Genomic DNA, 70,356 nt, shown 5'->3' with positions numbered 1-70,356 from the left:
GGACCAGTCTACAGGAAACACAGGTGAGAGATGGAGAGAGTGCTTTCAGTATACGAACTACAGGACAACGGTAGTTTTAATGTCTTAATCCGATTAATTTTTTCCCCCCCCGAAATGTCATAAATTTACAAGATAGTGAAGGAGAAAACAAAACCCATCACCTAAATCTCCAGAAAATATCCATACTTTCAGTATAAAAGTACAGCGTATTAAACTTGATCAAAACAAATATATGATTGAATGATAATTAAGACCTAGATTCAAACAACTGGTTGACATTACTGTTGCTCAAGAGAATGACCAAGTAAAATAATTATAATTACAGTTCATTCACGTGACCAGACAATACCCGCACAATCTTTCCAAACACTGTCAGAATCCAATATTTTGAAAAATATTAAAAAAAAGTGTTTGTTTTTTTTTCAAGCATAACATTGTTCTCTGCCATTTCATCTACTCTTGAGATACCACTGTGTGAAAACAGTCATTCTCTGTCCACTGCTGAAGGCATTCAACTACGAGCTGGAAAACCACTTCAACTATGACCTTAGTCAGCACACTAAATCAAACAGGGGCAGCTAACTGAGGTGTTTGCAAATGTAAAGAGTGAAAAAAAATGCACAGTAAAGAATGAAAAATGAACACAAGATCCCAAAATGATTGACCATGTGTCTACGTCGCCTGTCTGTTAACAGTCAAACAGTACTGAAGTGAATTAGTGGTGATAATAAACTTCAAAAAGACCGGAGAGAAGAGATAGAAGAATCCTTCACAAAGCTGTCTGATGTAAAAGGTCCCATCAACCTTCTGATAATACAGAACTGGCCTAACATATTAAAAACACTTCACAGACAGACAAACTAAAGTTGAAGTTGAAGAAAAGGATGAGGGGGGAGGGAGAGGGAGAGGGAGAGGGAGAGAGAGAGAGAGAGAGAGAGAGAGAGAGAGAGAGAGAGGGAGAGAGATGCAAGACTAGCTTCAGACGTGAGAGTGAGAGTGCGTGGAAGCCAGCTCCTACCTTGTGGTGGATGTGGGGACTGGGCAGGGGGCTGGGGGGGGCAGTGGGGACTGCATGGGGGGGCATGTGGAGATAGGGGGGTGGTCCGTCTGCCATACAAACCTGTCTGCCAGGTAGAGCGTGTAGAGGGAGACTCCCTGGTATAGACACTCTAGCCTGAAGGAGAAGAGAGGAGAGGTTTTTTTTTTTGTTGTTGTTTTTGTCTTTTTAAATGAGGTGAGGAAAACCGGGGGGGGGGGGGCGCGTAAAGCTCTTTGTAAGACCCCTTCGTATCCCCTGAGCTAACCTGAGAGGCAGGAGGCATGGTGAGCTGTGCGGTGAGGTTGGCCTTAGTGGTGCCCATCTGCAGAGTGGGCGGCAGCGTACTCAGCGCCAGGGTCTGCAGCGGGTACGCCGGCACCGCTGGAGCTACACACGGAGTGGAGTCAGAGTCCTGCAAAGAGAAAAGACTGTTTTTAAAAAAAAAAAAAAAAAAAAAAAAAAAAGGACTGGGGGGAAAAAAAAAAAAGAGAGATGGTAGAGAGAGGGGGCAGCCAGAGAGGAAGAAACAGAGAGAGAGAGGGAAAAAAAAGAGAAAGAGAGAGAGAGAGAGAGAGAGAGAGCCTTACGATATCGCTGCCCGACAGTGAGGATGAGGAGGATGCTGAAGAGTGCTGCTGAGGGCTGGACAGAGACATGGGAGAATCCGCACTGTGTGGAGACACTGAATCTCTCTGCTGTTGTTCCTCTGCACTCACACCCAAAAGACCCTTAGGATCACTCTGTTCAACCAGCTCCTTATGGACCACACCTGCAGGTACACACACACACACACACACACACACACACACACACATTAATGAGTGTAATTTGTCAACATCTTTCAGTGCTTCATACTGGTAAATATTACTTTCACACATCCCACCCCTATTATAAACCAAATATCATATGTATACTGTATTTGCGTGGCACTCATGTGAGTTACAGCTCCCCTGCCATCTGCTCTCTTTATGAAGTTCAGGGCTAGATGGGCTAGGCTATATCATTATAGGGAGGGAAGTGGAGTGGGAATCCAGATTGTCTTGAGATGTCTCATGGCCTGTGTTCTAAAGGTCAAATACCTCATTAAAAAGCCAACGCTTCAGTCGAATAAAACCCATTTGTCATATCTCAGCTGATTAATGATGAAATAAGCGGCTGAAAGGCGAGAGCAGAGTAACGTACGGCCGTGAAAGAGAGCGGGAGAGACGCGTAGAGCCAGAAAGAGAGCGGGAGAGCGAGAAAAAAAAAGCAGAGACGGGTGGTATTTTCACAGCCGTAATCACTGGTAAAACCACTGTCCCCTCACTACCAGACATCCACATTAAAAGCAGACAACAGCTAAACCCTAACGCGTACACCTGAGTAGAGAGCGGTGTAGCAGCGCGGTGCCGGAACGGGGATATTATTCACTCACCTCCGTTTCTCTCAGCGCGGCTATGATGCCGTCCACCCCACTTCTGTTTAATCCACTCCCTGTAATCGATGACATCCTGTGTGACTTTGATGATGCGTCCCAAAGTGCTGGAAAAAAAAACCACGAGACGAAGAATAGAGCAGTCGCTCACAGTGTGTGTATGTGTGTGTACCCATGCGCGTGTGTCTGTGCTCACGTGTGCGTCTGAGCTGAGGCGTGAAGTTGCGGGGTTGAGCGTACGTTCGTGCGGGGTCTAACTCACCTGTCGGCGTCTTTGTTGGGATAAGAGCGAGCGAGGGGCGAGACGGCGTGGCTTAGCACGATGTAGGCGTAGTCGAACGCTTGTTTCACCTGCATGGCGCCGTACGAACTCCTTCCCACGTCGTTACCTGTCAGAACACCCACAAACGGACATTACTGAACCAACCCGACAAACCGCGGTTCATCCGCCATCACTGTACGCTGCACTTTGACTACGCACACTGGCCTCCTACAGCAGCCTGACACAAACAGCAGGTCTTAGCCAGAAAGGACGAGGGAAAACAAACACCAGGGTCGAGTCATTAACTGGACATAGACGAGAGAAGATTTCGGCCGAAGCCGGTGGCTCTCGTGGCACCGCCGAGGACAAAGTGAGCTGAACAGGAACCGTGGATTTGCCACTGTTAGGGTAAATACATTTCCATGCCCGTGTTCACCTTTCAGTTACAATCTGAGCTATGAGCACATTTAGCTGAATGGTAGAATGGACAGAACAGTGCAGTCTTGAGAGAAACTGAACTGTTCAAATGGTGCTTCTGTGTGTGTGTGTGTGTGTGTGTTTAAAAAAAGCACTCACCTGGTAAAAGTGGGTCCTCAATACACAGCATGGAAGGCCTGTAGCCATTGCTCATGGCTTTCATTATGTCTTCCTTGGCTATGTACGCTCCTCCATTTTTTATTCTGATGCCAGTCTTCAGGTAGTTAAAATGTCTGCCATAAAGCTCGAAGAACTCAATGAGCAGGATACCCAGGTTTATGTTGGGGCTTCGGGCGTCAATCCGCGGGTGTAGCTGCCGGAAAGGGAAAAGTTTGAGACATGTTAAGACAAACAGACCCCGTTCAAATAACGCATCTGAAGTAACAGTCCGCAAATGTGTCTAGACACAGATACAGAGTCAGGGCAGGGGGGAAAAAAAACATCATATTCACTACGTCTGTTCAACCTTCAGGGAATCCTTTTTAAACGGTTGATTCGTCCAAAGAGGATTTATGTCGTCTCATTAAGTAGAGGGAGATTTTTTCCCTCCCGTAATGGTCCTAACTTTCTGAGGCAGTGTGTGACATTAAGCAGAAGGGTTATTCCACGAAACGGTGTTTCTCCGTTAACTTGAGCCAAAACACTAAACCAGTCCAGTAAGAATGCTCTTTACCTACTCTCCTATTGGACAACTCCCGTTTGGCTGAATTATCTGCCAAATCGACAAGCTGTGCTCTGCAAAACACCCCCCAGCTCTTTGACAGATCATAACAGGGTTTATGAGCTTGAGCGGTTTGGGGTGGGCGTGTGTGTGTGTGTGTGTGTGGGAGGGGGAGGGGGGCGTGGCTTCTCACCTGTAGGAAACTGATGACCATTAAAATGAGGCTGTAAGAGCTGATGCCTCCGGTAAACACCTCGTTCAGATCCCTCTGTAACAGGAACTGCTTCAGCACGAAGATCAAGTAAGGCAGCACAGGGTACCTCTGCACAGAGACAAAATTCACGTCGTAACTGATGAAGTTTCCAAAGCCTCGTAAAAAACGTTAATGATGCACTGTTATTTAATCACAGCAATAAATCAATCTGAGGAATGAAAAAAAAAAGTATCATCTGGTATGTGAAAGCTTAACGTTCCAAATATCATTTCTTTCTTTCTTTTTTTTTTTTCCTTTTCAGCTAGATTCATGTAATCAAGCGTGCCCTGGAGGTGTGACTTAAAATCAGAGTCCTCCGGTGGAAAAACTTCTGTTGTACCGATCATATCCTTATCTTTCAACACTTTTTTTCCTCCTCCAGGGAAATCGAGAAGGGAGGATTAAGTTGACTCACCGTCAAATGTGTCTGCTAGGTATTATGACAAGTGTGCACATGACTTAAATGTGAAATGTCCCGTTCTCTGAACAGACTTGAGAGTTTACTGACAGATCTGTACTCCTTCCACAGCCATGTACCGCCCAAAGCCAAAGCAACAAGTACAGTTGTGCCAACGTAAACATCTTTAACAAAACTTCCAAAGGGCATCCAGATTAAATGTGGTCAGGTCTGGATTATTGTGGATGGATATGTATTTTAGAAGATTTCAAGATTCAAAATAAACAAAAGATACTGGTGAGTAAAAAAAAAGAAAAAAAAAAGTGACCCAGTAATTTCCCATGGATTGATTTCTGATTCAGTTTTTTCCCCTCGGTGTTGGGGGGGGGGGGGGGGGGGGGGGGGATGCATAGTTTTGGATCACCTGAGAGGATTACGGAAGGGATGTTGAGATTTACCTTCACGTAATCCTTGATGAAGCGTGCGGCTTTGACACCAGTCTCCACGTTAAAGCTGATGTCCACTTTCACCTCCGTCTCCTGATCCGTCAGCTTGATGATCGGTACCTTCAACAATCGAAAAACGAACGTTACGCTCCCACCTAAGCGTCACGAGCGTCCCGAAAACCGAGACCGAATAAAAGATATCCAGCCTCATCTTTAAGATCCCAGGTAAAAATGCTTCCTTAGGCAAACCCAAGCCATGAGAATGAGCAATAACAAGTTTTAAAATCACAAACAGCAGGACGCTGTTGAAACTTCATATGTGACGAGCAGTTTTGTTTTTTGTTTTTTTTACCCACCGTAGCTTTGTCAAGTACTTTGATGGAGTGCGGCTCGGCCACATTGTGTTTGCGGAGGGCCTGCTCCAGCTGCTGCAGGGGGGGTCTTTCCCATTTCCCCAACACTACCAGGTCAATGTCACTGCATCGAAAAAGACCCCCGAACAAACCTCTCTGAGAAACCTCTCAACACAACACTTATTCAAAAACACAGTCAATAGCTTAGAGAGATGACACAAGTTATTTATCAAAACTTTTTATTGCATCAATAACCTGTTTACCGCGGGAGACTCGAATGATTTTTATAAATGTGATACGGTTTGAGTATTTTTTTCCCACTCTGTGTTCCGAGGCTAACAATAGCATTCTTAAAAACAATGGAAGGAAGTGGACGGGGGAGGGAGGGTTATAGCAAAGTTTTTCCTGTGTGTCAAAAATATCACAGATGATATTCAAATAGCTACGGGTTCCTCTTATGAAGATGTACAAATGCCCCTGACAAACAACAACAACAGAAAAAGATCATCCTTTTGTCTAGATTACACTCATTTCCCAACACACAATCTCCTTTTTCCATCTGCTTGTGAAATATGTGTGTGCCTCCAAAAGAAGAGAGAGAAACCACTACTTCTCTGTGTCTCAGCTTTTAGCAGCAGTCTTCTAAACACACAGTTAATTAACAGTCAATTATATATATATTTGTATACGATGCTAAACCTAGAGCCCTAAATATTCATTCTTAAATGAATGCATATTTCCAACATCCCCTCCACTTTAAGTCATTTACACGATTCAATGCTTACTCTCAAGCTTGGCAGCATTTCTTTACCTAAAAAAAGACTTTCAATACCAGAGTCTTTTTGGCTTGAAAAAAAAAAAAAAAAGTATTCCATCTTGAAAAGCCAGCACATCAATACTGTTCCCATTACACAGTGACCAGGTCATTTTACACTCCCCAGGCCATCCTCTCATCCTATCAATACCTGTGTGTGTGCATTACATTATTTCACCGTGATGACTTACCTGGTAGGGAGGTAAAGCCCAGTGCTAAAGCTGCCAAAAATTTGAACCTGCAGAGAGAAGGCAACATCTAAGCTTAAATTTTGGCAACTGATTTGATTTTTTTTTTTTTTTGTCTGATGAACATCTTTGTTTAATACTCAGAACACTCCTAACAGGACAGATAATGAGACTGATTCTATAAGTGTGAAATCTTAAAGGTACAAAATCCTTCAAATGCATTATTAGCACAAAAGGTACTAAAGTATTGTTTTTAGGCTTCTACTGATACAACATAAGACACATAGAAAGACTCAGGGCCCCAAGGGAAGCATTCAAATGGTCATACGCTAAACACAAGAGCGGCCACCTCCCATGGTTGACCATTAATAGTCATTCACTTAACAGGCAATTATAATTTTGTTAATTCACATATATGAGCAGTTACACAGACAGTGCAGAACTGTGATGAATAGCTGAACTGTAAGATTTTTGAACACTCAAGTACAAAGCTGTGTTCATTTCTTGTATGATGAGTGGCATACAGATAAGTCTGTTTTACATTTTTATATGACCCTCAACACATTTTCTGGTGATTTACATGGGAAGGCTATATTTGCCGTAAAGTACTCTACAATACATGTATGCTCAACACCAGCAGCTCCTATAAGACACTGTCTTGCAGATGCTAAAGGTTACAGCGCTTGGTAATAATAGCTATGACTTCGTATTTCTATGTTATGAGTCATGTGACTTCAACTCCAGTTTTGTAGTAATTTTGGCTTATTTGTTGCCTGACGTTAACTTATCAAAGAGAGTCAACTAATAAGTTGAGAAAACTTTAACAGTTATATTCATTCAATAATATCACAAGTTACTTGATTCTCCTACACATAAGGCAAGCCCATAAAAAAAAGCCACACTTCCAAAATGCAAAAGAAACCCAACATTTCACAATGTTTCAAGAAACAAAGCCAATGACATTTTCATCAAGCATGGTTATCAGAGTCTGAGCGCCTTGTTCAAAAAACATGTATAATAAAAAGCGAATATCTAAAACTATCCACAGTGATCTTTAATTTCAAATATCTTTTGGTCTCATCTCTATAAATATCCTGGCAAACATGCTTTGTGTCATTGGCTTGGAAATTCTGATTAGATCGTCCGTCCATCTGTGAATGCGTGAGCCTGCCCTTCTGCATACGAATGACTGTAATACGTGATTGCGAGAGGTGATTTTAACCTGTGTTGTAGCTACATAAGACGTTCTATGAGTTGTGACTGTTTGCTATTATTTGCCTGTCTATATGCTCATGTATGTATATCAAAAACGTTCAGATCAAACTCACATCAGCGCTTGGCCAGAGTTCCTTAATGATCATCTCTATTCTGTGGACCACCTCTTTCCTCATGGCTGCCTCTTCTGGCCGAGGAGACATAAAGTTATAGAAGTCTATAATCTCTTCATGTAGCCTAGGGAGAGGGGAAAAAAATGAATGAAGGTGAAGGGTAAGACAGTCACAAGGGGTCACAAAGGTGACTGGTATAGTTAAAGGGGAGACATAAAAGGTACTACGGTTTACTGCCAAAATTTAGAATAACAGAGAAGAAATGCAGTCGACTAATTCAAAATGGTTCAAATACGTGACAATAAATGTATTAGTAAGAACCAAGTAGTTGGAGAACGAAGTTATTTCACTGCTACATTGTATAAGTTAAACTCCTATGCTAGAGTACATCCAGTGTATTAATTCTGTTGAGGAATTATCGAGAAAACGTTCTTCTGTCTTTCATTTATGATGGTGCTGTCATTTCCCTTTGCTTCCTCTAACTCTGCTGACAGTAACAAAACGCTCCACAGCTAATCAGAGAACACCTGCAATTCATCGTGGCCAGTCAAGATGGAAGAACTCAGAAATATGTTTTACAATTACTTTTTCTACGACTAAGGAGAAAAGAACATGGATTTGAACCCCAGAAAACACTGAAACTAGACAAATAAATTAAGAGAGTTCTTTCGAGCATATTTTGCATAATTCCATTTGTCTAGGCACTACTCTATATTACACTGACTTCATTTTAAAAAGACATTTAGTAGCATCGCTGGTTTAAAGTAACTATGAGGCTGACAGTCAAAAAAAACAAAAAACTTGGATCCAACATTTTTTTTTTTTTGGAAAACTTCTGACATTACGTTACCTCAGACTCAATAGCTACACAAATTGTCGCTGCAAAACAATAACATTCAAAATTACGTATGTGTGAGGAAATGTGTAGGCTGAAACTGGAAGTTACAGCTTAAAACGGCTCTCTCTGAACTCCGAATTCCTTCACAGAAAATTTCCAGATGGGTGCAACCAACCACTGCAAATATCACAAGTTCATGCAACAGATTTTGCACTTCCAACGACCGTAAGATTTGCAGCGTTACGAAATGACCCACATGCATGCGATGACGTTTAATTTAGTGAGGAGGAATTTTCAAATGTATCATCTTCTAAAATTAAAAAGGAGACAACTTCTATCTGTAGTTAGTGGAACAGCTTTGTTTTTTCATTTCAGAATCTATCTTGTAGCGTAATAGTTTGCTGTTTCATACAAACGTTAGATAACTGACAAGAGGTCGGTTACAAAAAGCGAGAACTCAACTATGCTGATCAGCAGAGTTTAAACTAACCAAATTCAAGAGGAACACATACGCCACTCGGGGAATAATTTACACATATCCTGTACGTTATTCTTTGCCAAAAACCCATATTGTCAGCGAGCGAACTAGATTCTTTATTCTAGAGAAGTTGGACGATGAGCTGTGTTGAGCAACAGTTAGACCTGAAACAGTAAGACTTCATAAGTACGAGGAAAATGGATTTTTAAAGTCACAAAAGTACGTTTACTGTAAATGCCTTCTCTCCCCATGCTGACATTAACACTCCAAAATTACTATACTGTTTAAGATTAGGTAGCGAATGCTGGCTAAGTTTCGAAAACTGATCTCCCTAGGATATGAATGTGATTCATTGAGTGGACGTAAATTCCACTGGCTGCAGAACACTCCCACTGGAATGACGTCCACCAGTTTACTTATGAAGTTGGCAATTATCAATCAAATAGAATAAATTGTATATTCAAGATATCGCAGGCTAATGTGAGCTACAACATTAGCAAGCTAGCTTGATAGGCTGAATCACTGCTCACCCTGGCCCATCACATCAAGTCTCTTAAACGTAAGAGGCGTGACGCTCATTCAGTCTGTGGATTGATTAAGAGTTCAACAGAACTATGTTGCACTTCGTAATGTAATGCAACATACGGGATAGTAAAATTCACATACAATTACTATGAAACTGGTCGTGGCATTCGAAAACTCGCCGAACGCACTGAATCTCAACTCACCCGTGCACTCCGACATTGTATTTTCTTGTCTTCCACGGCGTTCCGGAGTGTAAATAATTACCATTACTATAGTTGGAGAGGAGATAGTTTATGCCATAGGTGCTCGCTTTGTTGTCACTTTTCCTTCGGCCAGAATGGTGGTGGTGATTGTGGTGATTATGAATCGCAGCCGGATGAAACGGGTGGCGCTTGTTGCAATTTTGGTGGATACCGTACTGTTGCTCCTGATGGAAATGCCTTGGATGGGGATGATGATGATGGTTGACATTATTCAAAATATTCTCACTAAAACTACAAAACAAATTGGCACCTCCAGCGAGTTTATTTATATTTCCAGTGACAATGTTAGCGGTTGTAGTCCTGCTTGAAGAGCAACTGGAAGATGGACTGTCCGCCCCTGATTCCACGGAGGACGAGGAAGAAACAGATACCGTCTTCTGGGGCATTTTCCCCTCGTCTGCGCCGACTTTCACTCCGTTTGCGTTAATAGATGAGCAAATAGAGTTCTGAGTACTACCGTTTGGTAAAGTTACAAAGCCAGTGCTGTTTCGGGTGTTGGTGCTATTTGCATTGGTTTGATGGCTGCTTGAAGCAGCAGCAGGATCGCTACTATTGCTGCTGCATATGCCTTTACGGGATGCTGCTGCTGCAACGGTTACATTTTTTAAAATATCAAAAGCCGGAGAATTGACACAGAAGTTGTGATGATGGTTATGGTGCTGACCGGTCTTTCCTCCGATTTCCTGAGATGTTCCCCAGACATGCATCCATAAAGTGTTTGCTGGTCCTGTCTGTTCCGGCTGAATCCAAGCAACCCTCGGATCCATTCAACTATCTTTTTAAACGACCTCCTCAAGCAAATCAACGTGTTTCCCCGTTCCGATTACTCTCGATTCTGGACCAGACAACTTGTCCGAAATTGAAAATAATAAAGACAATAGTGAAGTGCTAAACGCGGAAAACAAACGGGGATCATTTAGTGGTCCTTTTAACGGCTAGCTGTAAACTGTTAGCTTTACAGTGATTCCAATATGGCGTACCTATTCCCTTGAACCCCGAAATCTAATACGCATGTGTACAGGATTTTTAAACATCGGCCTGTGCACACACCCCCGTTTGAAATCAGGCAAGCACACTCTCTAAAGCGCTCAGCGGCTCCACCCTTCCAGTACAGAAGCCCCACTCTCAACATATAGTATACACACAATGTAGTGTAACCACAAATAATTTTTCATATCGTTATAATACATACAGTTCGGCCTCGAGATCTATTTCAAGGGATGACACCCATAGTGGTATGAAGCGTAATTGTGTCCACTAGGTAGTTCGAGAAAAAGGTCGAGAATGAACAATGAGTTCGATAGTAATCTTTGACAGGCAAATGGGCGACAACATTATGACATTTGACTGACGGTACCATGAATTTGAGTAAATTCTTGAGTACAGTCACGCATTACAGAGATTTACAGAGGAAAGTAACACGCATGTCATAATAATGATTATAGAACTAGCTTGCCCTGTCCTTCACCTTTACCGCGGAGCGAACACACCTCCAACTATCGCCGTCATTCATTGTGATGGGATTGAGACGGTTACAAGGGCACATCTGCTTCTCGACCGAAAACGATCATTAAATGACACAAAATGAATGATAACCTGATGCATGAATGGCTTGACATGTATATGAACGTGAACTGAGGACTGTAATCAAAAGCAGCTCGCCCATTTATATTTCCTGTATTTGGCCAAAAATGGAAATGACTGAAAGAAACCAACACGTAAAATTTTCTAGATTATCAACCCATCAAGTCCTAACCAGAGAAAGAAAGCAGCTGCTGCATATGTTCCTGTTGTGTTAGTCGTGTAGTCCTAATACAACCTTTCTTCTCAACATCACAATGTCAGAGAGATCTGCAATTTCTCAATGCTACAAACCTTTCACCCCAATCCCCACCCTGATAAACCAAGATAACCTGATACACTCACTATATTAAAAAAAAGAAAGCAGGCCAAAAGGTTGAATTATATTCACTCTTTTAAAATATTCATTTGAAAAGGCCATCATATGGTCTAATAAATCATCATGGAGTTTGCTGGAGCGTGGAGGAGCAGAAACAGAGAAAGCCTATGCTACGGCACCTCCTCCTCTCATTACGTAACTGCCTCTTCACTCCTCTCTCACGTGCAGCATGTGACATGATCAGGGAAACCCCTTAAAGCAAAGACCATGTTGGTGTGTCAGTAAAGCCCTGGGCTTTCTCTGTTGGGTTTGTCCGTATGAAGGAAATCAAGGACACATCATCAGTCACAGCACAGTCAAAGCTGCACACATATGAGAAAGACTGAACGCGAAATAACGACGTCCAGATATGAGCGCCTGTGATTTTTTCATTGGTTATTGGGGGTGCATACATCAGAGAGCACAGTGAATGTTTGGTCTCACAGCCGTGTTAACATTCGAGGCACGTTTGAATGAAAACATGGTTGCTACATGCCCTGCAATCTTTCAAATCCTTGGACACACTGAGAGAGGCATTTACCCCTCTTACCAGTGCATGTATGTGTGCGTATATGTGTGCGACAGTCAATAAAGGCATTTGTGCACATCCATACCTATGGCTTAGGTTACTTCACTAGGAACATTTGGGCAATGTTGACAGATTGCTCACCACTGGCGCACTCAGTCAGCTTCAGAGTGCCTTTATTAGCAGTGCTGCATATACACATTGTAGGAGGACAGAGTAGAATAAAAAGGTTGAATAGCTCAGTTGTCAACGGAGACTGTTCAGGCATGCCCTTGGCATGTGTATAATGAGGCTTAGAGGGAAACAATGGTCAAACGAATTTCATTGTGCGAAATGTGTGTCACATTCTTAGTGTTTTGTTAAAAAAAAAAAAGATAAGGTACAAAAGGTATGCGAACGTTTATTTCACAGTAAGAGGAGTAGGGTTCAGAAGAATAAAGATGAACAACATTTCCTGTCCAGAGTTTGAATTTGACTGAATCTGAACTCTCTACAGCTCATACTAACATGTAAGTTAAATTCTACTTTAACAAAACGGTCCCTGAAAAAAAGCTCATGGAGCACCGTAAGTTAAATACTTGAAATTAATATATCTAAAGAACAGTAACAAAAAAAAACAAGATGTGAGTCTGGGCACTGAGGTATGTGTGGATCTATGACATCACTGTAGTGTACCTTAAACATCCTAGTTTTGCAAGCATTGACATTTTAGCCTTGAACATGGATTATGATTCAGTACTGTCTTGTTCTTTCACAACACATAAGGCGCTTAATGTGAGGGTTTAAACTGACTTCAGTTCGCATGAAGAGATAGTCATTATTTCCACTGGCAGATAAAAAGCTCAAAGTTCATAAACAGGGAAATAACTCTCAAAAGGACAAACGCTTGACATAACTGCAATTTGACCTCTGACTGACAACAGCTTCAGCTGCTGACCGTCTGACACACATAACGCCTGAAAACCAAACGTGTACGGCGCACAGTTTGAGTTTGGCCTAACTTTATCCTTTGCGTCAGATTTGAGCTGATACATGTATGAGTTTAAAATGCCGTTGAACCTGCTCAAAGTAAAGATCACACATGTATGGATTAGCCTGATGAATGTGGCAGCTAATGTCAACACAAAACCAGTACAGAGTAATGGTCTGTGAACTAGCAGCTAAAGATTACTTCTCTGTATTGTCACTGGTAAGACTCAACCTAAACAGTTTACTCATAGTCGCGAGATGAGCTGCATTAACATTATTGTATGCTTGTATAAGCAAATGAAAGGACACAGTAGATGAATGAAGGGAATGTTGCCATTTTTCCTTTCTGTGCACGGGGTCACATCAAAACAAGAACATTCATTTATGGGTAATAAAACCCAATTTCTTAAAGAATGTTCATTAATATTCCACAAAACATTACTATTTCATCATATTCCATTTGTCTGAATATTAAAACTACATGCGCCTTCAGAAAACACTGCAGTCATGGTGGCCATCATATGAAAAACTCTTACGATTTAGAACACAAATGGTACCAAAGCTTTCCTTGACTTGGGGTAGTCTTCAAATTTTGTAAGGTACCACCTGTAAAAAAAAAAAAAAAAAGTACACATATGAGATTATCACGCTAATACAACAAATGTTTTATGTGACAAAAGTATGCTTGTGACACTAAATTAACAATGTCTACAAAACCTATTCCACATAAACTATTACAATATAGATATAACCAAGATATAACCATTCCGATTATTTTTACTTTGACTCTGGATCAACAGGCAGGAAATTGTTATAAATACATAATTCTACGGGACTAAGTCATTGGCCACTCTAACTAAAGTTACATCTGTTTTTACGGTATATGATAGATCATTCTCTGTCACATTCAGATCATTCATACTGGTTATATGTTGCACTGCACCAAATGAAGTTTCATCTGTAGCATGCTGCATGATTACAGCCATCTCTTACTTGTGGTGTGAAACTGCTCTGCTGGAGAGAACAACAAACGTGAATAAGGCAAAGGCTGCACTGTGGATGGAGAAACCAGCGAGCGCAAAGCCAGCCCATTCCACGATCTCGCCAAAAAAGTTTGCTCCGGATATATACTCAAACAGGCCACCTATGAGGATGAAAGGGTCATCAAATCTATTTTTTTTTTTAAATATGTTTTGTTGATACACTATTATCTTACTGATATTAGGTATACAAGCACAGAGCTTGGAAAACTGCTGGTGGAGTGTAAACTAAAAGGCTGGAGGTGAATTCCTTTAAAAAAAAAAAAAAAAAAAAAGCAAACAGACAAAAGTTTTAGACCAACAGCTAATTGAAGTACATGGAGAAACACAAACAGAACAGAATTTTGGGAAACTGAATTTGCTACATTCCTAGATACAAAATAAGCATTAGTCACAGTGCTAAAAGATTTCTTTCATACTTACATGCTCTACAGCGAGTGTGAAATTACTAGTGACACATCTGCATGGTTTACTCATAGTGTATCAGAGTTCTACGGCTTTCCTAGACAGTGTTGACAACACTCTCTGGAAAAGCCGCTCTTTGTTGATGTCTAAAATGACTCACTCTGTATTTCACATAGAAAGACTACATTTCACAACCATCATGATAAGTGCTCTGAAAATAAAATAGGATGCAATTTCAAATGTTCCTGGATCAGACTGTAAATTCAACCATTACCGATCCGAAAAGGCCATAACATTGCGGCATACAAAGTAGACAAAGAAACAAACCATGCATCCTTAATGAACACTGTCTGTGCTACAGAATAGACAGTCTTTGTACACTGATTACAACCAGAGATTAAAGGGCCACAAGCTGAGTGGAGAGACATGTCGGCATCCTGTCATACATCATTAGGATCTGCAGGCTGGGGTTGGTCTGACAGGCTGCTGGGGCAAAGACTTGTGGAGGAAAAGAGCATCTATTTTTATTTCTGTGGTTATATGCCGTTTAGGTAATAGCAGTTTACAAGATACTGCTGGAATTGTCTGGACCTGAAACCTTGAACCTTTAATAGTTTTACAAGAGCAATCGAATATTTTCAAAGAAAGAAAGGGGAAGAAAAAACATAGCCGACAGGCCCGTGATGACTGTGATGGTCTCCTGCTCTGAGCGTCTCCGGCAGAGTCATCATATGGTTATATTGCACTGCCACTGGCTACGTGCCAGCTGATGGTTTTTACTGGACAGGAGCTCTGAGCTGCTCATACATATCCCTTTATAACAAGGTGGTGTGTTTGAGAGATTATTTGTAAAGAAGTCTATGGATTTTAATTATATGTTATAAAGCAGTTTTAACTTAACAGCAGTTCTCATTTTATTTGGAAAAAACAAAAAAAAAAAACAAAAAAAAATGTATCCTGCAGATTTTTAGAGTGCATGTGATCCATAAAGTGCCAGTGACTTGGAGTGCATGTGATATTCACACTCAGCCTGTTTCTACCAATATTTGAGAACTCAGTGCAGGTCATCAGAAAAATGAACTCAGACCATTTGAACAGACTGCTTTTGTTGGGTTCGGTTTAACCGCGCTGCTGTGGTTCTCTTTGTATTTGCATTGTGAACACAAAACTAACTAGACTACTTTTCTTTAAAACAACCCAAAAATTCCATGCAGTCAAATGGTCTGGGTTCCAGGTAAAGATAATATCACAAACAAAATGTGAACATTATCAAAACTGACATGGAAAAGTGACAGAACTTAGTCATTTTCACATGGAGAGGCAGTGTAAACAACATCAAGAGTTCTTTTTCAGTTTTTCACCTGTCGGATCACTTAAGATTTTTTTTTTTTTTTCATGAGGACTACATGCAATAACATTCTCGTGCTGTGGAGTCAGGCTTCTCACCTCTGGGTATCTTATAGCCTGTTTCCCCAGGCTTTCGCAGGTTCCTCAGGACATGGTCAGAGTGAACATTCGTAATCCAGCCCAGCAGCCACAGCAAAGATCCTGCAGGGAAAGAAAAAGATCCTTCGCGTGGAGCAAACGGCAAATGTAATATCTCAGTACTGACACAGCTAAATCATGACCAGTGTGGAGATAATGTAGGTATGATGCACATGCTCAGTAAGCAGTCTAATACAGCTCTGACAGGGCATTTAACGACAGGCTCCATTAACTTATCTGCTGAGTAAGAATAACTTTATTGTCCTCTCCTGTTTTAGAAAACAGGGATGAAAGTACTGGTGGCATACGCCTTTGGGGATTCATACTGTTGTTGTTTCAAACTCAACAATTTTAAAAACACATCCAAGGAGTGACACTTCAATGAAACAAGTGTGTTACACAGATAGTAACAGAATGGATGATGTCATATGTAGCGATCTGGATATCCAAATTTTGTTTGTTTCTTTTGGGTTTTGTTTGAAGGGGCTATTGAAGGAAAGAGCAGTATTTCAGTTTCCATAACAATTTGTAGACACTCAGGTGACTGGAAATTGTAGACATAATGTGAATAACAGGTGCTTCATGGTTGCCACCGAGGAAAACAAAAAAGACGTGAGTGAATCAACTTGCCTGTAATGAAGCACGGATGTGTAACCCAATCAGGTGGGTAGTCTGCATAGTGACTCAAGTACCTCGTCTGCATGTATCCATTGTATAAACAGAAGAGAAAGGCCAGCGCAAAAGAGGCAAATGGTGTGGATTTCCCTCCTCGGATTAAGAATGGATATATAAGTGCCCTGAAAGAAGCATGCAATATTCAATATATCGTTTAGTCTTATACTCAGTCAATTACGTGTATTACATGAATGTTTCACCATAGGCGCGCACCAACGTAAATGAAACTGGACGCAAAGTGACACAGTGTCCGATAGGTAAATACCCTCCTATAAAGTCTTATTAACACCCTACCTTTGAACATAATGGCAAAAATACATCGCGAGAAGCAACTGGTTGGCCAATTGCGAAGACTTCGCCGATGAGGTCCAGAACACCAAACCCAGAGGTATACAGAACGCAGGTAGCTCCTGGATGAACCACGCCAATTTAACATTGACAGGAAACCCGTATTTACTTGACGCATATCTGCCATAAGGCACATTCTCAAACAGTAATGTAAAAAACGTAGCCAATGCCATAAACATCATAAAGTACGCTAAACAATCCAAAACATAGAGCTCTTCTTCCTCAGAGGAGAATATGCTCTTCAGGAGGTTGTCCATGGTGCAAAGCCGACGGACTGAGTTAACTTGAATTGGTGTGCACTGTAAATAAGAAATTAAGCAAATCAAATTAAATTAGCTGACTTTTAAAATAAGCAAAACGTTTCCATTATAAGCACTAGAACTGATACAATGAACCATGTCTTACGAAACGCATGGAAGTTCTCTGCCTACATAACTTCACCAATCAAGAATAAAGTGGGCGGGAAGAGGACAACATACACCAATAGACTTCTTTCTGTACATGAACAATCACGCAATTTAACCAATAGAGGATGTTTGCCATACTACTCCAGGGAATGGCACGATGTAGTCATCAGTAGTGCTGTCAATGTTTGAACTAAAGGAAATCTTAACTTTAAGCGTCAACGAACAAAACGCCCACGCTGTGTGAATAATATTGTTTCTGTATTCTCCAGGACCCTCTCAGCCCCTTATCTGTAAGACTTGAACACGCGTATTTTTCATGAAAGTTGAATTCACTCGAAATCAAACTGACGTACCCAGTCGATTTTGCTTGCACAAAGAAAGAAAATAAATATAGGCATAACTGTGAGAGTAATCGGCTGTAGAGATAATTTGTCAGGTGCTCCCAAAAACATACAGCTGCTTTTACTACTACGATTAATAACCGCAAAACACTTGAAAAGTTACTACACTTATCAGGCAATCAGGCAAGTCGACCACGGGTCCTTCGTCGACCGGGCCATGCGTGTTGAGTTTGCGTCACAGCACATGAGTTCTGTTGGCGTGAGTCTTTCTAGGTTGTCTCGCAACGGTAAAATACGGGCCTAACACAAAATTGAAAACGTTTCGCAGGTTTATATCCAGGGTAGTGTGTTTCTCCAAAATGGGGAAAAGGAACAGGGATAGACGAAGAAATCAGCAAGACAGAGATGCAAGACCAGACGGGAGAAGAGACAGAGATAATGCTGTGAGTTGGTTTGCACAGCATACACATCTCACTACTACTCAACAGCATGTGGTTTCCTAGCAAAGACATATGACTTTTCCCCAATGTGTTTTAAGTTGTATGTTAAATGGATCTGACGAATGTGTGCACATGACAGCTTCGTTTCTGGTCGCATGCATTTTGTTTGTACTGTAGAGGACTAGTAAGTTTATAGCTGTTTCTGAGTCCGTTAAATACAGAGAGTTTTATTCGTTCATTCATTTTTAAATTGTTTAACATGTTCATGTAACTGTCTGTTGATTAACTTATGCTAAATCAAGGACATAAAGCAAAGCGCTGCACTGAAAGACATATGTTGTACAGTGCTTACAAGTTCATTTCCACAGTAATCTCCATCGTGTTGCTTTGTTCACCCTGGTATTTTACATGGTTGTGTTATGCCTATAGGGTTGGGGTGCAGGTTACTCTGAAATCATAAAGGAGAACAAGATGTTTGAACATTATTACAAGGAGCTGAAGATTGTTCCTGAAGGAGAGTTTGAGGAGTTTATGGAAGCAATGAGAGAGCCATTGCCTGCCACCATAAGGATAACAGGTTATAAGAGGTGAGCATGTGTTGACTAAACAATCCATGCTGAATTTTCTTTTTTCTGCTGATGTTTAATATGCAGCAGTCTTGCATCAGTGATAGAAAAAGTGTACTTTGAAATGACCTGCGTTTTCCCTTAATATCTTAGTCATGCCAAAGAGATCCTTCATTGCCTGAAGGAAAAATACTTCAAGGAGGTTCAGGACCTTGAGGTGGACGGTCAGAAGATAGAAGCTCCGCAGGCTCTCAGCTGGTAAAGATTCAGTGAAATTTTCCCATTCTCTCCACTAGTATTACATTTATATGCAGTTAGGATCCACAGTTTTATACACGCATAGTGGAGGTGTGTGCTTTATAATCTTTAAATCACCGTTACGAGTGTTGTGTCATTGAAATGATTTTGTCCGAAATCCTCTTTGTCTTTCTGCGTCACAGGTACCCTGATGAGTTAGCGTGGCACACCAATTTAAGCAGGAAGATCCTGCGGAAATCTCCTCTCCTGGAGAAGTTTCACCAGTTCTTGGTCAGCGAAACCGAATCGGTACGCCCACACCTTCCACTGTTTCCTTTTAAACGCGCTTCAAATGATTCATCGTGGAGAGTTCTGGACTGTCGTTTGTTTGAGGAAACGCAGGCTGATGACGCCACCGATTGCTGTTGTGAATCTCTCTCCGGTGGCTGGATTTGTCGCTCTGTTAGGTGGTGTTTTGCCCATGTCGTATTTCGTATAGGTGGTCTTAATTAAAATCTTGTGTCTTATAGGGAAATATCAGCAGACAGGAAGCTGTCAGCATGATCCCTCCTCTGCTCTTGAAAATTGAGCCACACCACAAGGTACTGTCACCGCTTGTCCCTGGAGTTGTTCCCTCTGATAGCATCACCTCGTTTTCCTGAGCTTGTACTCTTTGGTAACAACAAACATATTTGTGGTCATAAACAAGTTGTCACTTTGTTTTATTTTGAGGATCAAATATGGGGCAGCAGGATAATGCTGGTGTTGTGGGATTTTCATATATAAGTAAGCGCGTGTGTGTGTGTTTTCTTTGTAGATCCTAGACATGTGTGCAGCCCCTGGATCAAAGACTGCTCAGCTGATTGAGATGCTGCACTCCGACATGGACGTTCCTTTCCCTGGTAATTCTGTCTAAATGATCCAGACACAAACTTCACTGATCGGTGTAGAAATTCAGATTCAGCAGGCACTGCACAGAAGAATACAGTTTTTGCATGTTTTACCGTATGCTGTCTTTTAAGGTCTCAAACTACCCAGACGCTTCAGACATTCTCACTTAACCTAGATATTTGTTAAAAATGCCAGAATAAGTATTGTGAATGTCATTCTTGTTCACAGCGCTAGCAAGTGTATGGGGAAACCAGGAAGGTCAAGTTTTGGGGGTTTCTTTTTGTGGAATACAGAGGTTTGACCTCTGCGTTGCTCTCGCCGTCCAATCTTTTCTGACCTCTCCCTCTTTCTCTGCATTTCCTACCTCTCCAGAGGGCTTTGTCATTGCCAATGACGTGGATAACAAGCGCTGCTACCTGTTGGTGCACCAGGCTAAGAGACTTAACAGCCCGTGTATTATGGTGGTGAACCACGATGCCTCCAGCATCCCCCGACTACAGGTGGAGCAGGATGGGAAAAAAGACATCCTCTTCTACGACCGCATCCTGTGTGATGTTCCCTGCAGGTAAGCACAGAGAACGGACGATATCCAGAGAGGAAATACATCGCAGAAAAGTGTCAGAAGCCTATCTGAAGAAACAGGCTTCTACCCCGAAACCAGATCCTGCTTCATGGATGGGATCTGGTTCTATATATTGTGCATTTTTAGTATCTGTTTGTACTAATGCACTTGTTTATTTTGAAAGGTAGGGCTGTTGTAAGTGCTTGTTTGTGAGGATTATACTAAATGAATTTGAGTATCTGATCAGTATGCTCTATGCGTTGGAATGGGTTCCCTAACGCATTCCGAAAAAGACTCTGCTTCGTCTTTAAGTTTTGAGCAGAGGAAACTCGCTATCCTATGAAACGTTGAACAGGCAGCAACACGCTCGTTTGCAGTTGATGAGGTTAACGGTGCGACCACAAGATTGGGTTTTTAAGTTCATATTCCATCTCCGTGTATATATACACACACACACAAATACATACGCATAGAATCTTCTCATTTTAAAATCCATACCACATGTGATTCCCTTCCCTTCTTTTAACCTCATATAGCCGAGTCCACGCCAGGTTTGGGTCGTGCACCAAAGAGCGGGAGATCGGGCCAAGCGTAACAGAGCGACGAAAGAGGCTCAGACATCTTAGAAACACATTGCGGCCTGTCCGTTTCTGCTGCCTAAACATTTCTCTCCGATGGAGAGATGGATTTTTTTTTTTTTTTTTTGAAACCTGACTTAAAAGCTATAATTATGGGTTGCTGCTTTTTGCCCTTCAACCCCAAGTGGATCACATTTCCCCGACACCACTGGCTTAGCCTGGCATGGCCCGGCTGGAAGAGGAGAAACGCAAAAGCTTTTCTTAGCCAGGCCCTCCTGCCCCAGATTTAGAAAGATGCCGTTTGTATGACCTCATGTGGTTACAGGAAACACAATTCTCGTATGATTGCTATGTTGTGTATAAGTAATTATTTAAAGACAAAATCGTTTAACTGAAACCTGATGGTGGCAGGGCTTTCTTTTTTTTTTTTTTTTTTTTGGGGGGGGGGAATGGGGGCTGGTTTCTACCGAACGGCTTTGCTCAAAAACAGTTTATTTGTCTGATGGTGTTACTTTTGTGTAAAAAGTCAGTCTGTGACTGTTTAATTCGAGAGAACACACTACAGATGATCTGCTTCACTGAACCAATTAAATTATTTGGTTTTGGGGGGGGTGGGGTTCGAGGGACTTTGTAATTTGCTAAATAGCTTTAAAAGGGTAAAAGAATGTAAACAGGCTAACTGCTTTTTCCACAGCGGAGATGGAACGATGAGGAAAAACATTGATGTGTGGAAAAAGTGGACGACCAGCAACAGCCTGCATCTGCATGGGTAAGAGAGGACAGTATGATCTTGTTGAGTGGACTAAATTTGTAAGGATGTAAATGTTAGTGTTTTTGTCAAAATAACATGTTGATTCACATCTGTGGATTTATTTTATGGACTCCTCTAACTGTCCTGTCTCACAGAAGAGAAGAGAGTAATTTGTGTGTGTGTGTGTGTGTGTGTGTTTGTGCTTGTTTATGTCTGAACATGCTGAATGTGCATGTTTTTTGGGTTAGTCTGCAGTTGCGGATTGCTGTGCGTGGTGTTGAACAGCTGGCTGTTGGAGGGAGGATGGTGTACTCCACCTGCTCTCTCAACCCTGTAGAGGATGAAGCTGTCATCGCCTCTCTGCTGGAGAAGAGTGAAGGTATTGCTGCTTTATGACTCTGTTATAACAGTGTGAGCTTGGAAGGTGTCTCTCTTTTTCCAAAGGTGGTTTTGTGATGACAGAACTGCTGAACGGAGATCTCCATAGGGTTCATCTGGAGAATAAGCCTGTCAATATCACCCCTCAAAGGAATGATTTTACCTTGTTACCTCGGATGTGTGTTGAGTTTCTCTCTCTCTCTCCCTCTCTCTCTCTCTCTCTCTCTCTCTCTCTCTCTCAGGTGCCTTAGAGCTGGCAGATAGCTCTGCAGATCTCCCAGGACTGAAATGGATGCCTGGAATCACTTCTTGGAAGGTAAAGATTTATTTATTAACAGATGTTGCTGTTTAACTGGGGGGGAAAAGACAGAATGCAGCACTGGAAAATTGATTTAAAAATGCTCCATTTATCTAACCAAAAGAAAAGTTGTTTTTTTTTTAACATTTATTTTCTTTGATGGGATAAACATTTTTTTGTGGAATGCTGGAAGGGAAAAACAACCTCTGAAACTGATGAACGTTCTCTTTGATTACAGAGTATTTTGGTTTTTTTTTATTATGATTAGTGCTAAGCACTGTGATTTGTAAATAGCCTTGTCTGGCAAGCTTCTTGTTCTGACATAGTTGCCATGGTGATGATTGACAGATGCCAACGCTCAGTGCTGTCACCGTGAGTTCTATGTTGTCAGTGAGTGTCACTCTTCAAAGTCAGTATTTGTTGTTCACCCTCCTCTTCTCTGCTGTAGGTAATGACAAGAGAGGGCCAGTGGTACTCGGACTGGTCTGAGGTACCCACCAGTCGACACACTCAAATCCGGCCTACCATGTTCCCCCCGACCGACCCAGAGAAACTCAAGAGCATGAACCTGGAGAGATGGTGAGCTCTCACTCTACGTAATGTCTCAGCGTATATTAGAGAACACCTCGCGCATGCTTTTGATCCAGATCTGTCTAGTGCCACATAGACTTCAAATGGGACAACGGGAATTTTTTTTAGGCCATAATTCCCCCTTTTTACCACCAGAGGTCACCAGAGGTCGCACTATAGGAGATTACATTGCAACGTCGCCCAGCTTTGCGTGTAGCTCAGTCCAGTTGTTTTGGCTGTTAATTTGTTTACTGTTTATGTGCTGGCTTGGTTTTAGTATGAGGATATTGCCACATCACCAGAACACTGGAGGATTCTTCGTGGCTGTAGTGGTAAAGAAAGGTCCAATGCCATGGAACCGGCGCTACCCAAAGGTATTTTGAGTTTTGAATTGTCTGTTGTGACTGACACTGTTGGGCGAAATGTCTTTTCAAATTTCATATCAAAATATAGATTTTTTTTTTTTTTTTTAATCCCTGTTCCTTACATCAGACAGCCCTGATCAATATGTAATAAGTCTGGATTGAATCGGCTGTAGATTGCACTGTATGCTGTTTCTCTGTAGAACTGTCTTATCTAAAGTGAATCTTGAGAGAAGCATTTGTAGAGCTCCAATTCGATCTGTGATTCTTTTTTTCAGACCTCTCTGTCTTTAAACTTGGCTCATGCCGGAGACTGGAAGGTCTGAATTCTCCAAAAGGATTTAAAATTTAGATTTGTGTGGAAAGTTGAGTCTTCCTTTTAGCAGCGTCTCTCTTTTGAACCATTTTTTTTCTTCGTCTTTGACACCCTCTGGGAAAGACAGGGCAACGACCCACGAAAAAGAACCGCGTTCCCAAACAGTAGCAACAGCACCTCCCCCTAACCCCATACCCCTCACATTTCTCTCCCTCGCTAAACCCGCTCCTTTCCTCTCCTCCAGCTCCGTAATAAGGAGGCCGTCTCCTCTGCTGAGGCGGCCCCAGCCGACGAGCTGCAGATGGAGGTGTCTCCCGCTGGTGCACCCCCTACCGACGCCTCCCCCGGCGAGACCCACGCGGAGGAGAGGGAGAGGGAAACACCCGCAGACGCAACAACCACACCACCTGAGACGGGAGACCACCCTCAGGAGCCCGAGGCCAGGAAAGATGGAGTGTGCGCGTGAGTGACGAAGGCCTGTGCCTCCATCTGGGCGTTTTGCGGAGTTTGATATCGCTCGTTTGTTTCGGTCGTATTTTGACAGGAAGATGAGAGCTGACTTATTTCAGCACCTCCTTGTTTTCATCTTTCTCCCTGTAATGTGATGCTTTTTTTTTTTTTTTTGGTTTTTAGTGGCTTTTTTAGTGTGTGTGTGCGTGCGTGTGTGTCTGTTCTTTTTACCTATTGTTGCAGTGTATTAGGTGCACTGTTCTGGTCTCCTGGTCACAGCGTCCTCACTGACATGAAACACTCTGTGTTTCAGGCCTCCGCCTTCAAAGAAGATGAAGCTCTTTGGCTTCAAAGAAGATCCCTTTGTGTTTCTGACAGAGGATGACCTCGTCTTTCCGCCTATCCAGTGAGTGCTATCCACTTCCATTTACAAAGCCCCCAATAATCTGCGTGTGCGCACACATGCGTGTATGTGTGTGTGTGTGTGTGTGTGTGTGTCTGTGTTCACATGTGCGTCAGACAAGCCTTTTCAAAAGCTCAGAGCACATCAGGTTTCTGCGTACATTGAAGCTTTTACTTTCCCCAGTTTCTGTCAAAGACCCTGTCTGCAGTGTACATTGCGCTGCCTGTCCCTTTACAGAACAAACTGTGCACTGTTTTTTCATGATGATGTTTCTGTGTGTGTGCGTGCCTGCGTGCGTGCGTGTATGTGTGTATGTGTGTGTGTGTGCGTGCGTCTCCGTGACTGGTTGGCTCTTGGTCCGTCTGTTAGTAATCCGTGTCCTCAGACAGGTAAATTCCTCCTCCTTACTGAGGCATCAAACTCTATTGTGTTTGATGTTTTAGTAATTAGACACAGACATACCGACAATCCAGTGCAATGCAGTGCAAACCGTCGACTGACACAGAATCACATCTGCCCAAACACGCAGTCACAGGTTTGTGTTCGTAGCATTAGTGTAGCATGAGTTAGCGTTCAGTACCTGTGAATGAACTCTGCTCTTTTCACTCTGAGACGCTCTGTTGATGCAGATGGATATGAGCTCCGCTCTGCCGCTGGCAAGCAGCCATTTTGGGTCGGGGAATTAGAGAGCATTGCGGCTCAGTCAGAACAGCGTTGTGTGTGTGTGCGTGCGTGTGTCTCTGTGTCTGTGTTTGTGTGTTTACGTGTACAGACAAGCCTTTTTGAACGTGTAACTGACTCATTAGGTCTGTTTGTTTTGGGGTGTGTGTCTCTGTGTGCGTGCAGGGCTTTCTACGACTTGTCTACAGACTTCCCGAAGCTGAACGTGCTGACTCGTACTCATGAAGGGAAGAAAAGGCATCTGTACATGGTGTCCAAGGAACTGCGTAATGTACTGCTCAACAACAGTGAGAGAATGAAAGTGAGTCGGAAAATATGGACACAGTCTCTCTCTCCTATTCATGTTCACAACACTTACACACGTACACACACACACACACACACACATGAACACACGCAAGGAGCAAAACAGCAGTTCTGTATGACAACCTGGTTTCTCCTTTAAACCTTGTGGCAGGAGTCTTGTGGCTTGTGACAGTTGGAATGCAATAAAAACACCGCAATTTATGTATTGTACACTGAACAGAGACGACCCAGCGTTGAGGAAGCATATGTGGCATCCCCATGTTCATAATCCACCACACATGGTTAGAGCCACACACACACACACACACACACACACACACACACACACACGCAGAGAGAGACAGGTGATACTCAGTGCCTAGACCATATGGGTACCTCGCTGAGTTTTTGTCAGCCAAAACGGCAGATGACATGGGGACACCCCTCCCCGCCTCGCGCACATACACACACACACACACACACACGTCCATATCCAGTCCGGGGGTGAGGTGCTCATCACCTGTATGAGCGATTTTGGATGCCACTCGAGCAACCGAGCAGCGCAGCTTCAAAGCCGTCCTCTCATTTCTGCTGTGTTATCCTTACATCTCTACTCTCAGCTCAAAGCCGTCCTCTCATTTCTGCTGTGTTACCCTTACATCTCTACTCTCAGCTCAAAGCCGTCCTCTTAAAGTCAACTGCTTACTCTTTAATGATAAAAATCATCTGAAAGGTCTTCACAAACTCGCTTTAACGCCTTTTTGAAGAACCCGCTCGACGGGAGATGACTCCTCTGCCGTCATGCGAGTTAACGTGCCCGTCTCTGATTGGCTCGTCTTACAGGTCATCAACACCGGAGTAAAGGTTTGGTCACGGAATAATGACGGAGAACAGTTCGGATGCGCTTTCAGACTGGCCCAGGAGGTAACAATCTACCTGTCATCTTAACTCTGCTATTTCATCTCCCGCTGAAACATACCACACACGCACTGCGATACTCATTTAATCTTACGGGTCTTTTCAGTGCAACTCGTATGTGGATACCATTCATGACATGAAACTGATGTTTTGTTCATTAGGAGTTACTCTAATTAGACTTCCTACGGTAATGTTGACAGGCTAAGCGTGGGAGAACGTGTATTTTAATCTGTGTTTTTCTGTATGATTTCTCAAATGGCTAAAAACCTACAGTCTCAAGTCCATCTCTAATACTCTATTGATGACGTGATTGCGTTGAGCTGAAACAGGGCTGTTAAACTCTCACTCCTTCTGGTTTAGGCAGTGGGTATGTAATTAGTGAGAGGTCAAATTCAGCTTGAATCCCTGGCCTCAGGCTTGATTTTGGGAACCTCCAAAGGATTTAAGGTTCTTTGAAGGGAGAAATTTAGCCTCAATTTGCCCTTTTTAATTGGTATTTTTTTTCTAAGTATCATGACCTTGTGAGGATTATAAGATAGCCTGATTAGACAATGATGTATTGATTTTCTTGTTGTGCGTACACATTAGGCAGGAGTGTGCGTGTGTGTGTGTGAATCTGCGTGCGTATTTAGAACTCTTCTCCGATACATTTCCAGGGTATCTACACTGTTTGTCCCTACATCCGAGCTCGTATCATCTCCATCAGCGTAGAGGATGTGAAGGTGCTGCTGACCCAGGAGAATCCCTTCCTCAGCAAGCTGGGAAACGAGGCCCGCGTTCAGGCAGAGAGGCTCGGTCTGTCCCCTTCCCTCCAACTCTGCCTCAGAACATCCACAGGCAGTGCACAAACCCACATACACACACACACACACACAGTACTGCTCACTAATCAGGATTAAGAGGAACTGAATGGTGATTTCGTTTTGACAGATAAAGGGGCCAAACGATTTGTTGAAATGGTTCATGGCTAAGTGAAATTGGAAATGTTTACATTTTCAAATCTATTTCATCTTTGCGAGAACAACTTTTTATTTGCTTGTCCTATCTACAGTCCAACAGTAGCTGCTCTTCCTTAATGAATTTTTCTATTTTTACATTTTAAATTGCCCCCTAAGCAACAGTGTTTTTTTTTTTTTTTTTTTTCTCTGCAGATATGGGAAGTGTCGTTTTACGATACCAGCCAGATCCCAAGTAAGTGTTTAAGCCTTTCTATTTTAATCATTTCTCTAATTATTACAGTCAAATTTTGGCACAGAATCGTTGTGAAGGAGTAAATTCCACTCGTGCGTGAAGCTTGGAGCTAGCCAGGAGATGCGTCTTCATTTGCATGCGTGTGTCTGTCTTATTTTGGCACGTTGCCCCCCGTAAATGAGGAAGGGGGGGGGGGGGGGCGGTGTTGAAAAGAGAGTTAATTGTAGAGTGATGCTAGAAGGTGAGGACTTGCCGCCTGTGTGTTTGTATGTACACTCAGAGCTCTGAAATGGCACGAACTATTCATCAAAACCGCGAGAGGGACAAACCGCGAGTGGTGCCAGAGCACTCTAGCGTCATTCCTCCCTATGCTCGGTAATTAGAGGGCTCGAACTGATTCACTGAGTTCCCTCTTCACTGATAAATAGCTCTCCATTGTCTCTGGCTCACTGGAAAACTCATTGTTTGGCCCCCGGTCGACGGTCATGTTTCACAATGCTGGCCCCGACTCGAAAGGAAATCAGTCTGTCAGAGAGTCTCTCTCTCTCTTCGTCTTTGTCTCGTTCTCTTTCTCTCCCACCACCCTTTCTGTGTCTTTCTCTTCACTCTCTTCCCTGTCTGTCTCTCTGTCTGTCTGCATCTCTCTCTCTCTCTCTCTCTCTCACTGTTTCTTTCCCTCTCTTTCTCTCTTTTTGTCATGCCTCCTAGTTGCCCCTGAGTAGAGTGTTTAGGAATGTTTGTGTGTGGCAGTACACTCGTACCTCAGATGGCTCTGTAAACAGTATGACAGGTCTCAAGCAGGTTGATCAGAATATGTCTGTGCCATTACACACAAAGTGTTTTGATGTTTTTAGCCACTGAAGTCCCTGTGGACAAATTTTCCGCTGCTATATACAGAACAGAAGAGCTTCTGTATGTGTAATGAGTGTTTCCAAGAAATGTTAACCCTGCTGGTGCTCTCCTAGCAGACATATGATTAGATTTCTCCCTTCTTTCTGCACTCCAAACACCTCCTTAGTATGCACAGCCAGCCGGCTGCACAAGCACGGGCGGTCAGTTGAAGGAAACTCAATATTTTCCGTTCGCTGAGTTTAATGGTGCCAGTGAAGCCTATTTGTATTTGTCTGAGTCAGAGACACAGAATTAGACTAACAGTGTAACACAACGCCATGAAGTGGAATTAGCATTTGTCTGTGTGTCTGTGTGTGTGTGGTTTTCCCCCTCCCACAAAGTTTGTATACATGCGTATGGGGATACACATTCTTATCCTTCACGGCTTGCATGCTAACTGACCGCCATAGGCAGAGAGAGGCTCTGATGTCACAGTATGATTAGTGGTATAGGCAGAGAGAGGCTCTGATGTCACAGTATGATTTGTGGTATAGACAGAGAGAGGCTCTGATGTCACAGTATGATTTGTGGTATAGACAGAGAGAGGCTCTGATGTCACAGTATGATTAGTGGTATAGGCAGGGAGAGGCTCTGATGTCACAGGGTGATTAGTGGTATAGACAGAGAGAGGCTCTGATGTCACAGTATGATTAGTGGTATAGGCAGGGAGAGAGGCTCTGATGTCACGGTGATTAGTGGTATAGGCAATGAGAGAGACTCTGATGTCACAGTATGATTAGGGGTGTAGGCAGAGAGAGGCTCTGATGTCACAGGGTGATTAATGGTATAGGCAGAGAGAGGCTCTGATGTCACAGTATGATTAGTGGTATAGGCAATGAGAGAGGCTCTGATGTCACATGGTGATTAGGGGTATAGGCAGAGAGAGTCTCTGATGTCATAGTATGATTAGGGGTGTAGGCAGAGAGAGGCTCTGATGTCACAGTATGATTTGTGGTATAGGCAACGAGAGAGGCTCTGATGTCACGGTGATTAGTGGTATAGGCAACGAGAAAGGCTCTGATGTCACATGGTGATTAGTGGTATAGGCAGAGAGAGGCTCTGATGTCACATGGTGATTAGTGGTATAGGCAGAGAGAGGCTCTGATGTCACAGGGTGATTAGTGGTATAGGCAATGAGAGAGGCTCTGATGTCACAGGGTGATTAGGGGTATAGGCAATGAGAGAGGCTCTGATGTCACTGTATGAATAGTGGCATAGGCAATGAGAGAGGCTCTGATGTCACAGTATGATTAGGGGTATAGGCAGAGAGAGGCTCTGATGTCACAGGGTGATTAGCGGTATAGGCAAAGAGAGGCTCTGATGTCACAGTGTGATTAGCGGTATAGGCAGAGAGAGGCTCTGATGTCACAGTATGATTAGGGGTATAGGCAGAGAGAGCGTCTGATGTCACAGGGTGATTAGGGGTATAGGCAGAGAGAGGCTCTGATGTCACACTGTGATTAGCGGTATAGGTTGATCCACTGATTCCACTGAACAATTAATCATCAAGCCCTTGATTAGCTCAATTAACTGTGATACTGAAGAGTTAAAAACAAAGACATGCAGGACAGGGGGCCCTTAGGACTGAAGTAGAGAACCACTGGTATAGGCAGAGAGAGGCTCTGATATCACAGGGTGATTAGTGGTATCGGAGAGAGAAGGCCACGTCGCTATGGTTTCATCCTGTTCTTTTGGCACGACACTACTGGCACGTACGCCCAAGTAAAAATACTGCCTTAGGAAACTTGCCCATACAGAGTATTTCTCTCTCTCTCTCCCTCCCTCTCCCTGTTGACTAATACTCTCTCTACCTTTTTCTTTCCTTTTCCTTTCTCATGGGGTTCATTGTTTTGCCCTTTTCTTTCATTGTTAATCTGGACTGGTCTCACCCTCCTTGTTTTCCTCTGCTGTTCATTCACATTGTTGGATTTATTACCTATTTTCACCCGCGCTCTATTCTCTCTCTCTCTCTCTCTCTCTCTCTCTCTTTCACCCCTCTCTCTCTTTCTCCCTCTCTCTTTCTCTCTCTCTCCATCTGTTCTTCACATCCTCTATGACATTCATTTCTCTGTTTCTCTCCTTACCCTCTCTTTCTTTCCTTACCACTCTCTCTTTTCTTCCTTTTCAGGGACCCAAACTCTCCTCAGTGCCCTATAGAGCTGTGTGGCTGGAGGGGAAAAACCTCCATCAGGGCCTTTGTCCCACGGAACGAACGACTACACTACCTGCGCATGGTGGGTGTGGAGGTGTTCCGAGACAAGCAGGGCAAGAGGAACGACGCCACGGCAGAAGGTCAGGAGGAGGAGAACGCGGGGAAGGAGGAGGCGCAGGACCAGGAAGGACGTCCTCTGGAACAGGAGGGCTCCGAGTCAGAGGAGCGTAACGGCCCCACGCAGAACACCACAAACAGAACAGAAGCCGTGAGCAACACCTGAGATGATGTAATGGAAGAGAAGGAAGAGTGCAACCATAGGAAGGTTTGAATGCTCCAGAGCCAGTCCTGACAAACAGGGGGTAAAGGGAGTCCCCCCCCCCCCGACAGCTGTGGCTCTACAGAGCTAATGCCTTCGTGAGAAGTTACTCTCCTTTATGTGGAGGAAATGGACTGTACCATGATTGTTCATATGCCAAACTTCAGTGGCATGTTCCAAAATAAAAAGGCTTATTTTATTTACTAATTGCTTTTATAAGAATGTGATTCAAGTGCTTCATTAAAGTTTTTTTTTTTTTTTTATTGTTTTGATATTTTATTCATTTTAAGTGTGAGCATTGGAGATACCTGCTGTTCAATTAGTGAGGGAGGCATTTAAATTAAGCTCTATTTTTATATGTATGAGCGACGTTATGGTAATGGGGACTAAGTAATAGAATACAGATGTATCTAAAGTTTAGTTCATGGTGTTTGCTGAATGTTGTGTTACACGTTGATTGTATGATGTATACATCCTGTATTTTGTGCTCCATTTTCCCTCATTTTCAATGTCACTAGTTATTACGTATGAATAAAAAGTCACGCAGTTATAATTTGTCTTTTAGCACTGTTTGATGTACTTTATACCCTGTTTTCTGTGTTTTGTGGTTGGGTTTTTGGAGGTCGTTAGAGGTCATTTTAGGTTTCGTTCTTAATGAGGAGACATTTTCTTTCTGTCATCTGTTGGTTACTTTGAGAAACTCAAGTTTGATCCCTTTATCACAGAGGTGCTTTGATGTCAACATCTATGCATTTTACATTATCATTAATAACTCAGCATTCAGTCCCAGAAATATAGTACAGCATTCAGCCAGTACTCTTCACAAACATATTTTAGTGACATGAATAATCATTGGAAGAGGGGATTTTTTGACAGATGAAAGCTAAGATGAGAGGCCTTTGTTGGATGTGGGGTTTTTTTTTTTCTTTCTTTCTTTCTCTCTTTCTTTCTGCGGCTTACTTTGCCAACGTTGCTTCAGGTGGTCAGAGCTCTCATTGTTCCTGATTACAGCTGATATTTCTCACCGTGTCAGTGACCATGGTAACAGTTTGTCCAGACTCCCCTCTTCTGAACACATGAGACGCTAGGAGCAAATGAAGAGAGATAATGAAAGCAGAAAATTTGAACCGGGTCTGCGTCAGCTCCAGACAGATAGCAAATACAAACAAACTAGGAGAATTTACACTAGTCATTGTTAGCAAGTTCACTTAACAGACTGATAACGGTCATCTGAGGAGATGAAGAAAAGAGGAAATGTCATTTATGGTCACTAGCTTTGAAGGAGAAAGGGAAAGAGGTGTTCCCAGCTGAATGCTGGAGAGAGGGAGAAAACAGTGAGTTCTTTTAAATTCACAAGGGGCTGTAATATTACAGATAGGCAGAAAAGGAGAGTGTTTACCCTAAAATTGACACAGCGTGTGAGGAATAGTGTATGCTAGTTTAAAGCACCGTCGCAGGAGGAGAGAGAGAATGAGGGAGGGTAGAATAGCTCAGTCTGATAAATCAACAGTGAGAGAGTGGGAGAAAGAGATTTATTCAGCAGACGTCAGACTACTGCAGGAAAGAGAGACAGACACTGTCAGAGGAAAGTCATCTTGGGACATGTGTCATCTTACTGTTATTGTGGCTTCTCTAATGTGCTCTCTCTCTTTCTCTGTCTCTCTCTTGTGTGTGTGTGTTTGAGTGCAGAGGGATGAGTGATGCATTTTTAAGGCCGCACTCTGCTGCCAAATTACTAATACCATTAATGAAGTTCTCTGCCACGAAAGAATCTCTCCCTCTCTCTCAAAGTCCCTCACTTTCCTCCTCTTCTAATTCTTTTGTTTTTCATTTCATCTGCTTTCCTCTTTCAGTCTAAACACTTTCCCTGTCCTTCATACACTTAAATTATATCTCCATTCCTGTTTTATATGGTCTCCCCCTCTCTCTCGTCTTTCTTCAAAACAGACCACACCTCGGTAAAGACTGGGGTACTACAAAAGGAGTTGATTTCGGCAGTGACTAACGCCTTACTATGTTTAGGGAATCGTGTCACGGTTAATACCCCCTTTCTACAGCATTCGATCAATACATTTTGCTTAACCTTAAAAATATATATAGCGAGACCCACACACAGATAGGAGGGGACACATCATCCTGGCAGCCCAGCGATGACGAGTGCGTTGGTGAGATGGGATGAGTTGGCGGGACCTTCCTCCTCTCCCCTCCCCCCTCTTCTCTCCGATAGGACGCACAGGCATGTCTCATGCAGTCGAGCATTAAGCCTCCTGGACATGAATATTCATCTGGGATTATGTAATGAAAGCAGCGTTATGCAATGACTGAGAGTGGCGAAGGAGAGAGGGAGAGCGAGAGCCAGAGAGAGAGAGCAGCCAAAGAGCGAGACTATGTTTCATGTGTGGATTAAGCTGGTTTCCCATCTTTGGCCACCGCCGTTTAGCAGACATGTCTCCACGCTGTGTCAGTTACTCCACAGGGTAGCCACTCTGAGAAAGGCTCGGGAAGGTACTCGCTAATACCGCTATTTAACGTTAATGAGTTTGTAAGCGGTTTGAAGATAAACACACACACACGCACACGTTTATGCTAATACAAGGTCATTTAACTTGACACATGCCGAAAGAGCGGGTTTTTTTTTTATCTACAAGCTAACCGTCCCTGTCGCAGCTAGTCTCTTACACTTGACCCATTTTATTGGTATCACATTTCACACAAGACACTGGTGATGGTTGTAGATCTTATGACAGAGAAAGAGGTTTCATAAGTAACAAATCCTCTGTTCAGTTCACTAACGGCTCACCATTTTCAGACTTTGGAAAATAGTGCTGTTTAGAACTGGTGATGAAAATGACCCATATACAAAATAAAGTAAAAATCATGTATGTGGAAATTATATGTGTGCTATGTTACAGTAGACAGTACATTCACATAACACGATTATCACTCCCTTAATTAATGTCAAACGTGATGTATGTAATTACAGTATACGTCCGTGTACACATCAGATCCAGCTAGAAGTCAGTCGGCTTTATGTTTGAAGTTGACGCAAGATACGCATAACGATAGAACATTTCTTACATGTATGGCAAGACTGAAAAAGCAGCGTACACATATTTTTGTAGATTTGCTACAGTTATGTTCATGCTATGGTGTACATGCATAGAATTGTGTGCTGTGGTTGGAAGGCATCTCTGCTCTAGAGACAAATGATTGACAGTGTCATTAGTCTCTCTCTCTCTCTCTCTCTCTCTCTCTCTCTTTCTCTTTCTTTCTTTCTTTCTTTCTTTCTTTCTCCGTCTGTAGTGATTTCCCCTAAGCCTACCATGTTAGAGGAGGGAAAGAGATGTTGAAGATAAATAAGACCTCAAAAATAGACAGTGATGGTGACCGTTCAAAATCTCTCTCTCTCTCTCTCTCTCTCTCTCTCACACACACACACACACACACACACACACACACACACACACACTTCATATACAGGAAAAGAAGAGGAATGACCTTATTGTGAGTTCATGGAAATGGCAGTGGAGAGTACAACAGACTCACCGCTGCACTCTAGCTTCCCCCCCACCCCTCTCTCTCTCTCTCTCTCTCTCTCTCTCTTTCACTCCCTCTCTCCAATTCCATTGGCATCACACTGGTCACTCTAAGTAGCACTTGCAGTAAAAGCACAGTGAGTTCACGGTTGCTTTCCCGTATCACACTGACAGTAAAGGTCTGGGAAAGCAGGGTCATTGTCTGATGATACTGTTGCTCTATTGCTGCCCAGGACCTCATCTATCTGACACACACCAACTCCACCTATCTACACGAAATGTCTCAGTTCATTTCTTCCTGCTATGTAATGGCCCCTTTCAGCTGACTCTGGTTCCAGGACAAGGTCATGATTTGCCAAGCTGACCGTTTAAACGCGTCGTTTTCCTGGGGCCTGGGATGTAATACGTTGGATGCACCGTGGCGTTCAGTATTCATTAGGGGCTGGATTGAAGGGGCTCTTTCAGAAGCTTGTTGGTTTTCTTGGAGGAAGAGATGGACCCTCTGGGACTCTGGGAAGCTGTTACATCCCTGCCAGTCCGCTCGCCTGGTGCTAATCTTTATTTAGCACATGCCTGCAGGTGTTGCCTAGTAACAGAGGAGAAACAGATAGAGGAAAGGGTTAGAACGGGGTAGGGGTGGGGGGTGGGGGGGTGTAGTGTACGTCCCTCATTTCCTCTTGCTGCCCTCCGCCACCCTGTCCCCGTGGTTTCAGCTTCAGCCACAGTCGTTTGACCCACACACACACACACAAAAAAAAAAAGAAAGCAGAGACAGAGAAATGAAATGTTCATTAACAATCAGCTATAATGGCCGCCATTATCTTGACTGAGGAAGAGGCCTCAATGCAGGGGGTGTGTTAAATGTGAGAGAGGGAGGCAGAGAGAGAGGGCAAGAGAGGGAGAAGAATTCTTCCATTTTAAAGGAGGCTGAGGGGTGGCCGAGTGTTGCCATGGTTTTCTCTTCCTGCTTCTCCTCTCGTTTTAGTTCGAGCACTTAGCGGAAGACAAATTAAGCCACTCACTTTCTCACATTTCAACACACAGGCATTATGAGGCAGAGAGAAACGAATCAAAAGTTTAACTACATTTTATAAAAGCTACATTTTAATGTACATGCTCAGTGGTGTAGTATCATTTCTGTTTATTTATATATATTGATTTTACTTTTTTTTTTTTTTTTTTAAGAGCACTGTCTGCAAGATCTATGGTGCTGTCCACATCTTAATTCAGCCCAACTGGATTTCATTTAATGGAGGGAAAGAAGATCCGAGAGAATCTTTCAGGCAGCTTTCGTTTTGTTTTATTTCACTTGGTCATCATCATCTGCAAAAGTCTTTCCCTTCAGGAACCCAACTCCCACATGCAGAAAGCCAAATCTCCAGGCACTTGGTAACTGATGCTGTTTGCTGTGGCTGTGGAGATTTTATGGGCTGCAGTAAGAGAATAGTGCTCTCAAACTAAGACTGCTCCTATTCTGTCCACAAGCAGTGAAATGAGACGTACCCATCTCTGTCTGTCTATCTATCTGTCTATCTATCTATCTATCTATCTATCTATCTATCTATCTATCTATCTATCTATCTATCTATCTATCTATCTATCTATCTGTCTGTGTGCCTATCTGTCTGTCTACCTGTCTGTCTGTCTATCTGTGTGCCTATTTGTCTGCCTGCCTGCCTGCCTGCCCGTCTGTCTGTCTGCCAGTCTTTTCAATAACGTGGTGATTCCAGTTGCTTGATAACTGGTGTACCCTCTCTCATCATGTTCCTCTCTGGGCCCTCTTTGACTGCTTGAGTAAATGTGAACATAATGAAGTTGAATGCTTCTGTTTGTTTTATGTGATTAACTCGTGTATTATTACAGTTATCATTAGACCGTGATATCACATGATTCATTATCTACTCATGGCAGATGAAGCTGTTTATGGATCACTTGGGATTATTAACCATCACGATGATCCAAGATTGTTAATCCCATATAAAGGAATAAGTATGCAGGAAGAGTAGTTTATTCATTATATGTGGTCATCTGATCCACATGTGGAAGAAGTTTCAGATTTATCTTAAGTAACTGTTCAAAATTGGGTCCCTTAATTGTTTCTGTGTTTGTATAGATGTGTGTGTGCGTGTGTGAGTGAGTGTGTGTGAGTGAGAAAGAGAAAGAGAGCAAAAGATGCTCAGCCCGTGTTGCACTCACAGGCTCCATAGTAATTTCTCTTTCTCTTATACCCACTCTCTTTCTCTCCCATCTCTGTCTTTTTCCCTCTGTAAACCAACCATTACATAAACCACTCCATGCCCACAGGAGAGTGGGCACAGAGGAATCACCTTCAGCAAGATTCCCCACACCATGCAGCAAAGCAACACTTCATACATTACTGTCCTCTTTTCCGTAGTTGCAGGCTTTTTGAGAGAGAGAGAGAGAGAGGGAGAGGGAGAGAGAGAGAGAAAGAGAGAGAGAACAAGTGCTCATTGTTTTATATCAAGCTCTCAAAAAGGCTCTAAAAATACATTTTTTCCCACGTGCACTGTGCCATAAAATATTTATAGGCAACCACAATCTGCTTCTCTGGCGTTGATGCAGCCACCTTGAAATATGCATGAAGCTCCTCGCTGGTTGGCTGAGGGAGACTTTGCAAAATGGAGCAGAGCTTCGTGCGTGTGTGTGTGAGAGAGAGAGAGAGAGAGAGAAAGAGAGAGAGAGAGAGAGCTTTCGTAATCCAAACAGCCGTCTTGCCGTGCCGTAGCCTGAGAAGAGGCCAATGTTGATTGCTGCTTTAGACATGCATCTCGCTGGTCTGTTTACATCACCTCCGCATTAGAGTATGTGCTGTGCTACGATCTCTCTCTCTCTCTCTCTCTCTCTCACTGCAGTCTTACACAACCAGTGACCCTGCTCTGTCTGCCTGTGCCTGTCAGAGCTCTGGGCTTTAATTCTATCTTTAAGAGAACTAATCTAACCCATAGGTAGACTGTAGACTTCTTTTTGATGAGCTAGCATTCTCCAACTATTCTGGAGCTTGGAATTCGATTCTGCTCTCTAAAGTTTGGACTCGTTGTGCATATTATGTAGACTACTGTGCGATTTATAAATACAAATTCATGAAAGAATAATCATTTAATTTGGGATTACTATCATCATGCTGATATACCCAATGCAACCCCCCCCCCCCCCCACACACACACACACACACACACACATCCGTTTCACTGTTTTAAGGCGACTGAGCCTTCCAGACATCACTGTAATCTAATCTATGTACTGAATCTGGCTTCATCTCTCTCGGCTTGTCCTGAAGGCCTAGGTTAATGTCTATGAGTGAGACTGCAGTGCTATAAACTGTAGATATTTGTTGCTGTAATTAAGGAGATTACCTTTGTCAGCTGAAATGGAGGGGTTTTTTTCTTTTTTTTTTTTTTAAGGGCTTGTTTCACATCTGCCAGAAAATAGGCCATTGCTCATAGCGCCCAAAGAGTGTAGTTTAAATGACTGCTGGTATATTTGTGTAATTTATCATTTTTGAAATGAAAGCACTTATCTGAGCTTTATTCCTTTGGTGTCAGACATTACTTATAACACACAGAAATGGCTTTTTCTTTTTATAAGTGGAGACTCTTATAATGCTATGTTATGCTGTTTCTCTCTCTGAAGCTTGTAAAAGTTCCAAACAATATATTCATTAGAGGAATAAACTTCTAAAACAACTCAAGGGCATTTTCACAGTTCTTCCAGACTCTAGCATTAATGTGTGTGTGTGTGTATGTGGCTTTTTTTTTTTTTTTTCGTCTAAAGGGGTGAGACTGAGAGTGGGGGCTGAACCCAGTAACCAAGATTACTATGCCATAAAAATATGAAATATTCATGCCTTTCATCTCTTTATTCGTCCACATATATGAATTTATGTAGTGGTAGGAGGGTTTGTTAAATTATTTAACCTCCACATATGTCTGGAATGAGTAATGAGAGGCTCTCATCGAGGAGAAATCTCTTTTTGATTTCTTGTTTACCTCACTACAGGCTCAAATTCAGCCCACTGGGTCACTGAGTTCTTGGGGTGTTTTTTTTTTCTGAGGATGTGTTTGTGTGTGTGTGCACGTGTGTGAAGGAGAGGCCTGTTGCCGAGCAGCATATGAATATGTATTAAAAAGCAGCTCATGTCTGACCGTGATGAAGCACAGCTCGCCGCCCTTCACCGCACCTCAGCGACCTTGACACTGTCGTCATGGCCCAGAGGTCGTGAGGAAATTAAATCTGCATTGTGTGAGGTTTTTTTAGGGATGTGCCTCAACTCTACAAATCAAATCAAGTCTGCCTAATACCATTCAAATGGAAATGGACCAAGCATTTTTATCTCTGCTCTGAGTTTTTTTTTGGGTGATGTTTTTGTTGTTGTTTTGACTAGTTTGTGTAAGAGTAACCTTCAGAGGACCTGCAGAGAGCGAGAGAGAGAGAGAGAGAGAGAGAGAAGAACCATATGATTTACTGGCTGTCTGGCATTTGCAATGTTTTTTAACTGGCTTTATCTAGACAGCTCTGTGCCACTACCTAAGCAGGATGAAACTGACTCATTGCCTTAAAGCCTTCACTTCAGAGGTTCTCGCTATCGACCGCCGCAAACGCTCGAGCTCGTTTGAAAAACTGAAATGACATTTTTTTGGCATTGAGGCACCTAAAGTGCACACTCTTGTTATCCTTTGTAACCAAGACCGAACAGAGTAAGTGCGATCACAGTAAGGAAGTAAAGAGGCATCTTGCTTCTCATCCAAGCTGACTGTTCGTTAATTGTTTTTTTCTTTCATTATCACAACATTGCAATTGGATAAAGCCAAGCTATTATAATGCCCTTCCATTCCTTCATTCCGTTTTCTCTCTCTCTCTCTCTCTCTCTCTCTCTCTCTCAGCTAAACAAAAATATCTGTGTGCTCTGGGATCAATTAGATATGCCCTTAGCCATGAAGTAGACAAGAACCACTTCACATACTTTGTGTGTGGTTTTATGTATTTGCATACATTAAGAGTCTGTTTATGTGAGATACTAACGTGTAGCTCTTCTTATGTTTGCACACACAGAGGTGTGTGTGTGTGTGTGTGTGTGTGGAGGCCCATGCCGTGACCTGCTTCTGAACGCTAATCAGTGTCCTTGTGAGACTCCTGCAGCGACTGAGGGACCAGTCTGTCTGGATTTACTCTGACCTCCATTCACCCTCCAACTCATAGCTCCCACTCACTTTCTACTATACATCAAATATATTACATATTGTTTTATGACTCCGCATTAATTATATTATGTACTTTATGGACATGGGTTTCTATCTCTGTATCCCAGTTTTTCAGTCTCTAATGGTTTTTCCCCCTCCATGACTCTTTTGACTCTCTTTTAAGTTTACCTCTAACTTCATATTAAAGCCCCCCCTCCCCCCACCCCCACCAAAAAAAAGACCACAATACCACTGAGTGAATAAGCCTAAGAAGATTGCTTTTCTCTGCCAACAACAATAATGTTTGTGGTCCCTATTCAAGGTCACACGTTTCTCTCCTGGTCTATTCACAGACACTGTGTTGAATGTGTGTGTTGAATATCGCATCCTCGGCTCCCTGCAGCACTTTTTTTCTTTTTCTTTTTTTTTTTTCATTTTGTTAACAAATGGCTCGCTGCCTCCTGAAAAGAAGCAGGCTGCCAAAAGGATGGTGCAGTCCAAACAACAGTCTGTCCCAAAGAAGTCGTCCTAAGCTCTATACAAGGAGAGAACACCCCGTACCAAACAGCCAGAAATAGGCCGACACGATCCGACGGCGAAGAAAAACATAGAACAAAGGACATTTTGGATAATACAGACTTAACGCACGACATCTTGTAATGAAGTTTTCAGGGCTATGTTTTCAGATGTTTTTTTGGATCTGGTCAAGGTGGTCACTGTTACTCAGTAGGGGCCTGGTCAAAAAGAGAAGTTCTTGGTCAACGTTAACTTTTAATGGGCTGTAAATGTGACCACATTTATCGTTCTCTCTTCTCTTTTTCCACCTGTAATTTGCTTACAACGGTATGTTCTAGACATTTTGGGGCTTTTATTATTTAAACCCGATTAATCTAATCTGGGGGAACTAGTACAATCTTAATTTTGTGATCTATCAAGGCACCTAACCTTTCAATTTATGATTCAAAATACAGCACAAAACAGGAAAGGCTTAGGTGAAATTTCACCTTTTATGAGAGGGATAGACAGAGCCCTTCCCAATGATTACATGCATTTTGGGATTAAACTCACGACTACCTGTCTGTCCATAACTTAAGAGAGCTATGTGACAATGTCTAACGGTACAGATTCAGTGTTTACTTGTGTACTGTGTAATGTCTTGGTGGAAAGAAACATATACAGTAAAAGACAAACATTTAGGAACTTTTAGGCTGACTCCAAGCTATGAAAACACAGACATTTATGAATATAATTCTGCAAAAGGTATGGGGGGGGGGGATGCTTTTAGTTCTGATGAATGTATGAAATGTGCTCAGTGAGGAACAGCAGAGAGATTCTGAAACTACATTAATACAAAAACACAAATACAAATATATTATGCAGGGTTGGATAAGCCTACAACTTTTATTGCACATTCCTGTTTGGTTTTGCTCCAACCATGTCCTGCGATGTCCTGTTTGCGCAGTCTGGGAAAATACACATGAAACTGTGGTTTATTTCCTACATCCTGGAGCCTGAGATTCCTACAAACAACAGACTCATGTACGTTATCATTCTTTTTTTTCTTTTTTTTTTTAAATCTGTGACAATACCTGCAACATGCTTCAAAAATCTTCATTTTGGCAAACCACGAATAAATTAAAACACAAACATTCGTATAACACAATGTGACATTTAAGGACGTTAAAGAAAAGAAAGGAAAAAGAAAAAAAAAACAATGAGGACAAAACAAAACCCAAAAAAAAAAAAGCATTTTCTTTTGTTTTTCATCATTTTCTTGCTTTTCTTGGAAAAGAAAAAAAAATAGCTAGCTAACAATCACAGACCACATGCAGATATATTACAACAGAAACATTTCACTTGTTTGAACAATTAAACTCAGTTAGTTAGTTTCTGCAAACTACCATTCTAAACTATATCACAAAATTATGCTCTTTAAACTGTCAAACATCCAATTTTTGAGATATTTTGACTAATTATAATTTGTCATTGTTATAGCATCTCCTCTCACTAACTCCATAGGAATACATACACAATCACTTTTCAAATGACTGTCTGAACAGGGAGGAGAAGACCAATAGCACTTCAGTAATGATGTAAGATACCATCTGTCTCATTTAGAGAAAGCCACCTACTCAAAACACACTCAGCTGTCAGAGTCGATGTTATTAGAGTTATGACTCTATGCCACAGACACTGACGGACAAAAGTACCAGCCAATAGCGTGCTTTATTTCAGCTGCACTGTGATGACAGACAGTGAACCTGGCACCGCACTGTTGGGTTACACAATGACACACTTTGACTGTATCCACATCCATACCTCTGCATGCTGTCCCATGATCTAAAAGGAGAGTGAATACTCAATGGGAATTATCCAGACGGAGAAGATAGAATGTTGTCGTAATTATATAAGCCCCTCTGTCCTTTTCCTTCATCTTTTACAGGCGCGCAGAACATTTCAGTATCTAATGATTGTGTTTTGGTTTTTGTTCAAATGCCATGCTAATTAGCAGCTTTCATTCTGACATTTGAAATCTTCTCAGACACTGTTTGATGGTCTTTGCTGTTTGAGATTCCCGGCTGGCGACGGGAATCTCACGCAAACCCGGGAGAACGACTCACAAATGATTGTAAGAGGAATCACAATGTGTGTTTGGCATTAGCCAAGCACCTGGTGTCAGACGAGGCGACGACATGAACAGAATAAGCTGTAATAGAGCAATACCGATTAGTGACCGATTTGTCCGTGTCTGATCAGTGCACCTTCATTTCAATGGTACTTCAGCATAAAAGGCCAACGCCGTGCTTTGTAATGAGTGGACCAGCAGAGAAGGAGATGGAGAGAAACACACACAGAGACAGAGAGAGAGAGAGAGACAGAGAGAGAGAGAGAATGTGAGTGCCTTCAATGGCTAGTCTCATCTCTGGCTGAGAGAGACTGTAACAGACACACAAACGGTATCTTGTGCCATTTTGGATTCACGCTGACATTTGCGGGAGTAGTCAATAAACATCAAGGCGCTCAGTGGTGGCCCTCTCCTCGCATCAATCAGAGCCCTAAACGAGCCACTCTCATTCCGCGCCGCGACTCCACAAATGAACGCGCCCCTCAACATCTCTCTCTCTCTCTCTCTCTCTCTCTCTCCTCGGTCCATCTTCATTTGCCTGTTATCAGCAGCGGCGGCGGGCAGGTACCCATCTCGCTGGCTATAGTATCTCTCTCTCTCTCTCTCTCTCTCTCCTCTGGCTGCCGTTTGAAGTCGTAAAACAGTCGGAGAGAGGGGGCTATAAATTCACAGCGATGTGATTACACAAAATCCAGCGGTGCCATTTTTCTTTTCCCCTTTCCGTGTCGAGAGGCGCGTGATTCCCGTCTAAAAACAAATGTAGCTGTGATGTCGGCCATTTTGTTTCTAGGCTGCGTTGGTTTCTTTATTTGAACTTACATTAAACAGGGAAATGTCATTGTGGTCTTGTCCGCTAAAAGGCAGGGGAGAACAGAATGACTGTCACGCTGTTTCTGTTAAATCAGCGTAAGTATGCTAACAGTCAGCGTCTTCTGTTTGAAAACAACTATTCCGAATGGGCACGGGCTGTTTAGCGTGTGGCACCATGGGCCGTTTTTAAACCATATTCCACAAAGCCCAAACACAGTTCAATCCCCTTCTGTTGCCTCAAATGGAGTCAAAACTTGAGCCAGTCCAAGTACTTGACAAATAACTTCTCTGACTGACATCATAAAAGCATCACAAATCTTATATGTGCTTTTCTATGTCACACACGGGGATTTTGACATTCACTTCTGCCATCTGGTATCTAAATCATCAGAATTACAGGCTTTTGGTCTCCTCCAAACACCAAATGATATAAGGACCAGTATGAGTGGTTCACTACCACGCTTTTTTAACAGTACCTCTGCATAAGCAACAACTGTTGTTTTTTTTTTGTTTTTTTTTTTCTCCTTTGGAAATCAATGACCATCTACGCAACACAGTGATGTCTAAATTTAGCCACGCGTAAGAGAGAGAGCAAGAGAGAGCAGAGAGAGAGCGAGAGAAAGCAGAGAGAGAGACAGAGAGAGAGAGAGAGCAGATAGAGACCAGAGAAGAGCACAGCTCCACATAAATTACAATCTTCATGTTGCACTGAACTGTGAAAAACAGCACAGCTTGAGGAGAAAGAGAAAAAAAAAGGAATAGGTGAACTTCAAATGTACTGTACTGATTTGCCTATCTATTAAATATTCACAGAGTCATTTGCATGTAAATGAGGGGCAGTCTGATGTCATTCAGTGCAGTGGGTTATCAGCTCTAACGTGGGAGGGGAAGAACAGAAGGAAGGGAGAGAGGAACACACCAGGGGACTGGAGGCGGGGGTAAAGTTAGGGGCTAAGGGGGACGGTAAGGTTTCGGTGCGAACATCCTGCCCTTTTGCAACGGGCAAGTACTTCCCTCAGGGCCTTGTCCATCTATGCAGAGATTAAATGAGAGGTTGTCTACAACAAAACTGCAGACACACTCATGAATATGTGAGATGTCACTGCATGTTTTTTTTTTTGTTTGTTTGTTTGTTTGTTTCTGTTTTTTTTTTTTTCTGGTCATGGCACCTGGGTGAGTCACGTTCAGTGACAGGGTGACATGTGTAGTGAAGATGAGCAGCATCAAGAATGGTACAGTAGCGTTTTCTGCTGTTTTTTTTTTTGTCTTTCCATATTAAAGTTCGGCGGTGGGAGGAGAAGAAGAGAAAAAGAGACCTTGAGACAAAACGGAAAAAAAAAACAAAACAAAACAAAAAAAACCCCAAAAACACTATGTGAGCAGTCAGGCAAGGCTGCAGTGAGGCCGTCAGCCGTCGGAGACGGGAGGAGAGACCCAGCCGTACTTCTCGTGGGTTTTCACAAGGCTCTTAAAAGTGGCCTCTGCCTCCTTACGACTGAAGGCCTTTTTAGACTTCCCCGCTTTCCTGCAGATCCGTCCCTAGATGGAGAAAGAGCGAAAGAAAGACAGAGAGTTAGAAAACAGAAAATCAAAGATTGAATCTTATGTCCTTAAATGTCTCCATTCAAAAAAAAAAAAGAGACAGGAAACAGATACAAACACATCTCACACAACACGCTATTAAAACCAGCAGAGAGACTGCACACTAATCAAGCCTTCAACTTGCTAAAGATTAAAATTGATGTTTACCAACTTAAACATTAATAATAAGACAATAGTAACTGGATATCATGAAAATTACACTTTCAATGTCATGAATAACACTTGTCTTTAAGGACAGTTTCGCCTGCTGGGTGGCTGTACTCTGCCTTGCAGTACTAATGAACTTCCTCAATGAGTCTTTTTGAGCAAAGAACAAAGCCTATGGGCAGAATCATTCCAGACAAATGCAAAGCAATGCTGTTTAGTCCCTGTAAACAAAATGGAGGCATACCAGATATGCTATTGAGCTCTACAATCTGAATTACGACTGGCTTTTTTTCAATGATAGGAACAAGCATATTTCATCTCCATGTTAGTCTGCTGTTCTGAATTACAGGGATTTTACAGCGACCTTAACTGGATCATGAGATTCCAAAACATAATATTCAGATTAAAAGAGACATGTATTATTCAACAGTAATTACTTCAATTAGTAATTACAAACACGTGTGCAGTTACACCAACCTTAATCATTTTAATTGTTTCAGTTTTGTTCTTTGTCTTCCAATTAATGTTGTTGTAAGCGGTTATTTCACCTGTAAAATATTTCGCTCAGATTTTTATTGTAAAATAAACTCTATTTTCATCAATTGTTCCATTTCTGCTGTGGTTTACCAAGTACTAATAATACATTATAGGCACTTTCACAGAGGATGAGGGGGAGTGTGGGTGTTTCCTATGAAAACAAAACAGTTTATTTGTGGTTTTGAGTCCTTTCTTCAGTGAGATGTTGTGGGAGTAGAACCACCAGACTCCGTAAAAATCTAGAACACAGAAGTATCAGACTAAACACGGATAGGATATTGATATCTTTAAATATGGTGATGTCGTTTACTCCTCACAGTGAGGAGGTGACTTTCTCCAGTGTATCTAGTATTAAAGAATACAGCAAATCATAAAATGATATTTCCTGCCAGGAGCGCTTGATGATTGTTTTGTGCTGAAGTCAGCCATTCTGATTGATGTTAGATACCCATAGGTGCACGAGAGATACAAGTTGTTACAAGTCGTTGGTAAAAATGCGGTCTTAATTCTGCCAGGGCAAGCATTTTTTCCTGATAGGGTGAATCCTTAGCGTCATCCAATACTGAGGCAGAAAGATCGGCCTACTGTTACTGTCAATCTATTCTTAGCTATGGTGCAAAATGTATTTGTTTGCCCAAAATGCCAACCTGCAAAAAAAAAACCCAAAAAACTGCCAAATCCCCAGAGTTATTTAGCCACAGGTGAACAGTGTCCTTACACATGCAACATGCAAATATAGCTTCAAGTACAACTCTGTCAGTGGTCTCGTAAACAAAAGCCAGACAAAGCAGCTTCCGAATCATTTGAGACTGATCCATGGAACCCAAAGTCTGAGCGAGCAAGCCCCCCCACCCCCACTCCCCCCCGTGTCGGCAGCTGGTCCGGACTCAATGACGCAAACTTTTCTTGGAGTGTATTGAAAATGTCTCTCCTCTGACTTCACGACCAGTCTCGAATGCCAAAGTGCTTGGAAGGGTGGACCCGACTACGAGCTCCGAGGGTTAAACGACGGGATGGACAGAGAGACGAGAGACAGAAATAGCCCGCTCTTGCCCCCGGCTGAGTCAGGGTAGGCTGCTGTCTAATGGCCCAGAAGTAATCTAGTGTGTTCACTCAGAGAAGGGTGTCCTGGATCTTCGCACAAAAAGCCTGTGATTTTAGGATTAAAAGGAGCCAATGAAGCTCTAATTAACTGATACTGTGTTCTCGGCCTCTCGTGAAAATCTCTTTCTTCACGCTCGATAGGAAATGATACGGCGAAATGAGAGAGAGGAGGAGAAAAGGGAGAGGCTGTGTTGGTCCTGCACCATGGTTATTTACAGCACATTGCTTCTTTAAGCATACAAACAGTACAGTTAATGTTTGCTGGGCTATTTTGGGGGTTTAATGCGTACTGAATGCGCTGCTGCATTCGTATCAAGTGCCTGATGGGTAATCTTGTGAATGAATGAAGATCGGTCAATGGACGTTCACTTGGTCTCTGTGCATTATGAGAACACATAAGCTGCACTGGTTATATAACACACATGGACCAGAGAGAGACAGAGAGCGTCTTTCTGCGTGGCGTCACCTCACAAACACGAGGCCTACGGGCTGTAAACACATTTTATGCCAAAATAAGTCAAAACATTATTTATGGGGATGTCTAGAAATAGAGGCATCTTAGAATATATTTTAACCCTTTGTTTTTTGCTCTGTATCATCAAATGTCTGCATGGTGATTATGTGAGAGATTTCATCATTATTTCAGAGGCTAACGCAGCTCTTTAGATGTAACACACGGGTCCCTCTGGGTTAATGCTAGATACAGCCAGAGGCAAGTTGAAATATTGCGTCGTCTTTCGAGTGACTGGTTCAGGATCCTCGTAATGCTTGTGATGCGAGATTATTCGTTTCTTTCACCGACCAACAAAAGATCATTGCACTGGAGTTCTATTTGCAAACCTTGGAGGACAAGACCCGAGAAATCAATTTGATTACCATTATTCTAATGATGAATAGCTGTGGAGAGCAGCATTATAAATAGATTATATTGTACAATCTCAGAGAAATGCCCTCTCAACAGACCTGCAGCAACACAATCAGAGTCAAGTGCTTTTCCATTATTTTTGAAATTTCACTGCATCGTGTTACTGAGATAATCAAATTATTGCTTCTCCTCAGAATGACTGAAAGGGCACTCTTATAACAAAGATTTGGAGCGGTTCTAGAGTAAATATATGTGATTTCATACATCTTGCAACAACGCTCTGGTGGGTCAGCAGCATTTGGAGTAACGATTGCCTTTGGAGGCTCAAGGGTCTTTTAATAATAATTAAAAAAAAAAAGTCATCTGGCCATTGCCATAGGTTTGAAAAATAAAATGACTTTCTTTTGGAAAAACCGAAAGGGACTGTGGACTGTTCCAATGAACAGATAAAGAATATATATGTTTTCTCACCAAGTTCAAGCCCCAGCATTTTGTACAGTCTTCAATGTTTCTGTCTCTGCCCTTTATAAACATTTCGACACTACAAGGAAACTCTCTCCGTCTGATTGTATATTCTGTTCCACCTCATCACCAGTCTAATCATTACTCAAGGGCCGGATGGTTTGTTTCTGCGTCTCCGTGGAACAGAATTCATTTTCGAGCGTTATGAATTTCAAAAATTTAATCAAAAAAGCTTTACAATAATGCAGAACCCTGGTGCATTGAATTAATACAAACCTGGTTAATGGAAAAGGACATTAAACTACAGGCGAGTATTTATTAAAATGGAGCCAAAAGAAAGATTAAACGGCGAAGATGAGAGATATCAGCGAGACGTCGCACCAGGTCTGCCATTTTCTCAAGGGTCACGACAAACCATCTGTATTTGCTGTGGAAAATTTACCTTGGCATCAGGTTGATCACCTGCAATGCAGCTGTGCTTACGCTCAGTAGGCAAACCACACATGTTTTCATTCGGTACACGTTATCAGTAAAAATCGATGCAAACATCTGAATTTGAAATAACGTTCTCACCTGTCCTTTCACAAGACTCGCTGCAAATTGTCTCATCACGGCCTCCACGGTATAGGCGCTAGACCAACCTCGAGGGGTTAACAACTCCATACAAATAGCACCTCCGTCGAGAACATAGCCGTTTTCCAACCTTGGCGTGAGGACCCGCATGAAAGGCGGTGAGAAGGGGAAATTGTCGGGGAAAGTCACATTCAGCAGTATGTACTCGGTGTTCGTTTCTTTCATGTCCTGCCACAGTGCAGAGTCCTTGTCCACCTGGAACAGTTTGACATTCCAGTCAAAGAGGTTATCGTCCGCCAGCTCTACGGTTATAAAGTTGTCACCCAACCGTCGGATCTCTTGCAGTTCTTTCATCAGTCTCCGCGTCCTAACCTGGGTGCAGTGCTGTCTATGAGGCGCTAACGAAGGTATAGAGGCACTCGACGCCTTGCTACCTCCATTCTGTTGTTTCTCTTTCGTGTCCTTGCCCTGTTTATCCTTACCGGATGGCTTGTCCTTAACGGAGTGGTCCAACTTCTTTGCTTTAATTTCGGGGGTGCCCAGGATGTTCGTCTCGTTGCTTGTGTTGCAGTGCTTCGTGTTGTTTTTCTGATTTCCCTTAGTCCCTTTCAAAGAGCCTTGGTGATGCTTCGGGTCTTCTGTGTCACGGTCGTGTAGGCGAATGAGACCGATTTTTCGCAGAAGAGTGGCCATTCTTCTGTGCAGGGATATGCTATGAGAGGTCTCCTGTTCTTGAGATTTCAAAGTGTGCAATAAAATGACGACGACCGAACCCAGTAGAACCACAGCTCACTGCAGGCTCGGAAGGTGAACACTGGGCGCTTGCATGCAGCCCGTCTTCAATACATCGTCGCAGCGATTTCAAACTGAAACACAAGACAATCTACAGTGAGACAGTGAATAAAATTGTAAAATGATCTAATTGCGATGGAGTCGACCGTGTGCTGACATGGCATACCTATGCAAAATTTTAACATTTTCTTTCCTATGACTGTTGCAAAGTCCTCTGTCCCGTTGGGCGCACAATTCACTTGTATTTGTCGCAAAAGAAGAGCCGATGTTAAAATTTGTATTTATGACAACCTTCAACCTATCTGATTCCCTTTGTCCGGTCTGCTATCATATACTGACTTGACTTACCCTAACAGATGACGTGATGATTCACCCGTTTGCCAAAGTATATCCGATGGAAAGCTGCTCCCGAAACGGTATCGGGCTGCAGATAGCTGTGACTGTTTACTAATCCCGGGTTCCCGTTGGGTCTGGTCTGTCTGAAGTAAAGCCTTTGATGTAACCGCAGCTGCGGCAACACTGGCGCTAATGTTGCTTGGAATGAACCAATCCGATAATCCGTTGCGAAAGGGGCACATACACTTGCACACACTAGGAATAGCAGCAGCGGAGCGCTTCAGACGTGTTTCAGCTTCCGCTGTACCTGGTCAGAATGAATAATCAAGTGTCGTGCACTAAATGTTAAGGGGATAGATAAGGGTTGGGCTTCCGATGCAACAGCTGTCGTATGCGAAGTACTCCCCCCTCTACCTCGCACAGTCTGCGCTTCTCAAATAGTCTCTTATTCCCATTTTACTTATGTTGCATGTATAGTGATTGAAGACAGTACAGATGGGTTAGTTTTGTAGTGTTGTTGCTTTGTAAATTACCAAACGACAGATTTTGAATTATTACATATTTAATTTTCAACCTAAAATGTGTGTTTTGCAACTCGCGAAATTTGTATTTTTCAGTTGTCATGAAACCACATGGGCTTTCTTTACAACTCAGAATAGTGTAGTCGTAAAGTTTGATAAGTGAATAAACATGTACATCCAAAATGCTCTACATTTTTTTTAACTAGCTGTGTGGTTCATCGGCGATTATTTATAGAGATGGTCCTTCGATCATATTTTACGATGTTTTGCAGCAGTAAAAACATTTACGGCACAATATGGTTGCCTGTTACCAAGGTGACCGACTATTCGCCTCAACGATTGGTTAAGTAACTGCCAGAAAGCAGGTCTAATATGAGAGCTTTCAGAGCTAGGTCTACATCGCTAAGTCATTGCTTATAAATTTCCTTAGTTATCGTAACTGTTTAGTTTTTAGACAGTAGACGAATTTGTATCAAGTATGGCTGAAAAATTTGATAATCTTGAAGAGCATCTGGAGAAATTTATCGAAAATATTCGCCAGTTGGGTATTATCGTCAGCGATTTCCAACCCAGCAGCCAAACGGTCCTCAATCAAAAACTGTAAGTTACGTTGAATAATCTTTTGCTTAATTTCTCTTGCACTTTAATTGGTAAATGACTTCACACCAATTAAAAACTGTGAATTGAAAATGAAACGTGAGAAGCAAATTTGCATAGTTGCTGTCGTTACGAATCAGGACAACCTTGACGTTTGAAAATGATCAGTGTTTGTGTTTTCATTATCAGAAACTTCATGATTACTGGACTTCAGGACATTGAGAAATGTCGACAACAACTTCACGATATTAACGTACCCCTGGAGGCATTTGAGTGAGTAATTTTGCTTTCGAATTTATATAATATTAGAACAGGAATTTGTCGCCAGGTTTGTAAAACAGACAAATGAGAAAATGACCTTTAAACTGTGTAAATGTTGGTAATGTTGCTATTTCCACGTTACGAGGTATCATAAAAGCAGTATTTATCTGTTCTAAGCTGTGTTGGCCACTAGCTGTAATCGGCCAGTTAAAGTTACCTTCATACTGTGTCATAACCCATTGAGCCAAAAGCTATCGGTAAATTAAGACCAGATATATTCCAGTGAAAATGGGTATGGCTAAGATGATTGGCATAGACTGTCCGTTTTCAGAGACTCTCGTGTAGTAATGAGGCCTCATTCAGCATTAGCAGACTTGTCTCAGAATTTGCTGCAGTTTGCTGCACTGTTGGTCTGGGTCTCAGTATAATTGTGATTTGCCAGTGTACTTGGAACAATTGATTGAAATGGATGTAGAGCTGGCGGCATACCAGTGTCAGCCATACTGTTTCTTTGTCGGACCCGCTTCTCCATTTCACTTGGAAAATTGTTCTACAGAGTACATCTGAAACATTGCACTACATCAAGATGTACTGCAGCCAATGGGTTGACACGACTACCGTATCGATAAAGCCTTGATTGGCTCAAACCACTGCGAACTGTCTCGTATCGAAACTATGAAGAAACAAAAGGGTGTTCTTAGTAGGCAGCCACAGCTTGCGGAACCTCGTTAGAACTGTGAGAAGAATGAGAACAGTCCTGCATACTTACAGTGGGGACTAGTTAGCCAGCTAATTGCAATTTAAATGCAATCCTGGACCATCTATGTATACGCGCATTGGTTTGATAAGCTTTTGTTCTCGATATGAAGCATAAATGTCGCTGTGTTTGGCCACTCTGTCGTAGTTGAGAAGCAGGAGAAGAATAACTTAACATCTCCCATCTGGTGTCAGTCTTCAAATAGTGGCTCTCATGCACCAAAACACACAGTGTCTGCTCTGCTTCAATTTACAATTACAATTTGGTATTTAGCCAAAGCAACTCACAATACGTGCATCAGTCAGATCCTATTACCCCATAAACAGAGATCACAATAAGGATGCGCATTAATTTACCCTTCGTACTACGCTCCTTCAAGAACTACTTGTGATACAAAGATGGAATTAGTGTACTTTCCATTTAAGGATTTTGAATCATGGTATTTTTAGCTACAAAGGCATAGGGGGAATACCTTTACAGGGGCTTTCAAATGAAGGGAACAATGATCAATTAAGAACTCAATCTAGGTGTGCCAGTGCTAGGCTAAAATGGAAGCATTCAGGCCAAGGCCACCAGTAAGCAAGAAATTAGACACAGTGGCTCAGACCTCAAGTTAGCATGCTGTCACACTTTACACACTTCACTAGTTATGGGGTGAAAAGTGCAGCTTTGGGCCGTTCTCGGATGACTGGTAATACCTGAGTGCACTGTCCAGTGTTTGGGGCCACTTGCTCTGTCAAGGTTCATGGGGACTGATATGGCAGCTGTTCACTCTGGGGCCTGAATTTAATCAAGAGTCGATGCAATATGATGATGTTTGCACTGTAGATACGAATCAACCCTACAGTTTTGTTTCTTTTGTTGAAAAAGGACTGACATTTATTGAGGCTGTCGGCATCCCATAACCTGTCAAAACTATTCAGTGTGAGGCAAAGCACAGATGCAAATGCAGTTCTGAGCGCTTGCCAAAAAATATGATTAACAAAGTAGAGTCTTACAAGGACACAGTATTTGCTGCTTAATCGGTTTTGAAGATGATAATCTTTCAATCAAATTTGGGTATGTTAAACATCCTACTCTTTACTGAAATGTCTGCAGTCTTAAATCAGCTAATTCCCACATTCTGTCACTTCACATGATAGTAAACCCATCTGCTGACTTTCAGTCCCAGTCGAGGAGAAACAAATGATTGACACCCGACTCATGTTTTCTGTCAGACCTTTTGTGTCAGAAGTCTTGAATGATATCTTTCTTCTAAAACACAGTCTAATGAATTTTGTTGCTGCATTGTATTTCCTGTTAGCACCAGACCTTAATCATCAAGTGACATCCTTGTTTACTATCCCTTCATCATTTCACTTGTTTTGTTTCAAATCAACTCCCCAGATACATTGACCAAGGTCGCAACCCCCAGCTCTACACTAAGGAGTGTTTGGAAAGGGCACTGGCCAAAAACGAGCAAGTGAAAGGAAAAATCGACACCATGACTGTGAGTTTGGCCTCTGTTGCCTGCGTAATCCAATTACACAGGTTTAAATTGAAGAGTGGCATACAAAGGCCACGTATGATAACGTGTTCAGTTTACTTTCTAAACTGGCAAAGTCGTGTCTAACGTGAAACTCAACTTCTTTTTTTGCAGAAATTCAAAAGTCTCCTAATTTCTGAGTTGAGTAAGGTTTTCCCTGAAGAAATGGCCAAATACAAGGCTATTCGTGGAGATGACCCACCATCATAGTAAAGTCACCCCTACAGCATCACCCACAGTTGTGTACATATGTTTATATTTATAATGAACTTTTGTAAGATTCACATCATTACTTTTCAATTTTCAATTTTCTAAAGCTTTTTTCAGCATTTGTATTTGCGATTTCTATTCCACTCAGATTTCATTGTGAGTGCTTTGTACAAATTGTTGTTGGGACTCTTTGAAAACAATCTAAGAAGTGTTGGATGCCTCATCATGTAATTTCCTCATATTTGATTTGTTTTCTTAATAAATAACAATGGAAACTCAGCAGCTAGTGTTGTGTTTTTGATTCTGCGTCATTTCTATTTATCTGAAGAAATGCCTCCTCTTTTTCTTTCCTTTGTTTTTGTTGTTTCAGTTCGACGGAAATGTGCGTGTGTATGTGTGTGTGCTTCAACACAGATAGTTTTGATCTGATTGTTTTTCCCTATAGTTTGTGAAACAGCATGGCTTTAAGACACAATACAGTAAATGATGCATGAATGTTCAGTTCTTTAATATTTAATCAACTCATGTTTTACTGTATGTTGTATCTCATCGCAGATAATTGGGGTTTATATTTCCATGTTCGTGTTCCACCAATGCTAGACTTTTGGAATTTGAGATCAAACCTTCCCCTTTCTTTTGATGGTAACTGTGTTAGTAGGTCACTCCTGTACTGCCATCCTGAGCATTTGTTGATGAAGATTAGTGACGTGTCGGTGGCAGTCAGCTCGGGTTACTCTGTGCGGCGTTCGATGTTCCCTTCCTTTGTCGTGTCATAAGACCTTACTGATACTACGATGCTTCTCCTGACCATTCTTCCATGAGTCAGGAAGATGTCAATCAACAGTTAGAGTTAACCCTTGGCATTGGCTTTAGGGTAGAGTTTACCTGAGGTGATTAGAAAGAGTTTATCCTTTCCAGTGCTTTGTCTTTTGCTTCAATATCAAACTTAAACGAAGCTTAGATTTTTCCCCCCTCTCTCTTCCTAATCATCTGTCTGGATCTTCAGGAGTGTTTCTTAGAGCAGTTCAGAATGTAATCTGAGGTAAAGAGGATACATTTTCACCAAAGAACTCTTCAGAAAAACCTTAAATATATTAATAAATCATTGCAGTTTGCTGGTGTCAAGATGGAATAATATAATAATTGAGTTGTAGCGAATATGGTTTCCGGGGAATGTCAGAAAATGAATGCTTCATTGTTGAACTGTTCCATGTAAGACGCTTCAGTTTCTCTGAAGGTTCACTTTAACTCCAGTGAGTGTGTCCACCTTTTTTCTTCTTTTTTAATTACTTAGTCATTACCAATGAGAAGGCGGCTCTTCAGACGCACAAGGACGTCGTGTCTTCGTGACGCAAACAGCTCCCCGGGTCTCCACTACACCACTATTTAATAAACACAAAAGGAAGGTCATTAAGGAAGAGTATGTTCCCACTCAGTGACGCTCTGTATTTTCCCACTAGTTCCGATAACGTATGTTTTTCTGTTTTCTTTTTTTCTCGGGCCTCCACTTTATAACAAAATCTTTTCATGTGTTGACACAGGAACACATAACTAGAGTAAGGCAGCATTCTTGAACCACACTCAAGGCCACGACGTTTTCGACTTAGGAATATGACGTCCACGCAACCAAGTAGGCTTTGTCTTTGGAGAAATAAGCAGAGGTTATACGGAAGCTGGAGCCCTGTCGTTACCTTGACATTCTGTGGATGAATAGTCTGTTTTGCTGCATGTATGACTCATGTAGCTTATGTCCATGTTTCCTTTTTTCTTAAACTTCAGTATCATCCTGTGAAAAACAACATCCTTGTACTCACAAATCAGAAGCAGTTCCTTCCCTGCAGTCGTTTTTTGCTTCCTGAATTGAAAACAAGCAAATATTCGAACAGGAATGTGGTGGATAAGAGTTACAAGCATTCCAGAACTCTGGAAGTTCGGGTGTCGTGCGTTTGTAACTTGTGTCAGTCTTTAAACATTAGTCTGGAATTCTGTTAAGTGATCAGGGTTTTCCTTTAAGTGTTCCATGACGGGAGAATGTTTGCCCATTTACGCGTTAGAGAAGAATTGGACGCGCTGCGAAATCCCCTCTCAGCAAACAGATTAGTTAAGCTTGTCCTTTAAAGCACAAACGCAACCAGACACAAGTCCTAGTGTCTTTGATCCTGGTTTTACATGAGAAGCCCACACAGGCCAGTCCATGCGACTGTCTCATGCAAGCCAGTGGCCTGCATAATACCGTCTTTGATAATATTATCATAATAGCTTTGTAATGCTAATGAGAGGTGCTTGAGACTGACCGTGCTTGCCGGTGCACGCACAATACAGACGGCTTGCAGAGAGAGCCCTATGTTTTTTTTTCCTTTTCAGTTCTTTTTTTTTTAATCTAACACTTTCCTTCTGAAAAAGAGGTTCCATCTCCGTTTCAATTGACAGTCGCCCCCCCTCCACGAAGGTCATGAGGCAGTCAAACCCCTCAGCCTTCTGTTGCCGCAGTCGCTACGGCAACATCCCCCTCCCCCCAGAGAGACAAAGGCCCGTGCCGAGGGGGAGGGGCGTGTGTGGGAAAAAGGCCCCGCACACTGATGCATATTCACTACACACATGCAAACACGCACACATGGTCTGGACACATTGCTTATCCCAGCTGTGAGTGGATTGTTATTCATATTTCTGCCCTTTAGGACCAAGGGATTTTTTTTTTTTGCTGCAACTTTAAAATGAGCTTTGATGAAATATGTCTGGCACACGGCGGTCATGCATAGTAATAGCAAAGTAGCTGCAAATTTTTTGACCTGATTCAGTGTGAATTCATCACCTGAATCTTGGATTGTATTACGTGTTGTCATCCATCAGTTGTTAATGAGTCAGTGCATGTGAGTCATAGTTCAAAAGCAAGAATAAAAAGTCATTAAGTATATGACTCAGATCTCTAAGTGGAAATTAATCATGAGTTACTTTCTTTCCAAAGGTTTTATGAATTATATGTAAATAATGACCCGTTTCTCTGTGTTAAAAAGATCATACGGAATGGTAGGCTCGCTGAATTCGCATGGAGATGGGTAAGTGTAGCCTTGAGGGTTCACTCAGAGTGAAGACAATGTCGTGGAGCATCTGGTCTCCATGGAGATGGGTGGATCGCTCTCTCTCTATCCTCTCCTCATTAAAGCGCAGGCAAGGCACAAAGCCACGGCTGAACATGTGCCTCCACGCTCATGTGCTCTCTGACACAATACAAGTCACCTCGACATTACCACTCACAGTTACCTCAAAGTACCACGAGGTACACGTGGACCAGCGCGAAGCTAAGATTCTGGTTAAGATTTTTAAACGTTAGATAGAGTAGAGAATCTTCTTTTCGTGTGACAGCTGAAACTCCTTTAGGATTTAAGCTCATGTTCTTCTTCTCTTTTGTTCCTTCACTACAGCCTGTCTTACCATTGCCCAAGAGGTTCATATTTACTATACAATCAGCACGTTTTGCTGACAAGAAGCGTGCGCACTGCAAATGGGGCTTGAGTGGGTGTAACCACACCCCAGCTCTGTGGGGTCCCACTGGTTTAATTAGCAGTGTTTTGTTGACAACAGTCATCTCGAGGCTTTTGTCCACAGTTTGACAAAACGTTATGACATGACGTTGAGTGTGGGACAACCAACATGTTTCTGGCTGACACTAATCTTTTGTGGAATAAAGATACTACATTTGCTGTGTTTGTTCACGATCAGTCATTTTTGTGTCGGTGCGGTATATACTTTTTGTCTTGTAATTTTTAATTTTGTTAAATATGTTATTTGTGTACATCAGTAGAGTTACGTATGAATGTGGGAGAAGACATGAAGAACCCAAACACGTGAAGAAAGATATTTCTCTCAAAAGGACATGAGCACGTTTGTGTTGTTTTGCTGTGTTCTTTGAACCTAACAAGAATTGTGTGCACGATTAAAATAAAGAAATAATGAATACCCTAGCAGGTAACCGTTTGGCATTTACCTATTCAAAATTTGACTTATTATCATTCTTACCCTGAGAGTAAGTACAAAACACTGGCGAAAAGAAAGACAATGTGACACTAAGTGAACATTGACTTGAATTGTAGAGTGATAGCTACTCTAATTTGCAGTAGATAACACAAAATTGAACATAAGGCAATAACATTAGCATACTAATAATCCCAACGGAATAAAATGTAAATTTGTTTTCTGCTTAATCCCATATTGTCATATGAGAGACAGACCCTCATTTGTAACAGAAGTGTCCTCTTTTGTATCCAAAGACAATGCAAGGCGTACGTCAAGCCTCATAAAATTACATGGTCCTCCCTTGCCTTTGTGCTGCCATTTGCTCCACTTCTCTGTCAGTTTGGCCATTTGTGTGGAAGCGTGTCTGAGACCATACCTCGGTGGAGGCATAAAATCCTGACACTGACCTATCCCGGATTCACCAAAGGCTATTGGATGAGGGTTTTTTTTTTCATGTCTTTTACATGTCTATGCACAACTCAGACTCCTGGCAAACTGAAATAAAGCATTGATTGATGTACACATTGTAGTGTTTTTTTTCTTTTTTCTTTTTTTGATGAGCCCTCTCTTTAAGTCTTAGACACGAACAGACCTCCAGAAGTTCCCTCCTATACCAGACCTGTTTTGGAGGAGGGGGGGGGGGGATTGGTGAAAGGGGATGGGTGAGTGGGTGTAGTGACGTTGGGGGTGGGGGGGGGGGGGGTGGTCGCAATAGGTGGGGACCACAGTTGTGAATGGGAGCCAGGGGACACGGTTGCCCTCCTGTCTAATCGTCTGAAGCGGGCGTATTGTTTCCTGCCCGTGCTCTTGCTTCTTCTGCTGCAGCAGATGCTGTCTTACGCATGGCCATTTGAACATAATTAATCACTGTCTGCTCTGGTCTCCGCTTCCAAAATGATGAGCGCAGTCATTGTGTGTGTAATGTGTGTGTGTGTGTGTTTACGTGCTCCTAAGGGAGAGCATGTGGGGGCAATAACAGTCTGCTTCCGAACAGATCTGGGGTCCTTAAGTCATTCCATCTTTATGATGTGAGGTTTAGACTACAGAGAAATAAATGGAGGGCAGGTGCTGCTTTTTTTTGCATCTCTCCTCCCTAACTGTATCTTCCTTTTGGCCGTGGCATTTACCCACCTGCTGGGTAAGACGTATCCTCTATCTCAGGACTAACATTGTATTAAAAATGACACATGACTCATCTATGTGACATGTTAATAACAGTGATATTTGATTTATTTGGAGATTTGTATTATGTAAATAATGGGAGTGGGCAGTGGTCTATAAAACCTACATACTTGACTCAAATCTATTTGCCTCACACTCAAGGTCTCAGATGTGAGTGGTCCACATGAGAAAAGTTTCTGCTCTATCTCTGTTTGAAGAGAAATCAAAGCCTCCCTCTCTCTGACTAAGTTCTTTATTGTCTTCTCAAGGATGCAGTGAATGAGGAAGGTACATATTTTACATTGAATTTTATTTTTTTCTCATTTTTACATAGAGAGAAATAGTCTCAACAAAGTGAAGGTATGCAGTTTCAGCTCTCCAGAAGTGTTTTAATAATTGCTGCTGGAACCAGCTACCATACTCCACATAACCCTTAAAAATCTTAAGGATCTAACTCATGTGGCCTCACATTTAATTTTTTTTTTTTTTAATTTTAAATAATCTATGTGGAGAATGTCCTTATAAAAATCCTGACATTAAACCCTCTCGTTAAGTAGGCGCAGGGTCCCGCAGGTTAATTAGTGTGAATACTTATCCACAGAAATGGGTCTTCCATTCTTTATGTCATTAGATGAAACCATCCCCCCTTTCTCTCGATCCTGGGGCCCACTAATCTTCCAGTCTCCTTTCTCATGAAATTCATCTCGTTTCCTGTCCAAAGCCACTAATTGCTGCAGATGACGACTTCAGCCTCCGTACCACTAATGACTATTGATTCAGTTGTCAGCTGAAATTTCATTTAGGGGACTTTGATTGTCCTGTGGAGAATTTTTGTTTCCTCAGATGGACAGGAATGTTCAGAACTTGAGAGCACAGGTACTTTGCTGTGTGAGTGAGTGAGTGAGTGACTGACGTCAGACAAACCCAACTCCACTGACACAGAATCAATATTTCAGTGATCCTTGCCAACGAACACAGTGTGTCGATAAAGGGCATGAACATAGAAGATTCAGAGGAAAGGAAAACATTTTTTTGGAGAAATAGAAAGTAGAAGAGGATCATTCCACACTAACGATATATGTTGTAGTGGTTGGTCAAGTGCATCACAGTTAAAACTGTCAAATTTAGAATCAATTAAGCAGCGCAATAGGCTACTGTTCTTAATTGAGTTTTCTTGCTGGCAGGAGGTCAGCAGTGCTCCACACAATGTTATGTAACATTATATAAGCCTACGGTCTCTTAGTGTACAGTCAGTCTGAAATAGGATTTTCCCACAAAGCGAAACAATTTCGTGCTGATTCTGATTTAACTACTGTAAACGGCTTAGCAAACCAATTAATCTCCATTAAGCCTTCTGCATGTATGCATAGCTAACTCTATTCCCGGGAAAAGTCATTTATCCCGTATGTGCGTGAATACAGCTTGACCCAATACTTTTTCAGAGGCTACATTTGATTAACATATTAATGAAAAAAGGATAAACTACATAGCAGTGGAGCATGAATGAATCATCTAATGCATAGAAAATTATAATTATCTGGCAACATGACAACAACAACAACAACAACAAAATGATTTGTCAGTGGTAAAAGATTAAACACTTGGATGGATTCTTTATTAGTTTTGATATGTTTCTCTCTTTTTTCTTTATTTAAATGAACTAGACACAAGCCAACCATGGACAACTCAGAGATCTGCAGCCTGAACCGGGGAGAAAAAAACAAAAGACATTGATATGTTTTCCACCTTCCCTGAATCCTGGCTACGATTAGGCGGAAAAAAAGTCCCTAAAGAGTTGGCAGAAGTGATGACTGTAAATTATTGACTCAGGTAGACAAAAGCAACACCTGCTGCAAGTAACGAAGCGTACTGAATAGCTTGGAATGCAAACGTCAAACCACTGGATTACTGGGAAACTGCGGAATAAACATTTGGAATGAATTGAAAGGCTTCTAATACAAGCACTTTTTTTTTTTTTTTATGAAGGTACTCAGCGCTTTGCAGAAGCATAGAAAATCAACCTAAGAATTTGCACCCATTGTGCGCTGTATATTCTCTTATTTTCTTCAAGTTTACGCATCACAACTGTTTGAGACATTAATGATTGTTCTAGCCATTGCTATGTCCCTGGAGAGAGAAGGCAGAGAGGGCACTTTTTATGTACGAGTGCAGTGAAGCTGGCCAAATTTAGATTGGAAGAAAGTGCTGACTCTTTCACAACTTGCGATTCAGCAAATTGTCTTTTCTGTGGAGATGGCCTGAAATTAGAGGAGGGAATACTCTGGTGCAGCATGCCTCTTCCTCTGCTCAATTCTCACCTCTGCACAGGCATAGTCACAGCCCATGCTCAGTTACCACACAACCGTCGATACGTCACAGCCGCGTTTCAACATATATGAACGCGTTCGTCTCCGCTCCATTGATAGCTGTATGCGAGTCCGCGTATAGCGATGTGAGGGCCTTTCTGGTGTTTCACGATCAAAGTGTGGGATAAAGCACAGCTCGGTGAAGCTGGATGAGTCACTATGTTGGTACTGTCCACCTGTGAGGGCTTTTGACTGGTGTGTATGTGTGCGTGTGTGTGGTGATTCAGAATGATATCCCTGTGATCCACGCGGAGCGGAGACTCCACAATGCCCGAGGCTGACCGAAAGAGCTAATGAGAGAAACACAGCATGACTCCATGCCCCCCCCCCCCCCAATCAGTTTCTTTTTTCAGTCCAGGTGCTGCAAACAGACTCCTTGTGTGTCTGAGGGTTAACTTGTCAAGATGCCTGAACAGAAAAGTGATAGGAAGAGGAAAGAAACAAACTCTAAACCCCCAGGCAGATTTGAAAGCTTTGCACTTATTTGTTTATTTATTTATTTATTTTCTTTAGTGGAATCTGATTCCCCAGTGCTGGTATTGGTGACATATTTCATACATACAATGCTTGAGGAGCTATGAGTCAAATATGACAGGCAGAGAAAGAAGACAAGTCTGGTCTGCTTATCCCTCAAAGCCGCTGGTCCAAATCGGATTTTCTGAGGATCCCTCTTCTCCCCCACGGCTTGTCCCGCGGTGTCAGTCTGTGGAAGAAACACTGAGACCCCTGGTTTTTGGGGTCAGTAAGCCATTTTGAATCAATGCTTGAACCGCCCTTTTTTTTCAGACTCTCTATTCTGAGGGGTTGAAACATCAGTCTTGTCTGAGACAAAGTATCATTCTTGTTCCAGTGACTTGGAAAGGCATTCATTGTAGGAGAGGCACGGGTCTGTTCCTTTCGGATGGCATGCTATTATTGCTAAGTTAGAGAATGTATGTACGATTTTACATTACACCGTTGTCTGTGCAGCGTTCAGTTTATTGCTGGTGGAAGCAGATTGATGCTGCACAGCAGTACCAGTGGCAATAATTAGCTCACGTACTCATTCACCCTGCATCCCAGACAACGGTAATTTGCATTAACACAAAGTCATGACAGAAAGTGCAGAGAGGGAGGCAAAGGCTCTGACTGTAAACCACACCACACAGTTCTGAGAGCAGGAGAGTTCTGGAAGGTTCTATACACGTACTTCAAAATTGGTTTTTACAACCACAGTTCTCTAGTTTGGATTGAGCTGTAGAAAGAGGAGTCAATTTTTTAACAGTCAAAGCAGTAACCACAAAATCTATGTGGCAGGTTCTAAAGATAAAATGGACCTAAATCAGACAGCCATAAAACAACAACAACAAAAACAACAAAAAAAACCTGAAACAGACAGTGATGAGACAAGGTCAGTAAGACCAATAATTCCTAAAACTTAAAACAAAAACACACTGCCACGGAGCCAAAGCCAGAACTCATCAGATCAATGCTTTTTGTGGAGTGCCACACCTGCAACACTAAATAATGGAGCTTATGGAACCCACGTGTGAGGCTTAGCAGCCAAACAAACACTGGGCAATGAGCTGTATGACTGAACAACATGCTAGGTGCCTGATGACATTACATTACAAATCTATTAAGTTACACTTGTGACAAAAGCTTTTTAAATGGTGATCCTATACATATAGTTGGAAACGTACAAGATCTTATTAATATGCAAGTACAACCAAGACGCAGTGCAGTTCTGTACTTTCCTTTATTTGGAGTGAGTTCAGTGACAGTGCCAAAGCCTGTAAGGAGTCTCTCTCTCTCTGTCTCTCTCTCTCTCTCTGTTTTTGCCATGTGATGAGATGTATCAGTGTCACAAAGTAGATCCTACTATTTCACTCTCTGCCTGTAACCATTACGCCTAACAGCCCTCCAGAGAGAGACCACAGAACACATGAGAGATCAAATTACTCTCTCTCTTTCTGTGTGTGTGTGTGTCTGTGTGTGTGTGTGTGAATTTTCTACTGAGTTAAGAGCTGAGACCTGGTTATGCTCTAGCCAGCGCCAGAATGCAGGTAACTGCCATGTCTCAGCACGCTCCATCTCTCTCTCTCTCTCTCTCTCTCTCTCTCTCTCTGTCTTCCTTTCACTCTCTCTAAGCAGATCAGTCTGGCTTATGAGGGTGGGGATAGTCAGGATAATGCTTGTTAAAAAGGAACATGGGAGTAAATGACAGACAGACAGACTGCCAGAGAGACTGGAACACAAATAGAATGACTTCATTCACTAAGTTGATGAGGCTTTAACTCATTATAAGCTTTGCTGTTGTTGGGCCCTACTGCTACTCCTAGAACCATTTGGATAACATGTTAATATATATAAACAGAGGTGTTGAAATTGCATTTTGAAATAAAGCTCATGTACTGCCTGTTTTTTTGTTTGTTTGTTTGTTTTTTTCGGTTTGCTTGCTCTCACGCAGTTGTGGTCTTTCTTGCCTTTTTAGAGGAGAGTAGAGACTACTGTGTGTGTGTGTGCCTGTATGTTTCAGAAACTCTTTGACTCACACTAACAGTCAACAGCTCATGTTTTTTTTCTCCCCTTCAGGCTCTCAGTATTCTAGACTGCCCTGCTCCACTGCACCCATCAGTCCCACAGAGACATAAACAATCGAGACAACTCTTTCTAAAACCTTCAATTCCTCCCTTAATTGATCCTAATGTCAGCGTGCCTCGCGCAATGACACAGTGCTCTTGAGCGCAAGTCTCTCGTGGTCCCGCTTTAATGCATTTGGACATGTCAACGTCTGTAAGTTTGACGAATCTAACGTCGGAAAGGACGCTAACGCTAATAGCCTCAAAATAGCTCAGAGTCAAGGAGATACGAGGGCAATCACTTGCATTCTAACAAAAGCTGTTTACTACGTCAGGAGATTAATTTGAAAGGGAGAACATTCCAGCGAGGACATCGCTCCAGTTCCAAGGGTCAGAGGAGGATAAAAGGGTTAGTGTATTAAGAAGGCGCTTCCCAGGCAGCTACATTGGGATAGGTTCGTTAACGATAGCGACTGTGTCCGTGTTTACAGGTGTGGGTAGAGCCTTGCAGAACTGCAGATCGCAGAACAAGATCACAGCTCATAGAGAAAGGTTCAAAAGCAGAGAGAGGGTTTAAGGAGCATGAATGAAAGAGCATAAATTCATGATGCAATACTGAAAAACCGACATTGCTGAGCTGAACTTGGACGCTCTAACTGAAAGTCAGTCGAGGTTACTTTCCACACGTTGCGTTGACTGCCCTCCCCCTCTCCCACTTCAGTACGGTCAGTGACAATAATAATAATACAAAAACAAAAAAAGATTCCAAGCTCAATTACTTCAATACGAAGCATTTATGAGAGTTTTTTAAATTTATAATGCGAATCTACAATCAAATCATATGCAATAATAAGCACGATTAGATGATAAGCTTAATTAAGTTAATAAAGATAAAAATATGATACTGAGGCCAACTCATAACCATCACATATTCAACAAAACCCCTTTAAAAAAAAAGAAAAAAAAAGATATAAAGCATACCTGACCCAGCATTGACTAGCTTGATGCAGATCACTAAGGAAAAGTGAGTGAGTCACTAAGGAGTGTAGAGGTCACCTTTACTGTATACACCTCTGGGCCAAATACAAGTCCGTGAATGTTTAATAGATGGAAAAATGTGTTAGCGGAGAGAAGGGAGGGAGATGGGGATGTAATTAATCATTTACAGGGGAAATTAGATGAAGTTAGTGCCGGCTGCTGGTAGCACTATGTCGACAAATACATTCATTAGAAGCCCAGACGTTCACGTCTTTTATTCTGTGTGTGTGTGTGTGCGTGTGCGTGCGTGTGCGTGCGTAACCGGGAAAGCTAAGTGGGGAAAGTATATATGATTAAATATGAGATATAAATAGAAGGCTTGGCTCTTGCGAGGCTGTCCGGGATATTCAATTATCCAATAAAACGGTGACCCTTTTAGTCACGCCCTACAGGACAGGTAGTGGGTGTAGGGAAGGACAAGCTTCCACGGTGGACCCATCCCCCACTGAAAAATGATCCATGATAGAGACAGCTCCCCTGGGAGACGGTGATTGAAGGCTAATGTGAACTCTGTACGGAAGGAAATGGTGCCTGCACTTCAGAGAGTGCGCCTGACTAACCGCCTGACATTTCCTCCAATAAAGCTACCATTCAAAATTAGCTCTAAAATTCTCAGAAAATGACCAGGCCATGCAGTCAGCATGAGTGTTTGGTGTGTGTGTATTAGAGAGAGAGAGAGAGAGAGAGAGGGAGAGAGAGCGAGCACACGCTCTCGACGGTGCTAAGTCTTTGCAGTTGTGTTTGGTAACATTCTCTCTGTGTCTTTGTATTTGTGTGCGTTAAAATTCTCTCTGTGTCTTCTTATTTGTGTGTGTTTCTTTCGGTTGCGCTATCCTGTTTCTCACCTCCAACAGCCTCAACATGCGCAGCGGCATATTGCTGACGCGCTGAGTGCTAGCGTTCTGGCGTTCATCTTGAGGTAATTTTTTTTTCTTCAGAAAAGATAAGGTCGACGTGTTCTGTCTCGAGAGAAATGAAGACTGCTCCACATTCCATATTCTATCTTTATCTTTCTCGGCCGATAAGCCTGCGCACAGGACCCATTTAAGATTATGGAAATGCTGCAGTGAAATGCAGTGATTAATTGCAGAGGCTCTATACATGATGAATGCGATCACTTGCCTGTATTAGGCCATTTGTTACAGTTATTCATGGGAAAGGAAAGCTGAACACTGAAGAGCTTGTGCTACTGGTGTGGAAACATACACATACACTGTCTATCGCGCTCTCTCTCTCTCTCTCTCTCTCTCTCTCTCTCTCTCTCTCTCTCTCTCTGCCTCCCCCCACTCACATACAAACACACACACACACACAAACAGAGAGAGAGAGAGAGAGAGAATTGGCGCAAACAGTTGCTGGAAAATTATTGGTTATACCAATACCAATTTTGCACTAACCAGTTTGGATGCAGTTAATCACTCTGTCTGCAGTTGTCTGAATATTGGTAAGACAGCTGGTGATGGAGGTATGACTCCTTCTTGATTAGAATTTGCCCCTGAATGCATCATTCCAAAGGTTTTAGGACATGTCCATAATCATTCCTCATGTGTTTGCTTGTTTGTGAGATTAGCAGGGCCCTGGGGGTATGTTGCCTGTATTATTTCCTCACTAATAACACTGTTCAATCAAACACCATGTGTTGAATTAGACTTTAAAGCCGTGTATTTATGGAAACAGTAACTGCTGTTGAAATCATGTTATGAAAGTAATGCCCTGAGTAGTGCGTGTGTGTGTGTGTGTGTGTGTAGGACAAGACCTTAGAAGGAGAAAAGAAGTGTACAAAACAGTACAGCTTTAAAGATTCTGCTCAGATTGGCCACCATTGACATACTCATTAAAATTCCCTCTATTACATCTAAAACAATAACACAATTTACTAGGCTCTGACTTTCTGCTTTAATTGGGCACTCACTGTGAATCACTAACTGCGGTTTGCATTGTGCCACTGAATTACAGCATCATGCTCCTCTTATGTCTTTTCGGCAATTTGAGATGGATGCATAAAAAAAAAAATGGTGATACCACTTAAAGTGAAATGCCGCTTGATGATGCTGCAAAGCTGGCAAGTCAGGGTGCTGCCATAGAAACACAAGGCTTGTACCCTAGTAAAGTTCACTTAGAGGACACACACAGAAAGAGAGAGAGAGAGAGAGAGAGTGATGGGTAGAGATGGAGATGGGTTGACAAGGACACGATGAATCAGCAAAACTGTGTCTGGTCCATCTGTGTTGGCTATGTTTAGCTGATTTTAGATCAGTCAAACCGGGCAGAAAACGAATGCAAAATCAATAGGAATGAATTACTTCTCTGTTTTCTCTTTGAACCTGTAATAAGCTTTTAGCTTGCAAACTTCACTACATGAACTCACTCAATGTGAACCACAGATTCCTTGGATCCATCACAATAGCAGTTTGTGGTTTAATTAAAATGCAGAGACATATGTTGCATGATCAGGATTAACTAGGGAAACTGCTCATTTTTACAAATGCCAAATGAATGTAATCAGATATAAAAAAAAACAAAACACAACCTTAACTGAATAGTGGAAGTGTGCTAACATATTGTAATTAACTTTAATAATCATATAAAAACCTGCTTTGCTTCTGTTAGTTATGAATATGGGTTTATTCATGTGCGAACACACCATAATACATTTTAAAGACAGTAATAGGTTTATGTGTGTGTTTGAATGAGAGTGTATTAAAAGGCATTTAAAAGGCTTTGCATGGAATAAATGCCACAGTTAGAACAGTGTAAGCCCAGTGAATTTGCCCATCCTGTACATGCTTACATAACCCTACCATGGTCCTGCCACTGCATCATTAATGCACTCACAGCAATAACCTCAATACAAGCACAACCTCAGATTTTCTCTCTCTCTCTCTCTCTCTCTCGTGTTCCCCTCCTTTTTCTCTCTTTTTCTTTCTTTTTTCTTCTGCCCACCACCCTGTGTGGCTGACAGAGGAGTTAAATTTTTAAATTCAAAAGGGCTGTGAATTCAGGTGGAAAGGGCATCAGGGAATGTAACAGACATTACGTAACCCGTGTTACGCACCCTCACCAAACGTCGGCCAAAACGCAGGGGACCTTTTTTTTTTTTTCTTTGCTTCCAAATTTAGCATGCGAGAGGGGACGGCGAAAATCCGCCACCTATTTTTAGCCATTTTAATTGTTCAAGGGCAGTTGACTGTTTTCCAAGTAACACTTTCCACTTGGATTTCTAACAGCCTTAACACCCCCACCCCCGCCCCACCCCAACCCCAACCCCACCAATCAGTGGTGACAAAAAAGAGTGGAAAGGTTCTAGTGCACGGTAACACACAGGACATTTTCGCCGGGCATGACAGGCTAACGTCACTGCAGGTACCGTCATGATTATGCAAACGCTGCCGCCAGGTTTGTGTTGTTGAGAATTCCTGATTCGCTAAAGATCAAGATTTCATGACCCTAAACCCCACCCAACCCCCACCCCTTGTTTTTTTTTTTTTTGTTTCAGGTTGGGGCACCGATGAAGAATGACTTTGTTTTGACCCTTAAGGCTATCACTGAATTTATATTCACCGACGCCGTTTTTTTTTTTTTTTTTTTTTGACTTGTGAAAAAAAAAATTCAAATATTGGATTTGCTAATGGTGAGCAGGGTTGCTACGTGATATAAATTGAATATTCTAGCCTTACAGCAATTTCAAATGGAGTCTCATTATGGATCATAAGGTTATTATGAGAGCTGTCTTCCCTCTCATTGGTCAGGTTTGCAGAGAGATGGATATTTCAGAGAAAGAAGAAGGAGCTGCGGGGAGTTGAGGAGCTTATGAGTGACCTAGATATTGAATGATTCATTTGATGTTAAGCATTTACATTCCCATAAGAAGTATTTCTCAACTTCTCCCATAAAGTGAGTCATCTCGTGTCTAGTCTGTGAAAGCTTGAGGTAGTCCTCTGTGTGTGTGTGTGTGTGTGTGTGTGTTTGTGTGTGTGTGTGCCTGTGTGTGTGTGAGAGAGAGAGAGAAAGAGAGGATCTCTTATCTTGATCTCTGGACTAAATGTGTTCCTTTTGAAAAAAGCCCCTAGCATGGGAGTACTACATAAATATAAATTACATTCAAAGCCAGTGGCAAAAGATAATTTAAAAGGCCATTTATATAGCCCTTTAGTTCCAGCATATTCCAGTTTGACAAAAATTGTAACTTGCCTTGCGTGTGTGTGTGTGTGTGTGTGTTGCAAACATATTTTAATCTTGTGTGTATGTTCCGTACAAAATGAAATAAATAAATAAACAAAACAAAAAAAAGCAGAAAAGAGCCTTGAAATACTCTTGCATGAGGAAACTGTGAATTTTAAGTAGCAACTGATTAACATATAACCCATGTATGCTAAGCAAAAATCAAAACAATTATGCCACAATGCAGACGTTCTGATTTGACCTCATTCAAACTTATTTTTCATTCGGTTATCCTCTTTCTAGATAATGGCATGTGTTATGTGCCATACATTTTGATACTACTGTCTGTGACATACAAAATTCCATGTTTGCACATTTTTAAAAGCCCTGGCTGAACGTTCCATCCATAGTAATTCCATTTCATGTATTGTGTGTACTAAGATAGACGCATGCAGTATTTTGTGCTGACTGATGTGAACTGATGCATATGTGTTTGTTCAGACGGTTTAGGTTCGTGGCTTGTGCTTCTATGTGAATGTATTGTCAATCAGGCTCTCTGTCTTAGCGGTGAATGGGCTGTATCTCCATAGCAGGAGTGAGATTAAGAGACTGTGTCATTTCTCAGCCAGTGCACCGCGTCTTCCCTGTTCCAATGATTATCCCAACACAGAGACAGGCTTCCATTTCAACAGGATTCTTCTTTTTCTTTTTTTTTTTTTAATGATAAGAGATGACTGTCAGGGATAGAGGGTACATGGGATGGAGGAGAGGGGGATAGAGAGAGAGAGAGATGATACAGATCTGCAGTACCTTACACACAATGCCTTGTTTCAGCATCTCTGAGACAGATACAAAATGCCCCTGCAGACAGATAGCGCCTCTTTGTTTGAAATTAAGCCCTGAAAAAGTGCCCTGTCGCTGGCAGTGTTGGAAGGTCACCTTGATGCAGACCTTTACGGAATTCCCAAGTCCTCTTCTGTGTCAGGCTGTGAAAAGCCACGGGGGTATAGTGACGTGCAGAGAAGATTTCACTGAGATCTGACTCAGGACCAGTTGCTGTTCTAAATATACAGAAAACACTTTGCATTCAGGGTACTGTAGGTCCAGTAAAAAAATGCTATTAATAGTGAGAAGAGCATTGCTGAAATGTATAGTAGACTAATGTTAAGAGCTCTGAAAATGTTACATATATGGTCTCCCCACAGCTGTGTTAGTAGATACCTGCACTATGCAAGCATATGAGACAGATCATCAGATTCTGACTGTTCAGGAGCTTGTTGAATTTTTGGCCCAAATAGGCATCTGGGCAGGCTTACAGTTCCAACAGCTCTATTCTCCATGAAGGCCTGTGATGCTTGGGGTAATGGCAAGAATCACTGACCAGGTGTAATGTGGGTGGAGACAGAAGGCCAGGCACTGGGGATGAAGAGCAGGGGAAACAGCATGTTCATTTGACCATAACTAAGCTTCAGAATGGAGAACTTTG

The 70,356-nt window shown here is 42.2% G+C and overlaps 5 protein-coding genes across 5 annotated transcripts in view; 2 read left to right on the top strand and 3 right to left on the bottom strand.

The window, feature by feature from the left end:
- The window catches only part of tent4a (terminal nucleotidyltransferase 4A), a 10,706-nt gene extending 203 nt beyond the window's left edge, over positions 1-10,503 (bottom strand). Inside the window, exons 1-14 of the mRNA XM_030789377.1 lie at positions 10,316-10,503; positions 9,677-10,249; positions 7,633-7,756; positions 6,308-6,354; positions 5,306-5,426; positions 4,962-5,069; positions 4,047-4,175; positions 3,292-3,505; positions 2,716-2,842; positions 2,454-2,560; positions 1,627-1,808; positions 1,305-1,451; positions 1,019-1,174; positions 1-8 (exon numbers count right to left, since the gene is read on the bottom strand). The exon at positions 1-8 is cut by the window's left edge and continues 203 nt beyond it. Of these exons, the coding sequence (XP_030645237.1) occupies positions 1-8; positions 1,019-1,174; positions 1,305-1,451; positions 1,627-1,808; positions 2,454-2,560; positions 2,716-2,842; positions 3,292-3,505; positions 4,047-4,175; positions 4,962-5,069; positions 5,306-5,426; positions 6,308-6,354; positions 7,633-7,756; positions 9,677-10,249; positions 10,316-10,503 (2,231 nt within the window). The remainder of the gene's footprint in view (positions 9-1,018; positions 1,175-1,304; positions 1,452-1,626; positions 1,809-2,453; positions 2,561-2,715; positions 2,843-3,291; positions 3,506-4,046; positions 4,176-4,961; positions 5,070-5,305; positions 5,427-6,307; positions 6,355-7,632; positions 7,757-9,676; positions 10,250-10,315) is intronic.
- Positions 10,504-12,360: 1,857 nt separating this feature from the next.
- srd5a1 (steroid-5-alpha-reductase, alpha polypeptide 1 (3-oxo-5 alpha-steroid delta 4-dehydrogenase alpha 1)) lies at positions 12,361-17,497 on the bottom strand. Its single transcript, XM_030788915.1, has 5 exons — positions 17,070-17,497; positions 16,731-16,897; positions 16,062-16,163; positions 14,164-14,314; positions 12,361-13,776 (listed from the first exon to the last, which is right to left on the bottom strand). The coding sequence occupies exons 1-5, from the start codon at positions 17,378-17,380 to the stop codon at positions 13,710-13,712; spliced, it is 798 nt and encodes a 265-aa protein (XP_030644775.1). The 5' UTR covers positions 17,381-17,497; the 3' UTR covers positions 12,361-13,709.
- A 647-nt stretch (positions 17,498-18,144) lies between these two features.
- On the top strand, positions 18,145-31,164 carry nsun2 (NOP2/Sun RNA methyltransferase 2). The gene is made up of 19 exons (XM_030788959.1): positions 18,145-18,314; positions 18,741-18,898; positions 19,031-19,135; positions 19,318-19,423; positions 19,645-19,716; positions 19,932-20,016; positions 20,378-20,570; positions 21,840-21,914; positions 22,145-22,275; positions 22,517-22,590; positions 23,021-23,151; positions 23,420-23,516; positions 24,065-24,282; positions 24,584-24,676; positions 25,520-25,655; positions 26,483-26,563; positions 27,214-27,352; positions 27,709-27,748; positions 30,768-31,164. Exons 1-19 carry the CDS (start codon positions 18,231-18,233, stop codon positions 31,072-31,074), a joined length of 2,325 nt encoding a protein of 774 aa, XP_030644819.1. The 5' UTR covers positions 18,145-18,230; the 3' UTR covers positions 31,075-31,164.
- A 13,523-nt stretch (positions 31,165-44,687) lies between these two features.
- ube2ql1 (ubiquitin conjugating enzyme E2 QL1) lies at positions 44,688-48,939 on the bottom strand. The gene is made up of 2 exons (XM_030789558.1): positions 48,571-48,939; positions 44,688-44,819 (listed from the first exon to the last, which is right to left on the bottom strand). The coding sequence occupies exons 1-2, from the start codon at positions 48,922-48,924 to the stop codon at positions 44,688-44,690; spliced, it is 486 nt and encodes a 161-aa protein (XP_030645418.1). The 5' UTR covers positions 48,925-48,939.
- Positions 48,940-50,652: 1,713 nt separating this feature from the next.
- med10 (mediator complex subunit 10) lies at positions 50,653-53,799 on the top strand. Its single transcript, XM_030789346.1, has 4 exons — positions 50,653-50,819; positions 51,006-51,089; positions 53,221-53,323; positions 53,474-53,799. Exons 1-4 carry the CDS (start codon positions 50,698-50,700, stop codon positions 53,567-53,569), a joined length of 405 nt encoding a protein of 134 aa, XP_030645206.1. The 5' UTR covers positions 50,653-50,697; the 3' UTR covers positions 53,570-53,799.
- Positions 53,800-70,356: the final 16,557 nt, after the last annotated feature.

The sequence above is a fragment of the Chanos chanos genome, chromosome 12, assembly GCF_902362185.1.
Source record: "Chanos chanos chromosome 12, fChaCha1.1, whole genome shotgun sequence".
NCBI lineage: Eukaryota > Metazoa > Chordata > Actinopteri > Gonorynchiformes > Chanidae > Chanos > Chanos chanos.
The sequence above is the reverse complement of the archived record's forward strand: the minus strand, read 5'-3'. Positions and strand labels throughout refer to the sequence as shown.

Excerpts from the sequence above, each read along its gene's own strand:
- ube2ql1 (XM_030789558.1), bottom strand. The coding sequence starts at position 48,924 with ATGAAAGAACTGCAAGAGATCCGACGGTTGGGTGACAACTTTATAACC. Across the intron at positions 44,820-48,570 it reads CGAGTCTTGTGAAAGGACAG|GGACGGATCTGCAGGAAAGC; the intron begins GTGAGAACGTTA and ends TTCTCCATCTAG.
- med10 (XM_030789346.1), top strand. The coding sequence starts at position 50,698 with ATGGCTGAAAAATTTGATAATCTTGAAGAGCATCTGGAGAAATTTATC. Across the intron at positions 51,090-53,220 it reads GTACCCCTGGAGGCATTTGA|ATACATTGACCAAGGTCGCA; the intron begins GTGAGTAATTTT and ends TCAACTCCCCAG. Across the intron at positions 53,324-53,473 it reads GAAAAATCGACACCATGACT|AAATTCAAAAGTCTCCTAAT; the intron begins GTGAGTTTGGCC and ends CTTTTTTTGCAG.
- nsun2 (XM_030788959.1), top strand. The coding sequence starts at position 18,231 with ATGGGGAAAAGGAACAGGGATAGACGAAGAAATCAGCAAGACAGAGAT. Across the intron at positions 18,315-18,740 it reads GAAGAGACAGAGATAATGCT|GGTTGGGGTGCAGGTTACTC; the intron begins GTGAGTTGGTTT and ends TTATGCCTATAG. Across the intron at positions 24,283-24,583 it reads AGGAAAGATGGAGTGTGCGC|GCCTCCGCCTTCAAAGAAGA; the intron begins GTGAGTGACGAA and ends TCTGTGTTTCAG.
- srd5a1 (XM_030788915.1), bottom strand. The coding sequence starts at position 17,380 with ATGGACAACCTCCTGAAGAGCATATTCTCCTCTGAGGAAGAAGAGCTC. Across the intron at positions 16,164-16,730 it reads ACATCCGTGCTTCATTACAG|GATCTTTGCTGTGGCTGCTG; the intron begins GCAAGTTGATTC and ends CTTTCCCTGCAG. Across the intron at positions 13,777-14,163 it reads AGAGCAGTTTCACACCACAA|GTGGTACCTTACAAAATTTG; the intron begins GTAAGAGATGGC and ends TTTTTTTTACAG.